General features: G+C 39.6%; 6 protein-coding genes across 6 annotated transcripts; 3 read left to right on the forward strand and 3 right to left on the reverse strand.

Moving 5' to 3' along the window:
• The first annotated feature begins 6,489 nt into the window (after positions 1-6,489).
• Positions 6,490-7,422, forward strand: LOC116522465 (olfactory receptor 5V1-like). The gene has a single exon (XM_032237384.1). It carries the CDS (start codon positions 6,490-6,492, stop codon positions 7,420-7,422), a length of 933 nt encoding a protein of 310 aa, XP_032093275.1.
• Positions 7,423-26,297: 18,875 nt separating this feature from the next.
• On the reverse strand, positions 26,298-27,215 carry LOC116522594 (olfactory receptor 5A2-like). The gene has a single exon (XM_032237574.1). The coding sequence runs from the start codon at positions 27,213-27,215 to the stop codon at positions 26,298-26,300; it is 918 nt and encodes a 305-aa protein (XP_032093465.1).
• Positions 27,216-36,227: 9,012 nt separating this feature from the next.
• LOC116521323 (olfactory receptor 5V1-like) lies at positions 36,228-37,169 on the forward strand. The gene has a single exon (XM_032236005.1). The coding sequence runs from the start codon at positions 36,228-36,230 to the stop codon at positions 37,167-37,169; it is 942 nt and encodes a 313-aa protein (XP_032091896.1).
• A 7,678-nt stretch (positions 37,170-44,847) lies between these two features.
• Positions 44,848-45,792, forward strand: LOC116521324 (olfactory receptor 2F1-like). The gene has a single exon (XM_032236006.1). The coding sequence runs from the start codon at positions 44,848-44,850 to the stop codon at positions 45,790-45,792; it is 945 nt and encodes a 314-aa protein (XP_032091897.1).
• Positions 45,793-54,971: 9,179 nt separating this feature from the next.
• Positions 54,972-55,901, reverse strand: LOC116521325 (olfactory receptor 10A3-like). Its single transcript, XM_032236007.1, has one exon. It carries the CDS (start codon positions 55,899-55,901, stop codon positions 54,972-54,974), a length of 930 nt encoding a protein of 309 aa, XP_032091898.1.
• A 9,980-nt stretch (positions 55,902-65,881) lies between these two features.
• Positions 65,882-66,805, reverse strand: LOC116521326 (olfactory receptor 10A7-like). Its single transcript, XM_032236009.1, has one exon. The coding sequence runs from the start codon at positions 66,803-66,805 to the stop codon at positions 65,882-65,884; it is 924 nt and encodes a 307-aa protein (XP_032091900.1).
• Positions 66,806-72,089: the final 5,284 nt, after the last annotated feature.

Below are 72,089 nucleotides of genomic sequence, written 5' to 3' on the forward strand. Positions count from 1 at the left end.
AGAAATATTCATGGATTTAGGGACTGTGACAGAGATGAAGCAAACATCAAGAATGGATAAATTAGCTAGAAAAATGTACATAGGCTTATGAAGTTGGCAGTCCAATACTACAATTGTGATAAGGAGAAGGTTCTCAATCAAGGCTATCAAATAGATCAGTAGAAGGAACCCAAAAATTAACATCTGCAATTCATCAATATCAGAGAAACTCAATAATAGGAATTCTGTTACTCTGGTTGTGTTGGATGATTCTTTTCTCTGCATAGGAATAATGAAAATAGATGAGAAAGTGTGTTAAAGATAAATGATGTCAAAAGTTCTTTCCAGACTTATTCTCTAGAATTTCTAGTACTCTTGAAGTGGAAATGAATGGTTGCTTACACTATTAATAAAGTAAGCCACACAATTGCTCTTCAAATAGTTTGACAGACTTTGAATTCCTTTTGAGTTTCTTGTCATGCTTCTGAATTTTATCTTACTAGAAGAATCTTTGGTAACCCCATCAAAGCATGATTTTCCATTCTATGTAGTCTAATCTACAACAAGATGAATTTAGATCTCTTCATTTCACTTCTCTTGCATTCATTATTCAATACTGAATGCAGTGTTGAATGTTACAAGGAGACAGAGTGAATCACAATTTGCTTTACCACTTCAATTTTATAAAGCAATTGGTTTCTGATTTTAAAGATTCCACAACTTTTATCCAGTTAATTTCATGATGTATCAGTTTGGTTATGCTGTGCATCCTACAAATATTTTTAGTGGATTTAATCATAAAAAAAACTTTCTATGTTCTTTATTCACATATCTTTAAACTATAAAGAAAAGGTGAAAATAATATTTAAATTGAGAATTAAAATAATTTAGGAAGATATTATAAATTGAAATCTAAGCAGTAAAAACAACATTCAAACCACATACCTTTTCCATTTATGTACTGTACAAACTGCTATCATTTCAGAATAATCAGATGTAGAAAATGATACACAGTATAAAATTTGTTTTCAGCCTAGCTTTAGGGGAAAAAATTGTAAACTTTGTCTACAATGCAAATTTTCCTAATTAAATAGATTGAATATTATGTATTTTATGCTAGAAAAAAATTGCAACATGTATTCTCATTTTATAGCGAGTAACAAATGTTTTGCGGGAATTTATAATGTTGTCCTAAGAGGATAGTGATATTAAAATATTCATATAATTGCTTATCCCTTCAGTATACAGTAAAGTAACTAACCAATTAACTAAAACTCTGAGATAATTATTTTAATATTTTGTCTTTTGGATTTGCTATGCTGGCCCCTGTCCACATATATTTATTGGGGTTTTTTTTCAGTTGGAATAGCTAAGGACATTTCCTGTTCTTAGAAAGAATTGCCTATTGCACTATGATAATGAAAATTTTGGATAATGATTACTATCTATTTATTAGGTCCCGAAAAAACAGCAGGTGCCATCACTAAAAGTCTCAAATTATGATGATATGACACTTCATGTAAGATTTTAAAAAATTGGTGAAATAAATTTGAATTTAGAATATTATATCAATAGCAGTTAGACTTATATACCGCTTCATAGGGCTTTCAGCCCTCTCTAAGCGGTTTACAGAGTCAGCATATCGCCCCCACAATCTGGGTCCTCATTTTACCCACCTCAGAAGGATGGAAGGCTGAGTCAACCCTGAGCCGGTGAGATTTGAACCGCTGAACTGCAGATAGCAGTCAGCTGAAGTGGCCTGCAGTACTGCACTCTACCACTGCGCCACCTCGGCTCTCTATATTCACTTTAGTTGTGTCCAAGCTTTAACTGATTTGGCTCAAAACCTTTGTGAAGGTTTTCCAATTGGCTAAAGTCAACTTTTGTGACAATCCCCAAAATAAATGCACAGACGTGTACTGAATATAGAACAATAAGCTTAATGAATCATGGCCTGAAAATATTCCTGAAAATAATTCACACAAAAATATACAAAAAAAAAATGAGGAGTGTCTAAGTAATACACAATTTGGTTTCAGAAACAATCTTGGTACACAAGATGCCCTATTCAGCATTCAAGTTCTTGCACAGCATTATAGAGATGTCAATCCCAGTGTTTACATGTGCTTCATTGATTTTGAAAAAGCAATTGATAACAGAAGACACAGCAAATGATTACAAATCCTGGAATAAGTAGAACTAGATGACAAAGACATCTGAGTAATAAAGAATCTATATTGGCATCCGGTAGCAAATTTCAGACGAGGCTGAAAATACTCTTGCAGAAATACAAAGAGAGGTCAGATAGGTCTCCACTGTTTTTTAACAAATATTCTGAATCAATTTTCAATGGCACACTAGAAAACTTTGATGCTTGCCTCAAAGTAAATGGTGTTCAACAATTTAAGATATGCTGATGACACAGTTCTGCTTGACAGTAAGCATGAAGATCTTCAGTACCTCATGAACCTAGATAACATATAAGGTCCCATCCAACTCTGTTAATCTAATCTAAAGTTGTCCCATGGCATTCTGTAATGAAATATCTGCATAGAATATGGGCTAGACTATCTAAGTCTAGATTAGAGATGCCACAGAATATCATGGAAAATAAGAAGGCTCAAATAATGTAGAATTTTCAGTCCATATGGACAGGTAGATACTGGCCAATCAACCAGACATCATGATGTTTGATAAGAAGCAGAAGACAGTGATGATGATGTAGTGGTGCCAAATAACAGAAACATCCAGAAAAGTGAAAACGAGAACTTGTTCTCCAGGGCCTGAAGGAGGTACTAGAGATTATATGGAAATTAAAGGCCAAAGTGGTTCTAGTGGCGGTGAGGGCATTTGGAGCTACACCTTCTAAGCTGGTGGAGTGCCTTCACAGATCTCAGGAACAACATCAGAGCACTCTATTCAAAAAAGGGTGGTGCTAAGAATGGCAAAGAGACTACACAGGACCCTCAAAATCTCAGGCCTCATTAGAAGACCCAAAATTGAGGATGACTATTCACAGGGCTGTGACAAGGTATTTTTAAAAATAGCCTAATAAGTAAATAAAATACACTCCTTCCATGTACCGAATTAGTCTCTTGGCTTCTATAACAGGAATCATTTCTGACATATTTTATTTGAAAATGAAAGCTTTTGTGACTCATGGTACAAGGGAAAAAATGTAATCCAAATAATTTTGTAAAAGGAGCATTTTATTTCACAGGTAACTAATTATGATAAAGATAAGGCAGGGCAAGGCAAGCCAAGAGATTAAAAACTGACTGTGGTGTTCTCAATAGTTATCAGTCCACTGAATGTAAAACCCCAAAAGTTTTAGACAGCACTTAGAAAATTTGCACATATACAGAATTTCATGTGTTTGGCTTTGCAATTCTTCTTCCTAGCATATTCCCACAAGTACAGGGTCTGCTTTTCAGATCATTGAACACCGTATTGCATGGTCATCTGTGTCTCCAGGGTGCAGGCCTGTGGCTTGCATATCTTTGTTGATGGTGTCTTGTTATCTCTGATTTGGGTGCACATGAGGTTGCAGGCCATTGACTTCTACTTGGTAAGCAGTCTTGGCAACGGTAGAAGGTGCTGCTGTCAGGACATGTCCATACCAGTGGAGCTGGCCTTCTCTCATCTATAATTGGTGCCACACTAAAATGATGTCGAATAGTGTCATTTGTGATATGCTTAAGAGGAAGATGCCTGATATCCAATGGAGCATTCACATTTCCATGGCATGAAAAAAGCTTTCGGAAGCTTGGCTCTGCACATAACTTCTGCCAATACAGGACAGAGTTCTTCTTGGGAAGAACTTGATGCACACAGTATGCAGGCCAACATCAGGTAAAGAACTGTCAGTTGTGATTTCACATTATTGAGAACAAATAATAAACATCTGGCTGTGCAACCATCCAATAATAAAACCACATTTAACACTGTTAAACAACATCTGTCTATCCTAAATCTTTCTTCCATCCTAGGTGGATCAAAATTTCAAATCCAGTTTCAACATCAGGCTGGCTGTGCAAGAAACTGGAATTAGTTAGTTTATTGATCTTGTATGCCACCCACTCCCGAAGGATTCGGGCGGCTTACAATAAACAAGGGAAGGGGATAAATAAACAAGACAACATTAAAATATGCAACATCCACAGTTACCGTGGGGTTGGATATTTCACAAGCCTCCCAGCCTGCTGGAGCAGCCAGGACTTAGTGGCTTTGCGGAAGGCCAGGAGGGTAGTAAGGGTCCGGATCTCCATGGGGAGGTCGTTCCAAAGGGCTGGAGCTGCAACAGAGAAGGCTCTCCCCCGGGGAGTCACCAGCCGACATTGGCTGGCAGATGGAATCTGGAGGAGACCTAACCTGTGAGATCTAATCGGTCTTTGGGAGGTAATTGGCAGGAGGCGGTCTCTCAGGTACAATTTAACATTGTTCTTTATATGATTATAATAAAGACTAACAATTCTATAAATTAAACTGATTTCTAAAATAGTACGGACAGCAGACTCAGAATGCATATTGATAAGTATGACTAAAACTTTGTTGTATGGTAAAAGAAATAGAATTTAGTAAGACCAATAGACAGGATAGCTAGGAAGCTAGAAACCAGATAAATAGACAGACAGACAATTTGTGTTTTCCAATTCTTTTTCCAATATTTATTGAAAGAAATAGATAGCAAAAATGATCCTGAGTCCATCCTTAAAGCACATTATTTCTAAACTTTTCACTGTCTTTAGCTTATTGAAGTGAAGTTAGTTGCATAATCTTGATTTGGGATGGAATTATTTTAATTTTGCCTCTTGGGTTTAACTCCAGGTTAGTGCTTTTGAATTTCAACAGTAAATAAATTGATTTTTTTCTATAGAATTGATAAATTATATCAGTATACAAACTGGATTTGAAAGGTAAACATGTATCAATTCAGGTGAAATAATCTCATTTTTTTGTCCATATTTCTGCAGAATGATAATCAGATCACTATTTTGATACTACAGTATTACTATTCCTTTACTACCTGGTACACCAGTAGACTATGTGAGCAGGTAATGGCTTGATTGCTTGGCTATCTCCTTCTTTAGTGAATGTATTGGATAAATACATAAAGATAAATGTATTGGATTTAAGACCATGCTTGTAGGAAATAGTAGATTAAAATAAATTCTGTTTCTTCACTTTTTATGGAAAAAGACACAGCACAATGAAATTAGAACACTTCTTATTCTTTTTATAGACTCATCATCTAATTCCCTGCTTAAAAATTTATCATCATACTTATTTTATTTAGCGTGTAAAATATTGCTTAGTGGTAAAAAAGTAAACTGTGCCTACATCATTGTAAAAGGCACTAATTGAGACATCAGTACTAGGAAATCTTTGAGCTGTGAAGAAAGTATGCAATGTTTTAGCTACATACTGCTGAGGTACGTTTTCTTTGTGTCTGCGTATATGTGTTTGCTATTGAATTACTCTGATTTTCCTTTGATATTTTAATTTCATAGCAAATTCATGTTTCTTGTGTAATGTCATTTATATTTTCATTTTGGGTCATCTATTTCAATCAAAAGTCAAAGGATCACAGTTTTATTTTTGATTGATTATTAACACTTGTTACCTCAGATAATATATATTAGATGCATTATTATTTTAATTTTTTTAAATGTATTCAAATAGAATTTAGAAAAATAGAAAGCTATTGATAATGACTTTGCAAGTGGTTACAATATTATTATGAACTATAATAAATGGAATATTTGCATAACTACTTCATGAGTGTCTCAATAGATTTTTCTTAAAGTATCTGGAAATAAACAATAAAATGGTATAATTGTTTTTGATTTAGCAATAACTGGTGAGACATAAAGATTAAGGTGTTAAACTAGGATGGGGGAGACCCAAGTTCTAAACTTCTATTCGGCAGAGAAGCACATTATTCTCTCTCAACTCTAGTTAGCGTCAGATTTTAGGATAAGTTGGCTAGCTAAGGGGAAAAAAAGTTGTATCCTGCATTCATAGGTTTTCTTATATGAAATTGGTGAGCATACAAAAGAAGCAAAACCAGAGGACAAATGCAAAAGGAAAAAAATGTGATGAGTTATTTTTTGATACAGGATAAATTTGGTAAATTCAACACACTGTAATGTGTCAACTAAATGTGTAAAATAGTTTCCTCTCCCTAATGTCTAAACAAGAAAGCAAATATACATGTTCATTTATCATAATTCAGAATAAAGCTAGCATTCTGGCCACAGTAAGTAAATATGAGAGGTTAGATTACACTTTCTACTAATATCCAATAAGCAAGGAACAAGTTATTCTTCAGGTGTGTGATGTGAGCATTTTTCAGATTTATTTTCTAGTTATGTGATGGAAGTTATCTGCCTTTGGCAATGTTTCTGGTCATTCAATGAGCAAGCTTAGAAAGAACAACAAGTACTGGGATCATAACCCTATTGTCTTTCTTATTGCATTATAGACTAGAAATGAGCAAATTGTGAAACAATGACAAATGAAACTGCTCCAAATGAATTCCTCATCTTGGGCTTCTCTGGTCTTCAAGAATTGCAGCGGCTACTCTTCTTTATCATTTTTGCAACATACATTTTTATTCTGTTAGGGAACATCTCCATTCTCACTGTTGTTTGTCTGGACCCACAGCTTCATAGTCCCATGTACTTCTTCCTAGGACATCTCTCCTTTCTGGATATCTGTTATACTACCACGAATGTCCCTCAGATACTTGTGCACCTCATGTCACAGAAGAAGAGTATCACTTATGCTGGATGTGTAACTCAGCTCTATTTTTTTGTCTCTCTTGTGGGAACTGAGTGCATCCTTCTAGCTGCAATGGCCTATGATCGCTTTGCAGCTATCTGTCACCCTTTAAAGTATACTTTAATTATGAAAAAAGCATTTTGTGTGCACTTAGCAGATGCCTGTTGGGTAGGTGGTTTTCTCAATTCAGCTCTACATACTTATTTTACATTCCACCTGCCATTCTGTGGAGCTTATAAGATCAATTATTTCTTTTGTGATATTCCACCGCTCTTAATGCTTTCGTGTGGAGACACAAGTTTAAATGAGATTATCTTGTTTGTTGCTGGGGCCTTTATAGGATGGACTCCATTTGTCTGCATTATCCTATCTTACATTTATATCATCTCCACTATCATGAAGATACAATCCAATGAAGGGAGGATGAAAGCTTTTTCCACCTGCACCTCACACCTTACTATTGTTATTCTATATTATGGAAGTGCTATTTTCACCTATGTCCGGCCAATATCAACTTATTCACTGGAGAAAGACAGACTCATTTCTATCCTTTATAGCATTGTCACTCCCATGCTAAATCCTTTAATCTATACTTTAAGAAACAAGGATATTAAAAATTGCCTGAAAAAAATATTTCTGAAGCTACTACATTTGAGATAAAAGCAGAATTGTAAATTAATATTTTATTTATTTCTGGAAAATTTAGAGGTCACCCTATTTATCACCATAAATTAAAGTGATTAGCAAATGCTCATGTATCTATATTATCTATTCTTTCTATTGTTAATACATGCTGTAGTTTTAAATATGGATTCTAACTAAGAGTCTTGTTTGATGTAAATTTTTGACATTCAAGTGCGCATTCTTAGTTTATCAATAATTATCTTCCTTATATAGTATGGGGCTCCAGATAGTACAAATGGATTTATCCTTTTAAGTAAGAACCGGAACTGTTTGCCATTCAACAATGAATTGAATCCAAGCTTGATCTATTTGGATGATTGTAAGTGTATTAGAAGAATGTTTTATTGCTTCATCTTAGAGAATAACTAACATACACATTTGATTTTACAATTATTCCAATGCTTGTATATAAGATAATACAAAAACACGAGATAAAACAATATTCAGAAACAGTGCAAACCTTTGCCCCAGTACCCACCATTAAATCCAATTAATCTCATATTTCCACATTTCATAGTTCTGGCCTTTACAAAAGACATTGATACATTTATTCAGATATTTGTCTGATTGATTTCATTTTTAAACATTTTTCATGACTATAGTTTTTCACATCATTGTAGAGGACACTGGTCTGGGGAAAGATACTGTGATTGAAATATAAAATTATCATAATGCTTTCAAGGTAAACTTTCTTTTGTGATTTTTATATTTCTTTTGTGAGTTTTACCATATATATCTCTATCTCTATCTCTATCTCTATCTCTATCTCTATCTCTATCTCTATCTCTATCTCTATCTCTATCTCTATCTCTATCTCTATCTCTATCTCTATCTCTATCTCTATCTCTATCTGTCTGTCTGTCTGTCTGTCTGTCTGTCTGTCTGTCTATCCATCTATCTATCTATCTATCTATCTATCTATCTATCTATCTATCTATCTATCTATCTATCTATCTATCTATCTATCTATCTATCTACACACACACACACACACACACACACACACACACACTAATTTGGGTCCTGATTTTCAGAACAGCATATTTTGTTATGGATTCATAACATTGCTTTTATTGTAAGTCAGTACAAACCTAAGTAAAGAAGAAGGAAAACAAACAAGAATAAAGCATTTAGATCAGTGGTTCCCAAACTTTTTCAGTCCACCGCCCCCTTGGTGCTACAAACTGATCCTCAGTGCCTCCCACCCAGTGGTGGAATTATTATTTTTTTACTACTGGTTCTGTGGGCATGGCTTGGTGGGCGTGGCTGGGGGTTCATGTGACTGGGTGGTTTGCACAACAGAAGGAAGATAGTAACAGTAAAATTCAAAACTGTAACAATTAATTGAACATTTATTCAAAATCCAATTTAAAAACATTTTTAGTTAATGTTAATTCAATAAAATTGTTGAACATGATCCAGTGATACCAGGTTTTCAAAGTCTGAGAGTCATTTATCAAGAACCTTAGTAACCAGTAACTTAGTAAACTCGGTAATATTTAGTAACTACACTGTTCAGTAAATTCTGTGTAATACAGTACATGTTTGATCATTCACAAACATACTGCTGCCTTTCCCCCAAAAAAATAACAGGGTGGGGTGGGGGTAGAGAAGGAAGAAGACTTTGTTCTGTGGTATCTGCCATTTCAGAAATGCTTATTACACTGCTCCACATGATCAGTCTTTCCATATTCCTCAATATATTGGTGCCCAGCAGCTGGTCAAAACCCTAGTAGTACTTATGGAACTGTAGATGATACTATGGCAAAATACAAGCCTTGCAGCTCATGTATATTCATACAACATAAGAGTGATGCCATGATCCAGATTTATCTGTCACAAAGATGTCACTGTGCATAAATATCAAGATAGAAAAGGCACTTTATTAAAAAAAAACCTGCAGTGTTTTGACTCCATTTGGTTATAAAACATCTTGTTTGGCATATTGGAATGTTTAGACAGCATTTTCTTCTAAGATGGGACGTTGTTCTATCATAATTTTGTTTTGCTTTGCTTTTTACTGTAAGTGACAATATTCAACTTTAGACAGTAATTAGACCACTTTTTAATTTACTTTTTTAAAAACAGTATATGTTGGAAATGCTTATCCCTTTTCTACAACCTCTCCTATATTTCAGCCTTCAATGAGATTACTTGGCAATTCAAAGTTTGAAAAACCACCCCAGGTGCCCTTCCTCCTACCCCTCACTTTTTAAGGCCACCTCTACAAATGGAGCAAGGAGGCAGAGGGGGGATCGCGCCCCCCCACTGCATGTTTACCTGTTTTGTATTTCTAAGGTGGGAGGGGTAAAGATAGGTGAGAGTGGCACATCCGTGTGGAGTGGGTACAAGAGGGATTGGGGGGTGGCTCCATTGCACAAGCATGCCGCGGCACAATCCTAGCAGAGGTGGCTCACAGTGCAGCCCCAGAAAGGGAGTCAGAACTAAAGCAACTTTAAAAAGCGCGAGAGGCAGGCAGGCAGGCGAGCACTCTTGGGCAGTGACATCGGACTCGCTACATAATGCAGCGCCAATTCCCAATCCCTGAAATGCAGGCCAAGGACAGCCCTGTTCAGTCCCGCATCTCTTCACTGTGCACAGCACACACAGAGTCATATCAGAGGAGAAATACAGGCAAAAGGCTCTTCTCTTCTTCTCTGCCCCTTTTTGTCCCCCCCCCCCCCGGCCTGACATGCTAGTATGCCTCCTGAATGAGCAAGCAAGTGACCAAAAAATCCTTCCAGTCTTTGGGACAATAAACTGAATTTCAGCCCTGCCGGGAGTGCTCAGCTAACTGGCGGCCAACAGAGCCCCAGGCAGGATTATGAGAGGACCACCTCCAGCACTCCTCTGCCACCTCCCTTGCCTCTTAGTGACCCACTGCCATCCCCTTGCCTTTTTTCTTTCCCTCTGCTTGCCCTCGTTGCAGAGTCTCCTCCTGTTTCCCCTGCCTAGCATTTGGTTCTCCACTATCCTGGCCTGTGACCATCTTATCTTGGCCTTTCAACACCCGACCTCCTCCAACCACATTGCCACCCATCACTGTCCCTGGAACACCAACTCGGACAGCACCCACCTAATACAACTTTCTAGGATGCCATGGACTATGCATTCGTGGTGCATTCGTTCTACAGAAGGAGTGATAGAGGATGGCAGAAATACGGGTGGGGACTTGGCATCTCAACAACCAATGCACCCCCCTCTTTCTTGATCTGTTCCAGCCACCCCCAGACTTTGGACCCTCTCAGGCCTATAGGAGAGGGGGAAGACAAGACATTCCCCTGCGTACCACCTACATACCACCTATGGACCGTTGTTGGCTTTTGTTTTGGATTACACCATGAACTGGAGGGGGTGAGACTGCGAAGTTACCATTTGTTAAAATCTGGCACTTATGCCCTTCCCCCCTCCATCTGCAACCACCTCATCCAACACGGACTTTGGAACCTTGGCCTTTGGGTTTCTTTTCGGGACTTAAAGGAAGGGAGAGGGGCGGAGCAGCTCTCCCTCCTCTTTCCGCACCACTGTCTATCTTAAATTGCACAAGCGCAGCACTCCGCAAATTTTATGAATGTGGTGTGGATGGTGTGACTGTTGATGTCTGTACCCACTTTTTAAAATTTTTATTATTGTTGTATTTTTGTATTTTTAACTGACTTATGTGGGGATTGTATGGGTGAGCGGCTGTGTATGTATGAGAGGACTGGGAGTACAGCCTGGTGCCTCCTCCACTGAGTGCTATTGCAGAAGTGGTAGGGGGCCCAGGCCTACCTCCCATCCTGACTGATATAAATCGCCTGCCAGAAAGAGCAGAGGCTACGGGAGGGGAAACGGGGTCTACGGGTGTGGGGGTGGGCCGGAGCATTACGGTCATTACAGGGAAGGGCAGATACGATGGGAACTTCAGAGGGGCAGGTACAATGGGAACTTCAAGGCTAGCTATTACCGGGGAAGGAGGGTTCGCTACATCACAGCAATCCCCCCTTCCAGCCCTGTTAGTTCCACTCCGGGACCAGATGGCGAGACTTGTCAGGGCCCTGGTCTCAGGCTGTTGTTGCTAAATGCCACAATAAAGCTCCCCTCATCCGGGACCTAATAGTAGACGAGGGGGCAGACCTGGCATGTATCACTGAAACCTGGCTGGGCCCGGAGGGAGGAGTCCCCCTCACTGAAATGTGCCCAGAAGGGTTTCAGGTGCTCCATCAGCCGCGACCCCAGAGAAGGGGTGGGGGAGTGGCTGTCATCATCCGAGGGTCATTAGTTCCTCTAGGATCCCTGCTCCGGAGCCTGTCGGGTTTGAGTCCCTGTTGGTGAAGTTGGATCTTGAGGGTCAAGTGGGCTTGTTGTTAACGTACCTACTTCTCAACAGCATTGCAACAGCCCTCCCCTCGCTCCTCGAGTCAGTAGCCAAGCTTGTGGTAGAGTTCCCCAGGCTTATGGTGCTGGGGGATTTCAACCTGCCTTCGCTCGGTGAGCACTCTGATGGGGCGCAGGAGTTATGGCTTCCATGACAGCCATGAACCTGACCCAAGTAATCCGGGGTCTGATTCACTCAGCGTATCACACTCTTGACCTCGTATTTCTCTCGGAGCAGTGGAGACGTGATCTAGATTTGAAGGGCATTGAGATCTTGCCCTTGTCATGGTCTGATCACTCCCTACTGAGGCTTGACTTTCAGAAACCAATCCCCCACTGCAGGGAGGGGGAACTGATTAGGTGGTTCCACCCCAGGCACCTGATGGACCCTATGGGATTTCAGACGGTGCTTGGAGAAATACCTGATGCTCTCGTCCACAGTCCGGTAGAGTCCTTAGTCACTGCTTGGAACACAGCGGCGGCAGGGGCTCTAAACCAGATTGCGCCTTTACGGCCTCTCTGAGGCAGTGGATCCAGGAGGGCTTCTTGGTTCACCGAGGAACTCTGGGAGATGAAGCCCCAAAAGAGATGCCTAGAGGGCCAGTAACTCTGGGTCATACCGAGCACTGACGAGAGCCTATATCAGGACCTATTTCGTAGCAATACAGGCGGTGAAATGTGCGCATTTTGCTGCTCTTATTGCATCCGCTGAATCACGCCCCGCCGGCTTGTTTAGGATAACCCACTCCCTATTGAAAGGGAGGGATATGGACAACCCTTTGCATGGTAGAGCTGAGGAATTTGTTCAGTTTCTAATGGATAAAGTCGCTCGGATTCGGACGGATCTGGACTCCAATTGCACGGTACCAGCCGAGGTGCCGGGGGAAAGTCTTGAGCGGATTTTATGGAGTTTCAACTTGTCGCTCCTGAGGAAGTGGACAAGGCCATGGGAGCGGTGAGTGCCTCCACCTGTATACTGGACCTGTGCCCCTCCTGGCTGGTCTCGACCAGCAGGGAGGTGACACGTGGCTGGCTCCAGATGATAGTTAAAACCTCTCTCCAGGAGGGATCCTTCCAACACCTCCTAAAGGATGTGGTGGTGAGACCCCTCCTGAAGAAACCTTCTCTGTACCCAGCCAGTCTTCAACCTCCCCTTTGTAGGGAAGGTTGTTGAGAAAGTGGTGGCCTCTCAACTCCGGCGGTCCTTGGATGAAACCAATTATCTGGATTCCTTTCAGTCGGGTTTCAGGCCTGGTTACAGCACGGAAACTGCTTTGGTCGCGCTGATCAATGATCTCTGGCGAGCCAGGGATAGGGGTCATTCCTCTATCCTAGTGCTTCTTGACCTCTCAGTGGCCTTCGATACCATTGACCATGGTATCCTTCTGCGATGGTTGTGAGAGGTGGGAGGCACTGTCCTTCGGTGGTTCTCCTCCTACCTCTCAGGCAGGTCGCAGTCGGTGTTGGTTGGAGGGCAGAGATCGACCCCTAGGCCCCTTAATTATTTTGTATTTTGTATTTGTATTTATTAGACATTTATAGGCCGCCCTTTTCCCTGAGGGGACTCAGGGCGGCTTACAATCAAAAAGGAAAGGGAGTGTAGGACAATACAAAAAGAAATGTGCACAAAAGTAAATTAAACAGTAAAACTCAACATTCACTCAGCATTCGGGAGGGGCAAAAATAAACTTATCCCCAGGCCTGACGGGCTAGCCAGTTCTTGAGGGCTGTGCGGAAGGCCTGGACGGTGGTGAGGGTACGAATCTCCACGGGGAGATTGTTCCATAGTGTCGGAGCCGCAACAGAGAAGGCTCTCCTCCGAGTAGTCGCCAGTCGGCACTGACTGGCGGATGGAATACGGAGGAGGCCAACTCTATGCGATCTGATGGGACGCAGGGAGGTAATTGGCAGAAGGTGGTCTCTCAAATAGCCAGATCCACTACCATGGAGCGCTTTATAGGTGGTGAGTAGGACCTTGAAGTGCACCCGGAGATCGACAGGTAGCCAGTGCAGCTCACGGAGGATCGGTGTTATGTGGGCGAACCGTGGTGCGCCCACGATCACTCGCGCGGCCGCATTCTGGACTAGCTGAAGTCTCCGGATGCTCTTCAAGGGCAGCCCCATGTAGAGCACATTACAGTATTCCAGCCTGGAGATCACAAGGGCTCGAGTGACTGTTGTGAGGGCCTCCCGATTCAGGTAGGGCCGCAACTGGCGCACCAGGCGAACCTGGGCAAATGCCCCCCTGGTCACAGCTGAGAGATGGTGGTCAAAAGTTAGCTGTGGGTCCAGGAGGACTCCCAAGTTGCGGGCCCTTTCTGAGGGGTGTAAGTTTTGTCCCCCCAGCCTGAGTGATGGTATGTTGGTCAAATTGTTGGGAGGGAAACACAACAGCCACTCGGTCTTGTCTGGGTTGAGTATCAGCTTGTTTGCTCTCATCCAGTCTTTAACGGCTTCTAGACCCCGGTTCATCACGTCCACCACTTCATTGAGTTGGCACGGGGCGGACAGATACAACTGTGTATCGTCCGCATATTGGTGGTATTTTATCCCGTGCCTTCGGATGATCTCGCCCAGCGGTTTCATGTAAATGTTAAATAGTAGGGGGGATAGGACTGACCCCTGCGGCACCCCATAAGTTAGGGGCCTCAGGGACGATCTCTGCCCCCCCACCAACACCGACTGCGACCTGTCCGAGAGATAGGAGGAGAACCACTGCAAAACAGTGCCGCCCACCCCTATCTCCCGCAGTCGTCGCAGAAGGATACCATGGTCGATGGTATCGAAAGCCGCTGAGAGGTCCAGGAGAACTAGGATGGAAGCATGGCCTCCATCCCTAGCTCTCCAGAGATCATCGGTCAATGCGACCAAAGCGGTTTCTGTGCTGTAACCGGGTCTGAAGCCAGACTGGAAGGGGTCAAGATAGTTAGCTTCCTCCAAGGTACGCTGAAGCTGGAGAGCCACCACCTTCTCAACAACCTTCCCTACAAAGGGGAGGTTGGAGACTGGACGATAGTTATTAAGAACAGCTGGATCCAAAGACGGTTTCTTCAGGAGGGGTCTTACCACCGCTGTCTTGAGCGCGGTGGGAAAGTACCCCTCCCGAAGAGAGGCGGTAACAACCGCCTGGATCCAGCCTCGTGTCACCTCACTGCTGTTGGCAACCAGCCAGGAGGGACACGGGTCCAGTATGCAGGTGGAGGCACTCACAGCTCGCATAGCCTTGTCCACATCCCAAGAGGCAACTTCCTGAAACTCAACCCAGAGATGGTTTGCCAAGTCTTCTCCTTGTGTCTCGGCTGGATCTACTGGGGTGGAGTCCAGGTCCGCTCGAAACCGGGCAACTTTGTCCGCCAAGAACTGGACATACTCCTCAGCCTTACCCTGTAGGGAGTCCCCCGTCTCCCTCCTATTTAGGAGGGAGCGGGTTATCCTAAACAGGGCGGCTGGGCGGGACTCGGCGGACGCTACCAAGGAGGCAATATATGTTCTTTTTGCTGTTCTTAAGGTCCGAATATACTCCTTGGTGCATGCTGTTAAAAGTGCCCATTTCGACTCGGACCTATCGGACCTCCACGAGTGCTCGAGGTGTCTCCTCCGGTGCTTTACCTTCCGGAGCTCCTCAGTGAACCAAGGAGGCCTCCGGGGGCCGCTGACCCGGAGGGGCCGTAGCGGCGCAATCCGGTCTAGAGACTCCGAAGCTGCCAAGTGCCAGGCAGCGACGAGGGTCTCCGCCGAACTGTGGGCGAGGGTATCAGGAATAACCCCAAGCTCCGTCTGGAACCTAACAGGATCCATCAGTCGCTTGGGGCGGAACCAGCTGGTCGGTTCCTCCTCCCTACGGTGGGGGTTTGGCCTCCGGAAGTCTAGCCTCAGTAGGTAGTGGTCTGACCACGACAGGGGTATGATCTCATTACCCCTCAGACCAAGATCGTAACTCCACTGCTCCGAGAGGAATACGAGGTCGAGCGTGCGACCCGCTGAGTGAGTTGGGCCTCGGATTACTTGAGTCAAGCCCATGGCTGTCATGGAAGCCATGAACTCCTGCACTCCATCAGAGTGTTCACCGAGCGAAGGCAAGTTGAAGTCCCCCAGAACTATAAGTCTAGGGAACTCAACTGCTAGCTCGGCTACTGACTCGAGGAGCGAGGGGAGGGCTGCTGCAGCGCAGTTGGGAGGCAGGTACGTAAGCAGCAGACCCACTTGACCCTTGAGGTCCAGCTTCACCAGCAGGGACTCACACCCGACAAGCTCCGGAGCAGGGATCCTACGAGGTACTAAAGACTCCCGGACTACAATAGCCACACCGCCACCCCTTCCCTGGGCTCTCGGCTGGTGTAGCACCTGAAATCCGGCTGGGCACACCTCAATGAGGGGGACTCCTCCCTCCGTGCCCAGCCATGTTTCAGTAATACATGCCAGGTCTGCGCCCTCATCAGTTATCAAGTCCTGGATGAGAGGGGCCTTATGAACGATAGACCTGGCATTTAGCGACAGCAGCCTGAGACCAGGGTCCTGAGTACTCGCGCCATCTGACCTTGGAGTGGGACTCCTAGGGCCGGAAGGAGGGATCTCTATGACACAGCGAGCCCTCCTTCCCCGATGATGGCCTGCCCTAAAGTCGCCGCCATATCTGCCTCTCCCTGTTATGACCGCAATGCTCCGACCCCCTCCCGTGGTTGTAGTCCCCCCAACCACCCCGGTGACCCCCGCATACCCCGGCAGGTCCTCCGAATCAGTCATACCCAAACTCTCACTCAAGCAGTCCTCACAGAATAATTAAAACACAAAATTACAACAATGATAATAATAAAAGTGAGATCATTCATATCATCCCAAGCAATCCCATGCACTCAGCATACCATATTAAAAGTAAAAATTTAAAAAATTTAAAAATTGCGCGGGCTCACAGAAACTGTGCTAAGTTTATGGTAGTCCAAAGGTATCTTCTGCCCTCTCCTGAGGGAGGGCCTACCTTGAGGGGGGGCTCTTCTGAAAAGTTCAGTATAGTCCAAGGAGGGGAGGGGCTGGGAGGTAAAGTGAGTTCGAGAGTCAGCTGCAATAATGAGAACCGGGGAGTTAACCATGGTAGAAAGAAGTCTAGTAGGTACGTTCATTTCAACAGCTTCTCTTGGTGTCATTTCCAGGATCAAAAGAGTCCAAAGAGGGAGGGAGGGAAGCTTATCTCCGATAGAAGGGGAGGGGGGGGACACTCCATTCAATGATCGGGCCCGACGTTCTTAAGGGCCCAGCGCATCAGAAAAACAAGTCCAAGGTGGTCAGTTTCATTAGCCAACAATGTTGGCGTCCATCGAGGCTGGCAGCTCGGAAAATTAAAGTTTACCGATCCGCTGCCAGCTCCGAATCACAGGACACTCCCCCACTCCCTCAACTCTGTCCCAGGGGCCAATTTCCCCCTCACCAGCTCTCCCTTAGTTTTCTTTTAATCTCCGCGGTCTCCACCAGTTTCTTCTGTTCAAGCCGCGATGTTAGGCGGCGTCAGAGGGCAGCCACGGCCGGCAATGTTGGTGGCTAGCAACAAGCAGCGTCCCTCGGCGTCTATAACGCTTCCCAAACTCCCCTCTCACCAGCTCTCTTGTTGTTTAGTTCAATCTCTCGGTTCAAAGTTCAAAGTTCAAAGACTCCCGGACTACAATAGCCACACCGCCACCCCTTCCCTGGGCTCTCGGCTGGTGTAGCACCTGAAATCCGGCTGGGCACATCTCAACGAGGGGGACTCCTCCCTCCGTGCCCAGCCATGTTTCAGTAATACATGCCAGGTCTGTGCCCTCATCAGTTATCAAGTCCCCAATTATGGGGTGCCGCAGGGTTCAGTCCTGTCCCCCCTCCTATTTAACATCTACATGAAGCCACTGGGTGAGATCATACGCCAGCACGGGATCAAATACCACCAATATGCAGACAATACCCAACTGTATCTGTCCGCCCCATGCCAACTCAGCGAAGCGGTTGAAGTGATGTGCCAGTGCTTGGAGGCTGTCAGGGTCTGGATGGGAACGAACAAGCTTGCATTCAATCCTGACAAGTGGCTATTGATGCTCGCTCCCAAAGATGGTCCAGCTATTCCATCTCTCAGCCTGGGCGGTGAAATTATATGCCCCTCAAAGATAGTTTGCAATTTGGGGGTCCTCCTGGATCCATAGCTGATGCTAGAACATCATTTGTCACCTGGTGCACCAATTGCAACCCTATCTGGACCAGGAGGCCCTTCGGATGTCACTCACGCCCTCGTCACCTCAAGACTGGATTACTGTAATGTGCTCTACATGGGGCTGCCCCTGAAGAGTGTTTGAAGACTCCATTTAGTCCAGAATGCAGCTGTGCGAGCTATTGTGCACCCACGTTACACCCATTCTCTGCGAGCTGCACTGGCTTCCCATTGGTCTCCGGACATGCTTCAAGGTGCTAGTTGTTACTTTTAAAGCCCTACATGGTATCGGACCCGGCTACCTGAGAGACCACCTCCTGCCAGTTACCTCCCAGAGACCTATTATATCCCACAGATTAGGCCTACTCTGGATTCCATCTGCTGGTCAAAGTCGGCTGGCGACTCCCTGGGGGAAGGCCTTCTCTGTGGCTGCTCCAGCCCTATGGAATGATCTCCCCATTGAGATCCGGACCCTTACTACCCTTCCGGCCTTCCGCAAAGCGATCAAGACCTGGCTGTTCCGGTAGGCCTGGGGCTGTTGATTTATCCAGCCCCATCTTAAGTTATGAATGTTGTCGAATTTTAATTCTGTCTGTGTTCTTTGTATGTCTTTCCCTTCCTTTTTTACTTGTAAGCTGCCCTGAGTCTTCCGAGATTGGGCGGCATACAAACCAAATAAATACAAAATAATAATAAATTTTAGTACCCCCTAAGTCATTCCCCCAGGGGGCAGTACCACCCACTTTGGGAACCACTGATTTAGATTGTCAAGAATGCAAATGCTTTGTTGCTGGTTGACATCCTAACCAAAGCAGATACAACTATATTTAAATAGGATTAGTGATGTTTCCATATATTTGAGTTATAAATTTATAACAGAATAATTCATATGTATATTCAACTGTATACTGTATAAAACCTATAAGGAATCTGCTGGGACTTGGTATTGCGCAATAGTGATCAAGACTTTAGAAAGCATGGCTTATCAATAAATACATTTTTAAAAATTCTGAAACAGTGTCAGCAGATAGAGAATTCTGCTCTTTAAGCTTCCCCTTGACCAATTATTAGTTCTTGAATCTGCATCCATGATAAATTATTTTAATTTGGATATTTGAATCATATTTGGGTGAGGATAAATAAATGTAATATTCAGAATTATAACCAAGAATTTTATCCTAAAAACAACTAGGTATCATGAGGGCATTTTTCCCTTCTTATATTTTGTCCTGATAATCAAGTGGCATATATAGTTAAGATTATCTTGAGTCCTAATGAAGGATCTAGGAACTGTTAAGGTAATATCAGAGGATATAAGCTGTTCCAAGTAAGGTTTTGTTTTTTTGTAGAATTACAATGTTCAAGTCCGATAAATTTAGAATTTCCAAATAACGAGGTAGCCTTTTAGATATTGCTTTAGGTATTGCTCCAAGGGCCCCAATTAAAATCGGGACAAGAAAGACACAATTTCTTTTTCCACAATAGCTCAACTTCAAGTTACAAGTCCCAGTACTTTGTGATTTTTTTTTGTGCTGCTTATTTTAATTCACACATCACCAGGAATTTTTGTGGTTGTGGTTGTTGTTGTTATTGTTATTGTTATTATGTGGTTAATCTTTGGTGAGATGCACAGTGGGGCTGGTTGGTAGCTCAACAGCTCAAGTCCTAACTAAGGACCTACGAACTGTTAAGGTAACATCGGAGGATATAAGCTGTTCCAAGTAGGGCAGTTTTGTGTAGACTCAGAATGTTCAAATCTGATAAATTTAAAATTTCCAAATAGCAAGGTAGTCCTTTGGGTATTGCTCCAAGGGCTCCAGTTACAATCAGGACAAACACGATTTCTTTTTCCACAGTTGCTCAACTTCAATTTGTAAGTCCCAGTACTTTGTGATTTTTTTCTTGCTGTTTATCTTCAGTTCGTGCATCTCCATTATTGTAATGTCAACGAACCATCCTTTTTTCTTTTCAACTACTGTTATGTGTTGTGGGCCAAGTGCCTGTCAGTCTGGATTCTGAAGTCCCATAAGATCTTGACTTTCTCATTCTCTAAAACCTTCTCAACCTGATGTTCCCAGTGGTTTTTGTTGTACACAAATCCAAACTTTTGGCACAATTTCCAGTGAATGATCTTAGCAATGTGGTCATGGTGTTGTAGGTAGTCAGTTTGTGAAATTTTGCTGCACCACTGATCAAGTGGTCGACTGTCTCATCTTTCTCATTACAGAGGTGACATTTGCTGTTGGTGGTAACATGTTGAATTTTTGCCTTCATGTAGTTTGTGGCTAAGGCTTGTTCTTCAGCTGCCAAAATAAAGCCTTCTGTTTCTTTTTTCAGTGCTCCTGATCTTAACCAGTTCCAAGTTAGCTTTCGGTCAGCTTTGCCTTCAATACTTTTCAAGTATTAGCTATGCATAGCTTTGTTTTTCCAATTTTCAGCTCGCTTCTCAATTACTTCTTTCTTATATTCAGCTTTTGACTTAGTTGTCTTTAAAAGGCCTTCTTTATTTACTTCCTGGTTCTTCACTTTTCTGGATGTAATCATTCAAGCTGTGTTTTTCTTCTTCCACAGTCTGTTTTACTTGTAGAAGTCCTAGACCACCCTCTGCTCTTGGTAGATATAATTGGTCAACATCACTTTTAGGGTGCAAAGCATGATTCATTGACATAAGCTTCCTTGTTTTTCTGTCCAAATTGTCCAACTCCATCTGGGTCCAGTCAATTATTCCTACAGAGTATTGAATCACAGGTATAGCCCAGGTATTTATGGCTTTGATGATGTTTCCTCCATTCAATTTGGACTTTAATATCTTGTGAATTTGTCAAATGTACTTGGCTGAAGTTAATTCCTTGACTTTATTGTTCATTAAGTCAGAGGCCTCTAAAATCCTCAATTATGTGTAGCTTTCTTCTGATTTTACTGCCTTTATCATTTCTTCATTCTCAAGTTCTATTCCATCATCTTCTATGACCTTGCCTGCTTTGGTTGCTATTGTTGCACATTGTCAATTCCAAAGTGCATACCAATGTCTTGGCTAAATTCTTTTGTGCTTTCAATTAATAAATTCAGTTCAGCTTTTGTTTTACCAAACAGCTTCAAATCATCCATATACACCAAGTGCGAAATTTTCAGTTCTTTCTTTGCACGTTTTTATCCATAGTTCATCTTCTTCAAAATGATTGTCAGTGGTAGCATTGAGAGTATAAAACTTAGGGGTGAAAGGGAATCACCCTGGAAAATGCCTCGTTTAATTTCAACTTCACCCAGTTCTTTTTCATTAGCTATAAACTTCATTTTCCAGAGGTTCAAGTTTCCATGAATTTTTGTATGTTGCTGCTGATACCAAAGATTTTCAGGCATTTCTTGATCCAGCTATGGGGAACTGAATCAAACACTTTCTTATAGTTTATCCAAGTATGAACAGGTTGGTTCATCTTTTCTTTGAATTCTTTGGGATTAACTTGTCAATCAGCAGTTGGTCCTTTGTTCCTTTTGAATTTTTGCAGCATCCTTTCTGTTCTACAGGAAGCAAGTTATTTCTTTCCAAGTATCCATAAATTTGGTTTGCAATGATACCAGTACGGAGCTTGTATGTTGTTGGCAAACAAGTGATTGCCCTATAGTTTCCAGGGTCCTTTCCTTTTTCTTTATCTTTTTGGATCAAAAATGTCCTTCCAGTTGTTATCCATTTATCATTTTCACCTGTTTTTAAGATCTGGTTCATTTGGGCTGCCAATCTTTTGTACACACTTGTAAGTGCCTTTAACCAGAAGCCATGTAACTCATCTGGTCCAGGTGCACTCCAGTTCTTCACTTTTCTTGACTGTCTTTTCACCATTTCTTTTGTTATTTTCACATCTTCCATTTTATTCACTTTCATAATTTGTTTGATCCATTTTGCATTTCTGTTGTGGTTCTTGTTGTTTTCCCACAAATTCTTCCAGAATTTCTGAGCTCTCTCTTTATCAGGCTTTTCATTTGGTGTTACTCCATCTCCACTTTCTAAGCTCTTATAAAACTGGTGCTAATTTGCTCTGAACTGTGAGTTTTCCTTGAACTGAGTTACTCGGTTTTCATAGCTTTTAATCTTTTCAGCAACACAACAACCCTCTGCTTCAGCTCTTCAATTACTACCGCAATCTCCTTATTCTCCAAATTGTATCTTACTTCCAGGCTGCTTTTGCCCTGCTTGTTCTTTAGGTGACCTTGCCTTAGGTTCTTCAAGTTGTTCAGGTTTCCACAATTTTTTTTTTTAATCTTCAATTCCAAATGAATTTTCCACTTAGGCTTCCCCTTCTTGCCTCTTTGGTTGTTTTGTATTTTCAAATCCAATTCTTTGGTGTTTATGAAGGCTGCTGCATACATCAGCTGGTTTGTTTCAGCTAATGTAGTGGTTTGAATGGTTTGCACAGCCTCATTGACCATTTTTAGTACCTTTCTCAATTCTTTCTGGTTCACTTGGTTTCAGCTTTGGCAAAAGTGTTCTTTCAGCCATCTTCTATTTGATGCTTTATTTTCTCAGCTAATTGAGCAATATCTGTTAGTGTTTCCTTGTTCTTTATCTTCATCCATTTCAGTATCCTCTTCCTCCCTTTCTTCCTCAGTTTGCTTTTGAGTTTGCAGATCATTCTTGATGTTACTCTTCTTTGTTGAAGAGTATTAGTTGCTTTCTCTTTGATTCCTATTATTTCTGCTGTAGTGAAAAAAATGTGGCTTAGAATTACACATTGTTGGTCCATTAGCCTTTGTTCACTGATATCACAATCCGTGTGGTTCATCTTCCAAATCTGATACATTCATTTTTGAAATCCACATTTTGCTGGCTCAGACTGATAGTAAGCTTTGATAATAAAGATGTTTTCTTCCCTAGTCCAGATTTTTTGCTTTTTTCTTCCAGTAGCTTGTCAGCTCCATGCCCTGATTGCCTAGCAGAGGGAGCCTAGCCCTGCTCATTTTGCGCAGAATGCCCAGGAGCCATAGCATCCAACAGAACCCTTGTTAATCCAGGCAACAGTTCAGATGGCATAAATTTCATTTTTTTTGTATTCACCATATTTGAATGTGTTATGAGGCAAATTTTGTCTCACCCTTCACCTGAGACCTGTCTGATATGGTTGCACCTGTTCAGCATAGCCCTTAGGATCATTAGAACACTAAAAGCCCCTCCACCATGACAAGGTAAAGCTCCTCAGAGGGGTTGTTGTTGCTGCTGTTGTTGTTATTAGTATTATTATTAAGGAAAGGGAATCACTATGGATTGGTAAGAGATATAAAATCATAGGAAGGCCTACATAGCCAACTGCACATTAGATTTAGTATTTACCTTGGAGACATGTTTTGAGTAAAGAGACATTCCCATCAGTCTTTTGCTATGTCTAGTTATTTTTCTCATGACTATGGAGTAAATTGTTGCCAGCCTCCATTGGAAGGATGGGTCACTTTAAATGGCCTGCCCCAGGATTTTGGTAGATCTGGAATATTTTTTAAATATTTGGGAATTTCCCAGCACTCTTGTGGATAGGGCTGTTGAATACTTTGTTAAGCACTGTGTGGGTTGGTGGGGAAAGAGGTGGCATATAGAATGCTTCTTGAATTGTGGGTTGGTTCTTGAATTTCCTGGAAACTCCAAGAGATGAAGTAGGTGAAGAAAAACTTGCAATGAATTTGGTAGAATATGAGTAATATGACCAGTCTCAGGCATAAATACTATCTAATATCTGAATGTGTTCTCTGGTAATAAAGATAGTAAAATAGAATAATTCTTTGTCATTATTTCATATGCAAAATGTCACCCAACCTATGTTTTTAGAATGCCTCAGTCCTTTTGTGAACTACTTATGTCCTCATCTCAGCAGGCATGACATACTTTAGAGTTCAAAATTAGCTTTTGAATTGCAGTAACATGATAAATTACCATTGTTTAACAATCATTTGAAGTTATGATAGACTGTAATATAAAATGTTGAATTTCCACTATGTGGTCACATAACTATTTTTCAGGTGCTTGGAAATCAATTCAACTTTAAATATAGTTGCAACATCCCATAGTCATGTAAACATAAGTTGTGATATTTTGCTAGATTTTTTTTTACCTGTTATGACCACAGTATTCACTTAGTGGTCATAGGTTCACTTAATGATCATAAGGATTTAGTTTATGACCATCACACAAAGTGTTGAAAAATCACATTCAGTCACATTCATGCCTTGACTTGTTACCATAAAAGTTGTTCATGTCATAAAAGTCAAGGACTACTTGTTTTCCATAATTCTATAAGGCAAAAAGCTAAGAGAAAAGAGTCTATGACAATTTGTCACAGCCAACTCACTATTGCCAACTCTCTGCAGAATAATTCCCCACAATCAATTCACCATAGGACAAGTCACTGCAGGACAAGAGTTACACTAATATTAAAGAAATAGTGTAATAGAATAATTTAAAAATGGACGCAAAAGAAGGGACAGAATAATTTATATATGTGTGTTTGTGTGTGTGTGTGTGTATTAATTAAAAGAAATTTTAAGAGTAAAAACTTTATTAAATAGAAGACATTATGGCTCTTAGTGTGCCATATTCAGCAGATCACAATTAAGCCAGAGTCAATTGTTTTTAATTCATAAGCAGCTGCACAAAATAGGCAATCTATTCCATTGATTAATTGTTCTCACTGTCAGGAAATTTCTCCTTAGTTCCAGGTTTAATTTATATTTAATGAACTTTCACCCATTGCTTCTTGTCCTGCTTTCAGGTGCCATAGAGAGTAGCACCTAAACTCACCCCCCTTCTTTTCTGTGATAGTCCTTCAAGTACTGGAGGACAGTTATCACATCTCCCCTAACTCTTCTCTTTGATTTGCTAAATATAACACAACAACAGATTTGAAAGGGACCTTGAAGCTCTTTAATCCAACCCCCTGCTCAAGCAGTAGACCTAGGAAGCTCCATTCAAGCAGGAGACACTTCATCAAGATAATCTCAAAATTTAGTAAAATCAGGGGGCTCTTTGAACTCACTTTCCAAAACAATCTTTAGATTGTTTTTCAAACCTTTGTTTTTCAAACTTTATATAATGAGGTCCAGCATAGGGACTTCATAGGGTTGACTGGATTGGATTGACACTAGCTTGTTTGAATAGCCAGAGGCAGGTTTCATGTATCTAATGAAAGCATTCCCACAAAACAAAATTACTGTGAAATGGGAAGCAGAAAATGCCTTCTGCCTCCCTTCAGCAGAATGGAACCAACAATGTCAACATTGGAAGTTATAATTACAAAAAGGGCAGCAAACCTTAATGGCATGCTAAAGATGAAAACTACCATTTCATTGGAAAAAAATAAAATAAATAAGCAGAGGCAAAACTAAACTAAACAAAAATATTAAAAATGTATTAATTACAAAAATGATAGAAACACATATTATTCCCCCTATTTGAATAGTGTCAAAACTATTGCAGCAATAATAGCTTCCACAAGCAAATATATATGCTTGTATACCCAAATAACCTGTTAGATATATATGTGAAAAAATAGATAACAGTTTCAATAACAGCAAAATAAAAATTGAAAACACTTTGTTGACAGTCTGACATTGTAATTTACCCATAGAAAGTCATACAGATACTTTTTTTTACCACAAATCACCCAGATTATTATCTTTCAGTCCAGAGTCAAATAGCCTAATTTTGATATTAATAATGAAACCTTTCCTTAGATTTTTAATTGACAACTTTCCCAACAATTGTAATTTACTTTAAGTAGCAATAAAGAGATATATCTTCAAAGTGGTTCAACATTTTTAGATAAAGGAGAACTGGGGATTGGAATGGGTATAGTGAACTTTGAGTTTTGCTTGCAGTTTCCTAATTTAATAGCCTTAACATGCTTTAATATATAAGTTCAGTAGCACCAAAGAGCCTTGTATTAGATTAGAATGCCCTTCTCTGACTCAGTACATTCAGCTCCATAAAAAATGAAATTGGAGTCACAATTATCTTAAACTATCAGCCTTGAAGTCTTAATGCATTGGTCTTAATGAATATGACATTCTATATTATGGGATCTTCTTGAATATCTCTATTGTTTGGTTGAAGTAATAAACTGTAAGTGAAGAGATGAAAGCCCTAGAAGTGCAAGCCCTTCCAGAGTTAACCCCATCCCATAATTTAAAGGGAGTGGATAAAATTGTAGGAGAAAGTGACAATTGCAGCTAGTAATTTAAGGATGCCTGCCATATCATAGTTGCCAGTCTTGCTATTTCTTCCTTAATGCATTATCTTTCTTCATTAAGGAAATGTCAAAATTTAGTAAGTTCAAAGGTCTTTTTGAAATCACTTTCTAAAAAGCTTCTTTAGAGCATTTTTTACATCTTTGTTTTTCAGACTGTATATAATGGGGTTTAACATGGGGGTTAGGATACTGTACTGGATTGACACAAGCTTGTCCATGGTGTCTGAATAGCCAGAGGCAGGTTTCATGTATCTAATGAAAGCAGTCCCACAAAACAAGAAAACTACTGTGAGGTGGGAAGCACAAGTAGAGAATACCTTCTGCCTTCCTTTTGCAGAATTTATCTTGACAATAGAGCCAACAATACGTACATAGGAAGCTATAATTAGGAGAAGGGCAGAAAATCCCAATGGCATGCTAAAGATAAGAATGACCATTTCATTGGCAAAAGTACTAGTGCAAGACAGCTGCAATAGCAGAGGTAACTCACAGCTGAAATGGGTAATGTTACTGGGACCACAGAAATATAAGTTAGTTAAAAAAAGTGTATTGACACAGGAATCCAGGAAACCTGACAGCCATGCAACCAGTACCATTTGGATGCATAAACGGTGATTGATAATGGTGCTGTATCTCAGTGGGTAGCATATAGCAGCATAACGATCATACGCCATTGCCGAAAGTAAGAAGATCTCTGTTCCAATCATGAAAATAAAGAAAAAGACTTGAGCTATGCAGCCACAGAGAGAAATTGTCTTTTTAGTAGCCAGGAGATTCTGTAGCATTTTGGGAACTGTTACAGAAGAATAGCAGATGTCAAGAAATGATAAGTTAATAAGAAAGAAATACATTGGAGTGTGTAATTGAGGATCAGCCCTTATTACCAATATGATGATCATATTTCCTACTAAGGTTATTAAGTAGATTGATGAAAAAACCAGGAACAAGAAAACCTGGGTTGTTGGGTCATCAGAAAGTCCTAAAAGAAGAAATTCAGTCACAGTAGTTTTGTTTTCCATGATACATTTCTAAATGACATTATTTGATTATGTGGCATCAAATTGGTACCATATCATATAAGTCACATAGACAGATTTTGTCCATGAATCTTTGCTTCCAACTTGTTTTTTCAATCTTTTAACTGTGCCCCCATAACTATTGTAGATCCATCCATCTTGCCTCAATGGGGTGGTAATCTGGAAAAAATATCAATTATTAATTGATTTTTTAAAACAAATATGAACTACCTCTTCTACCTAGAGATATATAGATGATAGATAGATGGATGGATAGATAGATAGATGATGGATGAATAGGTGAGAGAGAGAGAGAGAGAGAGAGAGAGAGAGAGAGAGAGAGAGAGAGAGAGAGAGACCAAGAGAGAGAGACCAAGAGAGAGAGAGAGCAGTGTGTGAGAGAGCAGAGAAACAGAGAAAGACAGAGAAGTACCTTCATGGGGAAAACATCAGAACAACTATTAGTTAACAGATATGGTAAAACAGAATTAATAATTTTTTTGAATTGGGAATTCATTTCCCATTGGATCAATTATCTAAACATATGACTAGTTGAATTCTTTTGTGCTAAGGCTGCACAACATAATTCAACTAATAACTAATACCATTTCCTTTTATGGGGGGGTTGTCTTCAAAGCATTAGTGTGGATCTTGTAAAACAATCATCATGGATGAATAGTGAAAAAGAGCAAAACAGAATGACTGCAGGAAGAGAAAGCCTGTATGAAAAAATAGTATGCCCAAATATATTGATCTGCCAACAAAATGCAAAGAAATTAGATAAAAAGAAAGATTATATAGAATCTGCTTGAAACTAAGTGAAAATAAATGTTACAGTGTTACACAAATGCATGGAGTTACGAAAAACAATGCTGGATAAAATGGCAGTAAAAATGTAAATAAAAAGAAGATCTTTAAGAATGTGTAGCAGCAAAAATTAAGAAAGATGTGGCATAATGTACTTAAAGAAGATAAAACAACAGCAGAATATAATCCGGGATTAATGAAGAAAGAGAAAATGCAAAAGTATTGTTCAGAGTTTTTTTAAAAGTGAAGAGAACTAAAAAAGCTCCCAAATAAATTTAAAAAGTAAGCATTATTCAGTTACTTGGGATGAAACTGAAATGAAGGAATTCTCAAAAAAATATTTTATTCAAAATATTAAAATCCAAAAGAAAATAAATGAAGAGACAAAACAAAACTAAACAAAAATATTGAAAAAAATGTGTTTTTCAATGAAAATAAAGTTTAGAAACACATATTATCACCCCGAGTTGAACTCTGACAAAACTATTGCAAAAATAATAGCTTCCCGTCTTGTGAGGAAGGTCCAAAATTTATAACCTTGTACCTCTATTTGTAACCCAGTTGATTTGTCAGAGATTACCTTTATAAAAAGGTTAACAGGTTAAAGTACAGCAAAATAAACATTCAAAACACTTTTTAACAGTCTGTTATTCTAATTGACTCATAGAAAGAATACAGAGTTTCTTTTTTAAACCACAAATCACCCTGATTATTATCTTTGAATCTTGGATCAAATAACCACATTTTGCTATTAATAATGAAACTTTCCCCAGGTTTTTATTTGGAACGTTTCCCAACAATTGCACCTCATTTTCAAAAGTTCAGAAGTCTCTGTTGTAAATATCTCTGCAACATTCATTTTTGAATAACACTCCTTAACAACTCAATAGTCCTCTTATCAAGAAAGTCCATCCTTCATCATGTCCATTATTTTAGAATTGCTTACATTTCCATTCTTTCCTATGTTTTTTTGTAATCTCTACCACTTCGTACATGCATCTAGCAACTATTTGGTCAGAATTATGAAATGAGTATAGTGACATTGCAATACAATGCATATTCCAAACATTACATTCTAATGTCCATGATTATGATACACGCCAATCCAATTGCTAGTCATAAATGTAGAATGTGGAAAGAGGAAAAAACTTAATCTTGAATAAATGATTGCTATTTAACTTTTTTTCCAAAATGCATAGGAATTCCCTCTGATATAAAGTAATCTTGATTTAAGTGAGAATAACCATGCAATGTTATATATGTTTATTAATTATTTCAGTTTGTTTTGCTTAAGATTGATTCCTGTAGATGTTTTATAATTTCACTATAAATGTATTAAAAAAGTAAGTAAAAGATGTCTTTCCAGATACATAACTTGGTAAAGAAGGATATGCATGTCACCAGTATGCTGATTTCAAAAATAAGATGAATTTCTGTACTGTGTTTAAGCACAATTTTATGTCTTTTACTTTGGTATTAAAGAGACTGAGGAGGCGATGGCCAAAGCAGAACTATTTATTAAATGAAATACAACCAATAACAGAATGAATGTGAACTCCCATCTGACAGCTATTTACACAGTAGCTGTCAGATGGGAAACCAATAGGAGGACTGTGTTTCTCCCGCCAACCAGCAGACGCGTCACAGCCAATCAGATCTTTTTCTGCATTTCTTAAGAGGCACCGGTTGTATCTCTAAGGACACAACACTCCTTCCCGCTGGACTGCAGACGCATAATCTTGCAGATAGGCGGGCCTATGCCACATGTGCTGGGAGCGTTTTAGTATGGGTGTGTCCACCAATGGAGGAGGAGTGCTGTCTCTATCAGGAGTTTAGTTTAGTTTAGTTTAGTTTAGTTTAGTTTAGTTTCACTTTATTTGTATGCCGCCCTTTTCCCTGGGAGGACTCAGGGCGGCTCACAGTTAAAAAAGAGGGGGCAGGACAAACAATTTACAACATAAAGGCACTACATCATTTAAGAACTCAACAATCATACAATTCGAGTAGGGGTTAGAGTCTTTAACCCCAGGCCAGCCGGGACAGCCAGATTTTAAGGGCAGCGCGGAAGGTCTGGAGGGTGGTGAGGGTCCGGATCTCCACGGGGAGTTCGTTCCAGAGGGTCGGAGCAGCCACCGAGAAGGGTAGTTGCCAGTCTACACTGGCTGGATGATGGAATTCGGAGGAGGCCTAATCTATGCGATCTTATCGGTCTAGTGGAGGTAATTGGCAGTAGGCGGTCTCTCAAGTACCCAGATCCAATACCATGAAGGGCTTTGTAGGTGACAAGTAGCACCTTGAAGCGCACCCGGAGATCAACAGGCAGCCAGTGCAGCTCGCGGAGGATAGGTGTTACGTGGGTGAATCGAGGTGCACCCACGATTGCTCGCGCGGCTGCATTCTGGACCAGCTGAAGTCGCCGAATACTCTTCAAGGGCAGCCCCATGTAGAGCACATTGCAGTACTCCAGCCTAGAGGTCACAAGGGCATGAGTGACTGTTGTGAGGGCCTCCCGGTTCAGGTAGGGGCGCAACTGGTGCACCAGGCGAACCTGGGCAAATGCCCCCCTAGTTACAGCTGACAAATGGTGTTCAAAAGTCAGCTGAGGGTCCAGGAGGACTTGCAAGTTGCGAACCCTATCTGAGGGGCGTACAATTTGACCCCCCAGCCTGAGAAATGGAACACTTGGCCAATTCGTGGGAGGGAAGCACAACAGCCACTCGGTCTTTTCTGGATTGAGCACAAGCTTGTTAGCCCCCATCCAGTCTCTAACAGCCTCAAGACCCTGGCTTATCACGTCCATCGTTTCATTGAGTTGGCACGGGGTGGACAGATACAACTGTGTATCGTCCGCATAATGATGGTATTTTATCCCGTGCCGTCGAACAGATCTCACCCAGCGGTTTCATGTAGATATTGAAAAGAAGGGGGGACAGGACCGAACCCTGCGGCACCCCATACGTTAGGGGCCTAGGGGTCGATCTCTGCCCTCCGACTAACACCGACTGCTACCTGTCCGAGAGGTAAGAGGAGAACCACCGTAAAACAGTGCCTCCCACCCCCACCTCCCTCAGTCGTCGCAGAAGGATACCATGGTCGATGGTATCGAAAGCCACCGAGAGGTCAAGGAGCACCAGGATGGAGGCATGGCCTCCATCCCTGGTTCTCCAGAGATCATCAGTCAACGCGACCAAAGCGGTTTCTGTGCTGTAGCCAGGTCTGAAGCCGGACTGGAATGGATCAAGATAACTGGCTTCCTCCAAGGATCGCTGGAGCTGAAAGGCCACCACCTTCTCAACAACCTTCCCCACAAAGGGGAGGTTGGAGACTGGATGATAGTTGTTTAAAACGGCTGGATCCAAGGATGGTTTCTTCAGGAGGGGTCTCACCACCGCCGCCTTTAAAGTGGGGGGAAAGACCCCCTCCAGTAGGGAGGCGGTAACAACCGCCTGGATCCAGCCCCGTGTCACCTCTCTGCTGTTTACAAGAAGCCAGGAGGGGCACAGGTCCAGCACACATGTGGAGGCGCCAACAGCTCTCATCGCCTTGTCCATGTCCTCAGGGGTAACAGCTTGAAAATCAATCCAGCGGTGGCTTACCAGATTATCCCTTAGTGCCTCGGCTGGTTCTGCAGAATTGGAGTCCAGGTCCGCCCGGAGCCGAGCAACCTTGTCCGCAAGGAATTGGATGTAATCCTCAGCCCTGCCCTGCAGCGGATCGCCCGTGTCCCTCCTATTTAGGAGGGAATGGGTTATCCTAAACAGGGCGGCTGGGCGTGACGCGGTGGACACAATCAGAGAGGCAATATGTGATCTCTTAGACGTCCTGATTGCTCGAATGTACTCTCTGATGCAGGTTGTTAAAAGTGCTCGGCTCTATTGGGATTTATTGGACCTCCAATTGTGCTCTAGACATCTCTTCCGGCGCTTCATCTCCCGGAGTTCCTCAGTGAACCAAGGAGCCCTCCGGGATCCACTGCCTCGGAGCGGCCGTAGAGGCGCAATCCGGTTAAGAGACTCCGTCGCTGCCGAGTTCCAGGCAGCAACCAGAGTCTCCACTGGACTGCGGGCGAGAGTATCAGGATAAACCCCAAGCTCTGTCTGGAATCCCAAAGGGTCCATAAGTCACCTGGGGCGGAACCACCTGGTCGGTTCCTCCTCCCTACAGTTGGGGTTTGGTCTCCGAAAGTCGAGCCTCAATAGGTAGTGGTCCGACCATGACAGGGGCAAGATCTCGCTACCCCTCAGACCAAGATCACAATTCCACTGCTCCGAGAGAAATACGAGGTCAAGCGTGTGACCCGCTGAGTGGGTTGGTCCCCGGATTACTTGGGTCAAGCTCATGGTTGTCATGGAAGCCATGAACTCCTGCGCTCCATCTGAGTGTTCACTGAGCGAAGGCAAGTTGAAATCCCCCAGAACCATAAGTCTGGGGAACTCAACTGCCAGCTCGGCTATTGACTCGAGGAGCGAGGGGAGGGCTGCTGCAACGCAGTTGGGAGGCAGGTACGTTAGCAGCACACCCACTTGACCCTTGAGGTCCAACTTCACCAGCAGGGACTCACACCCGACAAGCTCCGGAGCAGGGATCCTATGAGGTGCTAGAGACTCTCGGATAACAATGGCCACATCCCCACCCCTTCTCTGGGCTCGTGGCTGCTGAAGCACCTGAAAGCCCTCTGGGCACATCTCTACATGGGGGACTCCTCCCTCCAGGCCCAGCCAGGTTTCAGTAATACATGCCAGGTCTGAGAGTGGATAGGTGCATTAACATCAACAGGGAACTCTTATCCCAATGCCAGGCCATCTTCAACAGGTGAGTCGTCTGCCGAGATTGCAATGGGAACTGCTCTCTAAGCTTCAATAAGTAGAGGCAAGTCTTGTCAGCAGGTGGTGTCAGGATGGTTGATGGAGGCTAGTCTGGTCTGCAGGCTTGGGGCCTCCTCCATGTTGCAGTGGCATAGCAGGTTCACATGACACCACCATTGTCATCCATCACAGAGCTGTATCCTGTAGGAACAGGGCCCAGTTATCTGGGTAATCCAACCTGGCAACCACTTTGGTTTTCCCGCAAAATTCTGAGTGAATACCCCCTCCCCCATAGTAAATACTCTGGGCCAACCTAATTCAAGGGGGCTGTTGGTAGAATAAGAAGGATGTAGCCTGTAGAGTGTGGTATGAAGATGGCGGCCTATGAAAATTTCAAAATGCTTTTGGCGGAGGTAGGGCAAGGCATTGGGTGTTGGGTTAGGAGATATGTGGCAATCCCGGCTGGCCAGAGTGCAGACCCCATTCGGCTTAAAGCTTCCTTAGCCAATCAAATGGTGTATTTGGCTAATCCGTTCCCTGCCTGATGATAAAGTACCAGAGCATACCGGATATCTAACTCGGGTAGGTATGTTTGGAAAATAAATGAAATGAATTGGGGTCCACTGTCAGACACTAAAGTGTCTGGCAGACCATAGCAAGTACTGCTATGGTTGCTTCGGATATGCTCCTGTGCATGGGAAATAGTTCTACCCATTTTGACAGGCACCCACTATGACAAGAAAGGGTCAGAATTGGACAGAAATTGTACCCATGAAGTCCACATGGATTCAACTCCAAGGTGCAGTGAGCATGTCCCATTCCCTAACAGGAGCAGCGGCTTGCTGGCACGGTTGGCAATGCTGTACCCAGTTTGTGATATCTCTGTCCATTGAGGGCCACCAGACATAGCTGCGGTCAAGTGACTTCATCCACACTATGCCTGGAGGGCCCTCATGGAGGCGGACCAATAGGGACTGTTGCAGCACTGACGGAACCACCACACAAAACCCACACAACAAACACCCTTGCAGCACCGACAATTCTTCCCTACACCAGTAATGCGGAAGGACCTCAGGTCCCACAGACCCTTGTGGCCATCCTCAGCATACTCAGTCCAGCACTCGGAAAGGGTGGGGTCCTTCAACAAGTACTGAGCAATGTTGGTGGCTGACAGGGGCAAGTTTAGGTTGTCAATTAAGAAAACAGTATTCAAGGTGGCTGGGTCTGCCATTAGAATGGGCAGCGGGCAACGGCTAAGAGTATCTGCATGCTCCATGTGTTTTCCTGGCCTATGGCATAGAGTGTAGGAATATGTGGCCAAAAATTCTGCCCAGTGCAACATGTGTGGTGATAAAATTGGTGGTGTAGGGTGATCCCCTGCTATGATTCCCAAAAGAGGTTTATGGTATGTCACCAGATGGAACAAATGGCCATAGATATAATGATGAAAACATTTTACTCCTGCAACGGCTGCTAGAGCCTCTTTATCAAGCTGACTATAATTCTGTTCATCCTTTGATGAAGTGCAGGAATAAAATGTTATAGGAGCCTCCATGCCATTGGAGAAGGCGTGGCTTAAAATGGCCCCAATGCAAAAAGCAAGAATCAAAAGAAGCTGCTTGTTATACTGAAACAGCATGGAGGCTGATGTCAACAACTTTTTGACAGCTGTGAATGCATGCGCTTTGCAGCTAGTCCAGACCCAAGCAGCCGAGCTGTCCAGAAAACGATGGAGGGGTTCTGCCACCAAAGCCTTATGTGGAATGAAGCTTGAGTAAAAATTAAGGAGACCTAGGAAAGCCTGTAATTCAGCCCTATTGGATGGCATGGGGGATGAGTTAATTGCCTCCAGGGGTAGGGTGAATGCTGTGCCAATCAATCAAGTACCAAGGAACTCAACTGAGGATACCCCTAACTTGCATTTTGAGCATTTCAGCCCGAGCCCCTCCTCACAGAAATGGCTTAAAACCCTGGGAGGCACGTCACAGCTAACCAGATCTTTTCCTGCATTTCTTGACAGGCACCGGTTGTATCTCCAAGGACACAACACACAATAGATTTGAGATTATTTTAGTTAAGCTATTTCATGGACAGAAATGTAATTGCAGCATCACATAATTAGAACAGATTTATCTTATTTTCAGTGAATGCAATTAAATTTCCCTGTTCATTTGTAATCACCCTGGTTTGCTTCTAACCCAGAGAAGACAGATAGAATAGTACCTGCCTGGTCACTGTAGTGGAAACTATATTGTTGCTGAAGTTATATATATGAAGGGGAACTTATTCAGTATTCAGGTGTATATTACTGCTATTATTGTTTGAGTTTGTTGTTTGAGGTGCTCTAGATTTTCTTTGAAAAGGAATTGCACAGTAAATTAGGCTTTGCTTATTAGATTTATTTTGTAATTGTTTTCTATCCTACTTTTCAACAAACTACAGAAATCAAAGAATCACAAATTCAGTATGGATTTTGCTTTACTGTATCATCAACTGATTAGTAGTATTGTATGTTGAAAAATATTATTGTGAGCTCTTTTGCTCCTTCTTTGAAAATACAATTTGATTTGTCTGTGTGTATTCATGCCAGATAAGAATTTGGATACTTTTTAAACATGTATATTGACTAGGACTTTTAATACACTTACTTTTTTACATCTGTAGCATAGAAACGGAATTTAAATAAAATTGCAATGAATTTGTATATTTAATCAATGGATAAATTACTCATGTTCAGCGTTGAAGCAGAAAACTATTAAGAATGAACCTGCAAGCAGTTACAGCAGCTTAAAATGTTGAACAATGTTTCTTAGAAAACTGTAGAAAAATTTGGGGCTGCTGTTTTGTATATAGATTGCATTTTTTTTCTTAATTCAAGTGAAGGTTTGCAGAAACATGCTTAATTATTTGAATGTCTTTGCACAGTTTGAAAATTCCTTTCAAGATTTTCCAGTTATATACATCTGTACCAGACTGTGGTCATAATATCTGGAATATTTGAAAGAACTGAACAAAGCAATGAGACCTGCAGCCACTTCACTAAAAGATAAAGCAATGCTACTACTTTTAACTTAGAGTGCTGTGTGCTGCTTGTGAAATGTAGCTTATTGAACAGTCCATAATTTTTTAAAAAGCAGAAGGAATTATTGTGGTATATGAATTAAGTGATGTCAAATGGCTTTTCCTATTTGTTGCATAAATAAGCATATGAACATGAACAACCTTATTCTGATAGCATTGTAAGATGACATTTTTGATAGAGCAAGTAAAAATGATTACACTATGTGGCTGGAGAGATGTTAGATTCTATGTACTGAATTGTGAAAGTTTGGTAGATTTTCTGAACATCAGGTGAGCATTCTTATTCTGATAAAAAAAACGCCCAAGGCTAAGTTCTGACCCAATGATGAATGAATCTGTTCCAAGTGAATTCCTCATCTTGGGCTTCTCTGGTCTCCAGGAACTGCAGCTGTTACTTTTCTTTATCTTTCTTGCCACATATATATGTACTCTGGTGGGGAACATCTCCATTCTCACTGTTGCTTGCCTGGACTCTCAGCTTCATATTCCCATGTATTTCTTCCTAGGAAATCTCTCTTTTCTGGATATCTGTTATACCACCACCAATGTTCCTCAGATACTAGTACACCTCATGGCACAAAAGAAGAGTATCACCTATGCTGGATGTGTAACTCAACTCTATTTTTTTCTTTCTTTTGTGGGCACTGAATGCATCCTACTAGCTGCAATGGCTTATGATCGCTTTGCAGCTATTTGCCATCCTTTGAACTACACTTCAATTATGAGAAGAGCCTTTTGTCTCCAATTGTGTAGTGCCTGCTGGGCAAGTGGCTTTCTCAATTCAGCTCTTCACACTTATTTTACATTCCGTCTGCCATTCTGTGGAGCCAATCACATCAATTATTTCTTCTGTGATATTCCTCCCCTTCTAATGCTTTCATGTGGAGACAAAACCTTAAATGAGATCATCTTATTTGTAGTTGGGATCTTCATAGGATGGATTCCATTTGTCTGCATTCTTCTATCCTACATTTATATCATCTCCACTATCATGAAGATACAATCCAATGAAGGGAGGATGAAAGCTTTCTCTACCTGTACCTCACACCTAACTATAGTCATCTTGTATTATGGAAGCTCCATTTTCACCTATGTCCGGCCAATATCAACATACTCAATGGAGAAAGACCGACTTATTTCTATCCTTTATAGCATTATCACTCCCATGTTAAACCCTTTGATTTATACCTTAAGAAACAAGGAGATTAAGAATGGCCTGAAAAAGATTTTTCTCGGGAAACTTTATTCAAAATGTATAAAATAACACTTTGTTTTACAACAAAATTGGGAACACTCACATATTTTTTAAAATTTATGTTTATCTCTAATAATATGAATCATGTCTTCTCCTATATTTCCATGAGTTCTATATTACTATGTATTGTGTTTTATTCTGTGTATTTCCTATCTATAGTATTGGCAAGTGTCTATATTTTTCCCTTTTCTATCTGTTCTCTAATAGATTAGCTATGTAGTATGTATCTTAAAACAAATATTAATTGTACTCTTTTTACAGCTTAATAAAATTATAAATGGCAATTTTTCAGTTAATTACAAATTTTAAGGGTTTTAACAACAGCAACAATAACATAAAGCTTCTTCCTCCAATTAAAATGTTAATCAACAAATGGAAGGAGTTTGAATCTGTCTCTTTCATTCCCTTTCTTTTAGGAAAACTACATTTGAGTCCACTCCCACTTGCTACATTTCTTGCATTTGTGTTATAAATTATAGGTCTAGTGGGAAAGCAAATTATTTTCCTCAGTCTGTGAAAAATGTTATTGATAGAGACATTGGGATTTTTGTCAATATAAAAATTGATGGACAGATGATTCTGCATATATATGCTAATAAATAGTAGTCACTCTCAATAAGAAAAAAAGGGGGAAAGGCAGGGCTGGAAAGATTTTTTTCCTTCTTCTAGCCTGCTTCCTTAGTAAAAAAATTTAGACAGATGTAGATATAGCTTGTTAGCCTTATTGCAGTAGCACATTACTGAATGCATTCTATAGGTATAGGTATAGGTGCTTTATTTGTATGCCACCCTTTTCCCTGGGGGGACTCAGGGCGGCTCACAGTTCAGAGGGAAGAGAGGACAAACCAGATTAAACACATAAGACAATACATCGTTAAAAGCACAACATTCATACAATTCGGGTAGGGTTGAGGTCTTTAGCCCCAGGCCTGTCGAGACAGCCAGGTTTTAAGGGCTATGCGGAAGGTCTGGAGGGTGGTGACGGTACGAATCTCCATGGGGAGTTCGTTCCATAGGGTCGGAGCTGCCACTGAGAAGGCTCTCCTCCGCGTGGTTGCCAGTCGACACTGACCGGCTGATGGAACTCGGAGGAGGCCTAATCTATGGGATCTAATTGGTCGAGTGGAGGTGATTGGCAGTAGGTGGTCTCTCAAGTACCCAGATCCAATACCATGAAGGGCTTTGTAGGTGACAAGTAGCACCTTGAAGCGCACCCGGAGATCGACAGGTAGCCAGTGCAGCTCGTGGAGGATAGGTGTTGTGTGGGTGAAATGAGGTGCACCCACGATCACTCGCGTGGCCGCATTCTGGACTAGCTGAAGTCATCGAATACTCTTCAAGGGCAGCCCCATGTAGAGCACATTGCAGTACTCCAGCTTAGAGGTCACAAGGGCACGAGTAACTGTTGTGAGAGCCTCCCGGTTCAGGTAGGGGCGCAACTGGTGCACCAGGCGAACTGGGCAAATGCCCCCCTGGTCACAGCTGACAAATGGTGTTCAAAAGTCAGCTGTGGGTCCAGGAGGACTCCCAAGTTGTGGACCCTGTCTGAGGGGCGTAGTATTTGACCCCCCAGCCTGAGAGATGGAACACTTGGCAAATTAGTGGGAGGGAAGCACAGCAGCCACTTGGTCTTATCTGGATTGAGCACAAGCTTGTTAACCCTCATCCAGTCTCTAACAGCCTCAAGGCCCTGGCTCATCACGTCCACCGCTTCATTGAATTGGCACGGGGCGGACAGATAAAACTGTGTATCGTCCGCATATTGGTGGTATTTTATCCCGTGCCGCCGAATGATCTCGCCCAGCGGTTTCATGTAGATATTAAAAAGTAGGGGGGGGGCAGGACCGAACCCTGCGGCACCCCATATGTTAGGGGCCTAGGGGTCGATCTCTGCCCTCCGACTAACACAGACTGCGACCTGTCCGAGAGGTAAGAGGAGAACCACCGTAAAACAGTGCCTCCCACCCCCACCTCCCGCAGTCGTCGCAGAAGGATACCATGGTCGATGGTATTGAAAGCCGCTGAGAGGTCAAGGAGTACCAGGATGGAGGCGTGGCCTCCATCCCTGCCTCTCCAGAGATCATCAGTCAATGCGACCAAAGCGGTTTCCGTGCTGTAGCCAGGCCTGAAGCCAGACTGGAATGGATCAAGATAACTAGCTTCCTCCAAGGACCGCTGGAGCTGAAAGGCCACCACCTTCTCAACAACCTTCCCCACAAAGGGGAGGTTGGAGACTGGATGATAGTTGTTTAGAACGGCTGGATCCAAAGATGGTTTCTTCAGGAGGGGTCTCACCACCGCCGCCTTAAGAGCGGGGGGAAAGACCCCCTCCCGAAGGGAGGCGGTAACGACCGCTTGGATCCAGCCCCGTGTCACCTCCCTACTGTTAACAACCAGCCAGGAGGGGCACGGGTCCAGTACACATGTGGAGGCACTTACAGCTCTCATGGCCTTGTCCACGTCCTCAGGGGCAACAGCCTGAAACTCAATCCAGCGATGGTCTACCAGATTATCCCTTAGTGTCTCGGCTGGTTCTGCAGAATTGGAGTCCAAGTCCGTCCGAAACCGAGCAACTTTATCCGCGAGAAACTGGACGTAATCCTCAGCCCTGCCCTGCAAAGGATCACCTGTATCCCTCCTATTTAGGAGGGAATGGGTTATCCTGAACAGGGCGGCTGGGCGCGACTCAGCAGAAGCAATCAGAGTGGCAATGTAAGTTCTTTTTGACGTCCTGATTGCCCGGATGTATTCTCTGATGCAAGATGTTAAAAGTGCTCGGTTCGATTCGGATTTATTGTATCTCCATTGGTGCTCTAGGCGTCTCTTCCGGCGCTTCCTCTCCCGGAGTTCCTCAGTAAACCAAGGAGCCCTCCTGGATCCACTGCCTCAGAGCGGCCGTAGAGGCACAATCCGGTTAAGAGACTCCATCGCTGCCGAGTTCCAAGCAGCAACCAGAGTCTCTGCCGGACTGCGGGCGAGGGTATCAGGAATAACCCCAAGCTCCGTCTGGAACCTCAGAGGGTCCATAAGTCGCCTGGGGCGGAACCACCTGGTCGGTTCCTCCTCCCTACAGTGGGGGTGTGGTCTCCGAAAGTCAAGCCTCAGTAGGTAGTGGTCTGACCACGACAGGGGTATGATCTCACTACCCCTCAGACCAAGATCACACGTCCACTGCTCCGAGAGAAATATGAGGTCGAGCATGTGACCCGCTGAGTGGGTTGGGCCCGGAATTACTTGGGTCAAGCCCATGGCTTTCATGGAAGCCATGAACTCCTGCGCTCCATCAGAGTGTTCCCCGAGCGAAGGCAAATTGAAATCCCCAGAACCATAAGCCTGGGGAACTCAATTGCCAGCTCGGCTACCGACTTGAGGAGCGAGAGGAGGGCTGCTGCAACGCTGTTGGGAGGCAGGTACGTTAACAGCAGACCCACTTGACCCTTGAGGTCCAACTTCACCAGCAGGGACTCACACCCGACAAGCTCTGGAGCAGGGATCCTACGAGGTACTAGAGACTCTCGGATAACAATAGCCACACCCCCACCCCTTCTCTGAGCTCTTGGCTGATGGAGCACCTGAAAACCCTCTGGGCACATCTCTACGAGGAGGACTCCTCCCTCCCCGCCCAGCCAGGTTTCAGTAATACATGCCAGGTCTGCCCTCTCATCTAAAATTAAGTCCCAGACAAGAGGAGCCTTATGAACTACAGGCCTGGCGTTTAGCGACAATAGCGACAATAGCCTGAGACCAGGGTCCTGATTACTTGCGCCATCTGGCCTTGGAGTGGGACTCATAGGGCCAGAAGGAGGGATCTCTGTAACATAGCAAGCCCTCCTTCCCCGGTAATGGCCAGCCCTAAAGTCCCCACCATATCTGCCCCTCCCTGTTATGACCGTAATGCTCTGGCCCACTCCCATGTCCGTAATTCCCCCAACCACCCCAATGACCCCCGCGTTCCTCGACAGGTCCTCCGAATCAGACACACTCATTCGTTCACCCCAAGCAGTCCCCACGTAGTAATTAAAAACACAAAAAAATACAATAGTAATAGGCAATAAAAAAGTGGGATCATTCACTCAATCACATACAAATCCCATACACTCACCATACCAGTTAAAAAATTATGCAACCGTGCGAAGTTCGTAGGCGGATGTACAAAAAAAGTGGATGTACAATAAAGTCCAATCCGGTGGACGGTGGAATAGATGACGATTGTAAGAGTAGGGAGCAGATGGAATAATGTCCCTGATGTCCCTGGAATGCCAGGGACAGTTGGTAGTCCAAGGGACATAGTGGGAAGTAATAAAGATGGCAATATTGGCAGTCCACAGTCCGTAGGAAATAGTAGTGATGGCAACAATCAGGGCTAAGAAAACAGGTTCAAAGGCCATAAATATATAGGTGAGGGAAGTCAGATGGTCAAAGCCCAGAGTGGCAAGAAACCAATGTTGATGGAAAAGGCAGCGTTGGAGAAGAAGGCAGCATTGGTAAAAGAAACAGTGCTGGTGGAGGGGGCTATATTGCGGAAAAGAGCAGCGGTGGTAACAGAGGCACGTTGGTAAAGGAGACAGCGTTGGTGAAAGAAGCAGTGCTGTTGGGGACGGTAGCATCGATGGAGGAGCTGAGCCAAATATGGAGGGGGGGCATCCGGAAAAGGCTCCGGCCACGGCACACACAGTCAACCGCCCGATTCGCCTAGTCCGAGGAGAAGCCCCGTTCGAATTCCCCAGTTCCAAGAGATGGCAATAGCCAGTCAACACAGTTACTGTAAGCTCACCAAGCTGCTCACCAAGCTGTAACAATTGCAAGAAAAGGGTTGGAAAACCCACAGCTGCTGGAGCCACCGCAAAATGCCCTCAATCGCCTCTGCCTCCGCCGCCACCATAGAGCCGCATCGGCCCCCCTCAACTTCTGGCCCGCACACGTCCCCTGAATCTCCGTCATCCCGGGGGACCCCGGCCAGAGCGGTAAGAAGCCGGTTCCAAGGGCTCCCAGTGCTTTTTCGCCAGATCGTCCTAAGACGGAAGAGCCCTGGCCGCCATTCCGATTCTTCGCACATGCGCAGAATATATATAGATAAGCCACCATTCATTCATTTGGTTTTTATCCCACCTTTACTACCTTAGTTGTTCTTATGTCTGGATTCATTTATCTAGTTATTCATTTATCAGTTATCTGAGAATAACTGTCAACTTCAAAAACAGATATCAAGAAAACTAGTTAACCAGGCAGTTGCAAAGAAACAGGTGTACATGAAGACATGTATGCCTGCACACACACACACAGCAGAGGTGGGTTGCTCCCAGTTTGGTCTGGTTCTGGAGAACTGGTAGTGACGGTGGCAGGAGCGTCACATGCAGAGGTGGGTTCCTACCAGTTCGCACCTATTCGGTAGAACCGGTTCATCAAATATACTGAACCGGTTAGAAGAGGTTCCACCAGTGGACCCGGAAAGCAGGCCACACCTACAGAAGAGGTTCCAAAAATTTTTGAAACCCACCACTGACACACACACACACAGACAGACAGACAGACAGACAGACAGACTGACTGACACAGAGAGAGAGAAAGAAAAAGAAAGAGAAAGAAAGGAAGAAATAAATAAAGAAAAAATTAAAAAGAAAGAAAGAGAGAGATGAAAGAAAAAAGAAAAAGGGACAGACAAAAGGAAGAGAGAGAGAGAGAGAAAGAGAGAGAGAGAGAGAGAGAGAGAACACATGGCCGGCAAGCCACTCCCACAAAGAAGGCCACACCCACAGAGTAGGTTCCAAAAATTTTTGAAACCCACCACTGGTCACATGTGCACGTGCACAAGAGCAAACTGGTAGTAAAAAAAATGGAAACCTACCACTGACACAGAGAGAAAGAGAGAGAGAAGACAAATATTAAGAAGTTGCATTTTCCAATTTAAAACCCAAGTGGTTAGATACTGTTTTAAAACTTTAATTAAGTTATTTGTAGTAACATAATTGCCCAAAGGGGGACATTCAGTTGTCCAATATACTTTGTAGTTAAATTTAATGAATGTCTATATCCATTATATGAACTGAAAAGGTCATAAGGTTCTTTGGTTAGAACATTTCATTTTCTTTTTTCTACCCATCTGTGCAGGTAAGTTAGGATGCAGAGGGGTCCACTTTGAGGAAACCTCCTTTTGGGGAGTTATTAGGAAATGCTGTGATTTCCTTTCTTGTCCTAATTTCATATTCATATCAGTTCTCAAAATTTATTGCAAGAGTAGATTTAGTGATAATCTTACGGAGGCATGATTTTGTGGTTTCCTTGTTTCTGAATTAGTTGTTTCTGTGGCAGTACTTTTTATAAAGCACATTTGTTTTCGCATAATTTTATACTCATAAATGTGCACTCAGATATAAATTGAGAAAATTAATATCAGGTATTCAAGACTACCCAAATTTATTTTATCTCTGATTTTTATTGCCTGATATAATGGATACAACTTATCTGAATCCTGCAAAAAGCTATCGTATTGATGATATATATTGATAGGGAATAATTGCTTGATTATTTGAAAAAGCATGATATCATAGTATTTAATGTGTATCAATTGCTTTTCATTCAGTTGCTCACCATTGTAACAACATATTCCTATTTGATTGTTAATATTTTGTTGCATCTTAACATAGCCATTAGTTTTGGCATCTTAGGATAACAGATTCCTTTTAGGTTTAATTATTTAGTCTTACTAATTTATAGATTAAATGGTTATAATTCTGTATGTTTTATAATTATAATTATGTTTTATTACTGTACATAATTGTATGGATGTCCTTAGATATCCTCCTATATTTTATTTTGCTATTTGTTATGGAAAATGTTATCAAATACTACATGTATTTCATCTTAACGTATTTATCTACAATATATGGGCTTTTGTAGTTGGGAAGAATAGTTGGTCTTACTGTGTCTTCCATAAATAGCTATAGCTGCATTTTAAATTAAAAGATGACATCTTAATTTTCATTAGTATACATTGGAAATTGCACAAATCTAGAAATGATTATGACTTGCATACTAATATATAACAGCTGGATATTTACAAATCTGAGAAACAATTGTTTCTTTAACCCAGTTGAATCTTCTTAACCCCCCCCCCCCCAAAAAAAAAAAATAAGGATACCTATTACACATTTCCATTTAATTTAGGTCCATCTTATATTCATTATTTCATTATTACTTCTGTATTTTTGGTATCCATAGTCACATACCATCATGCTTTTCTCTATGTATTATTCTTTTCATATTCATTCATGCTTATTCATAAAATGGAAAAGATATGATATTTTAATATATTACTTATTTTTATCATCCAAGTTTAAAAGATAGCAATTCTATCATTTATCTTTTTATTTCATTTATAAAAAAGGAAATTCATCATCAAATATTTTATATTTATTAAGATAGTTTTCATGGGCAATATTAGGCAAAGCAAAAAAATATTTTGCTCAAATGGAAATTCTAGCAGAAAGTTTTTATAGGCTTTCCACAGCCAGAAAAGATGAATGTCTCTTAAATATTAAGACTATTTTACCCTGTTACTGTTGCTTCCTAAAGGCAATACCTTTATTAATCAATAATTTATGTATAAAAGGGATAATTACACCTCAAGTCATAAAATATAAATAACATATAATATTTTTTATCACATTTCAGTCCTGATAATGTTTGAATGATGGGACAAACCAATCAGTCAATTGTTAAAGAGTTTGTATTTGTGGGATTCTCCAGAGAACACGGGACTAATCAATACTTATTTGTTATTGTCCTCTCCATGTACCTCATTACTCTTGTTGGAAATTCACTTATCATCATAGCTGTCTATATTGATGCACGACTCAGCACACCAATGTACTTCTTCTTAGGCAATCTGTCTTTTTTGGATATCTGTTTTGCAACCAGTGTGGTGCCTCAGCTGCTGGTCCACTTCCTAACCAGTCACAAAACTATCTCTTTCAGCAGATGTATGACTCAGCTTTGCATCTCTTTAACCTTTGGTAGCACTGAGTTTATTCTTTTGGCAGCCATGGCTTATGATAGATATGTAGCTATCTGCTCTCCCTTGAACTATGAGCTCATCATGAGAAAGAAAGTGTGCATCCAGCTGGTACTGGCTTCCTGGACTGGTGGATTTCTTAATGCTATGATACAGACTGGGTTCACCATGCATCTTGAATTCTGTTCATTCAACACTATTAATCATTTTGCTTGTGAAGTCCTTGCTGTTATAAAATTGGCTTGTTCAGACCTATTTGTTAATGAAATCTCTTTAATGGTGGCAGGATTCATTATCCTTCTAATTCCATGCATTGTGGTAATGCTTTCCTACATTTACATAATCCGTGCAATTTTGTCAATCCATTCTTCTCAAGGTCGCTATAAGGCTTTCTCTACATGTACCTCCCACCTGATGGTGGTTACCCTCTGCTATGGCACAGCAGCCTTTGCTTATATGAACCCCCAAACTAGCAAATTTTCGAATCAGGATAAGATCCTTGCTTTCTTCTATGCAGTGGTTACTCCAATGTTTAACCCCCTCATATATAGCCTAAGAAACAAAGAAGTAAAGGGAGCCCTGAGTAAAATAGCAGGGAAACATATTTTTGTGGAAAATTAATAGATAATTTGTGTACTATGAATTTATATACATTATGTATATTGTTTACCTAATTCAAGTATTTCTCTGGTCATGCAAGAAAGTGGAAAGAAAGAAAGCATTGACATATGAATGTCTATGAAGTTTCTAATTCATCCAAGTCATGGTTGTCCCAAAGGTGCTTTTTCAAGAGACAACTGGACTTTCTGGTTTTTCTTTGAAGACATTTTGCTTCTCATTTGAAGACATTTTGCTTCTCATCCAAGAAACTTCTTCAACTCTGACTGGATAGTGGGAATGGAAGGATTGATACTCCTTGCACACAGCTGGTCATTTGCACCAGCTGTCTGCAAAGAGTATAAATCCTTCCCTTCTCCACTATCCAGTCAGAGCTGAAGATGCTTCTTGGATGAGAAGCAAAATGTCTTCAAAGAGACCCAGCTAAGCAAAGACTGTTGTGCCATAGTAGAGGCTTACTACCATCAAGTGAAAGATAACTAGAACTAGTGTAGCTCTAGTTATCTTTCACTTGATCGTAGTAAGCCTCTACTATGGCACAACAGTCTTTGCTTATATGAATCTCAAAGACAAGACATCTTTTATACATAATATGATCCTTGCATTCTTCTATAGAGTTATTACTCCTATGATAAGTCCTATGTATGTAACATAAGTGTTAGCTATCCCCCCCCCCCCCGCTGACAGACTGAAAGAGATTTCCACCAAGGTCCTCTGTTCTGGTGGGAACAGAGGTTGAATCTCATTGGTTAAAAGGTCTGACAGATCCCTTTAAACGGGGATGCTGCCCGACCATTCCCCAGCTGGATGTTTACTTGACTTGCAATAAAGAGCTGTTGTTTACTGAAGCCTTTTGTGCCTCCTTTACCTGATCTAACATTGGCGACGAGGATGGGATTGGAAGACAACTAGGCAAATAAAGAGAGCAAAGCCTTGCAAGTACATCAAGCCTGGAGCATCCCATGAGGCATCGAGCTAGCCATCGCTGAACAACCAGAGAGAACCAGAATGGCTATGCACTCCCCACCTGTACAATCCAGCTACAGAACACTGGGAATCATACATGCTACAATTCGAGTGTTTCCTGGAAGCAAACGATCTCACAGAAAATGATCTCACAATCTCCAGAAAAAGAACTTGTTCCTAGGGTACTGTGGCTGGGAAGTATTTGAGATGACAAAAACCTCTTAGAACCGACCTCTCTACAAGCAGTATCCTGGTCTGCACTACAACAAATGCTGAAGACCCACTATGCGGCGAAGCCATCCAAATATGTTCACCGGTACCAGTTCAATATATGGAACCAGAAGGAGGGCGAATCAATCAACGGATACGTGGTGGCTCTCTGGAAATCTGCAGCCTACTGTGAGTTCTGTGAACTGGACGACCTGATTCTGGATCACATAATATGGGGTGCAAGATCTCAACCTGCAGAGAAGGCTTCTGGCTAGATCCAACCTCTCTCTGCAGATCGCACTAGATGAAGCTTAAGCAGCTGAATCGGCAGCCCAATCAATGGAGACCCTCCAGCACCACAGTGAACCTCTGGACACATGGAAAAGTATCTGCATCCACCGTGAGACCACAGAGCCCGAGAGCTCTGAGAGTGGAGAGGAAGACAGCTACAGATGCGCAGTAGCTGAACAAAGCGGCGTGGAAATTCAACTCACAAATTCTACCCTGTGCCAGCTGTGGAGGAGACCATATCCAATATCCTGCCATTTCCACAAAGTCATTTGCCAGTGGTGTGAGCAGAAAGAGCACATCACCAAGGTGTGCCACAGCAATTTTCCTGCGACCGCAGGACAACCCAAGGAGGGCCAAAACTGCAAACAGCGACCCAAATCAGGGGCTTGGCAGAAGTACCCACAAGGTTCATTGGGAGATGATAGAATCGCCAACCTCACTGCCCTGGGCATACAAAAAATGCTGAATGTCACTGTTCTGGTTAGACATATCCGTACCATTCACCCCAAAAAGCTGAAAGTCACTGTCTTCATTGAGGACTCTCCATGCGAAATGGAGATCAACACTGGGCTATCACTGACCATAATTCCATGGTAAGTCCTGAAGCAAACGATGCCAAAGCTACAAAAGAGACACCTCAGAAGCCCCGACATCCGCCTACGCAACTACCAGGGGAACCAGGTCCCCATCGTGGACCAAGGCACCTTCCAGGTAAGCCACAAGCAATTCTGCAAAAAACTCCCTGTGACAGTGGTCAGGGATGACCTTCAGAGCCTGCTGGGGCTTGATTGGTTCCCACTTCCACTGGGAATAGAAGTGACTGGAGTCAACTCTGTGGAGAAGGATGCTGCTGATGCCGCTGAAGCCATTTTTAAGGAGTTCAAGGGCATCTTCAGCACCGTTCTGGGAGAGTACAAAGGAACCCCCATTTCCTTTAGCTTAGACCCCACAATAGCCCCAATTAGGCTAAAGCCCAGGAGAGTACCTTTCACTCTCCATCCAAAAACTGACAAAGAAATTGATAAGCTCGTGAACCAGTGCATTTTAGAGCCAATCGATCATGCACGCTGGGAAATGCCAATTGTGACACCTGTCAAACCTGACAGGTCTGTACGCATCTGCGCAGACTATCAATGTACAATTAATAAAGCACTACAACAAAGCACTTACCCTGTACTTGTTGTACAACACCTATTGCATTCGCTTGGCCCAGGAAAAATATTTGCAAAATGAGATATGGTATAGGCATACCAACAATTGACAGTAGATGGCGCTATTGCAGAGGCCAAAACCATTGTGATGCCCAGGGGTGTGTTCAAATGCAACCACCTGCAATTCGGCATTAGTATCGCCACTGGACTGTTCCAAAGCATCATGGAATGACTTTTACAGGGTATTCCAGGAATCGTCCCTTATTTTGACAACATCTTGGTATCGGCCGCAAATGAAGTGCAACTTTTAAAACGTGTATGAACAGTTTTGGTTAGAATCAGAGAAGGGCCCCAGCCTAAAAAAAGCAAAATGTAAAATCAATGTACCAAAAGTTGAATTCCTAGGGTACATGATCGATGCGTCTGGGATCCACCCGACCTCACAAAAAATTAAAGCCATTAATGAAGTCCCCACACCTCACAATCAGACTGGACTACAGGTGTTCCTTGGTCTCCTTAACTTCTTCAGCGTCTTTCTCAAACAGAAAGCAACAGTTGCTGAACCACTACATCAGCTCCTAGCCAAGAGTGTGAAATGGTCCTGGGGCAAAACCAAGGCCACCGCATTCACCGCCATAAAACGATTCTTATCAGCAGACTCATTCCTAGTACAATACAGCCAGACCCTGCCTTTGGTGTTGACCTGTGACGCTTCCCCCTTCAGTATCGGCGTGGTCCTTAGTCATCGCATGCCAAATGGTACTGAAGCCCCCATTGCATTTTGCTCCAGGACATTATCTGCCAAAGAGCGGAACTACATCCAACTGGACCATGAGGCTTTGGCTGCAGTAGCCAGAGTAAAGAGATTCCATGAGTATCTCTATGGCCAGGATTTCGAACTGGTTACAGATCACAAGCCTTTATTAGGGTTGTTGGCTGGGGATCGCCCCATCCAGGTATCACTATCTCCCCAGATGACCAGATGGACAATTTTTCTAGCAGCCTACTTCTACCACCTCGTCCACTGACCAGGCACCACGTTAGGGCACATAGATGTTTTGAGCCATTGCTTGAAGTTCTCACTGACCCCATCTCTGAGACATTGGTCCTCCTCATTGACTGCCAGGACACCGGACCCATCTCATCCAGTGACGTGGCACGCCACTCTAAAAAGGACCCCATAATAAAGCAAATTTTGAACTGGGTGTTGAGGGGTTGGCCCAGGGGGCCTGTTGGGGATGAATTCAAAATGTATTTTTCCAAGTGAGATGAATTGTCAGTTATTAACAGTTCTTTGTTGTGGGGGGACAGAGTAGTCATTCCCAAACAATTGCACACAGCAGTCCTTGAAGCACTGCACATAGGACATTCTGGGATTGTTAGAATGAAGTTTCTAGCAAGGAGTTATGTTTGGTGGCCTGACATGGACAGGGACATACAAGAATCATTGGCTACATGCATGCCCTGTCAGGAGTCCAGACTGGCTCTCCTGGAAGTGGCCACCAAAGAATGGGAGCGCCCGCAAGCACCATGATCCAGAATACACATCCCTGGACCAGTCCATGGCCAAACCTTCTTCATAGTTGTGGACGCATATTCAAAATGGTTAGAAGTATACCTGATGAATTCCACTGCAGCGGAATCAGTCATCAAGATACTATGGAGACTATTCTCCATGCACGGAGATGTACTAGCCTCTGACAATGGGCCCCAATTCATGGCCAAGTCATTCAAAACATTCTTAGCAGCTCAGGGAGTCAGGCATGCCCTGGTTGCGCCATTCAATCTGGCCTCCAATAGCCAGGCAGAATGGATGGTAAGATCCGCAAAGGAAGCCCTCAATAGGGTGGTCCCAGGCAATTGGCAAACACAAATTGATCACTACTTACTCATACAACACATCACACCCAGTGCTACCACTGGAAGAAGCCCCACTGAACTCCTCATGGGCCGCCGCCTAAGGTCTCACTTAGATTGGCTACACCCAAATTATTCCACCTCAACACCCCCTGATTCCATGAGCAAAGTCAGGTCTTTCACCATAGGAGACTCAGTATATGCACACAACTACACCAGGGGAATGTTATGGATTCTCGCAACTATAATTGGAATTACTGGTCCTCAGTTGTAGACAGTAAAACTCGAGGACGGTAGAAATTGGAGAAGGCATATAGACCAACTCCATAGCCGCTTGCCTAACTCAGCACTTAGACAACCAAATATAACTCCTGCACAAACCAAAAGAAGCAACATGAAAAATAACAGTCCCTCCAAACCCAAGGAAAGCCCAAGAATATCAGAAGACTTATCTGACTTTGATGCAGGCCCACAGCAAGCTCCGAGCGAGTCAAAAGTTCCAGGAGGTTTCATCAGGTGGGTCTGCAGGAGCAACAGGTCTGTCTGACTTGTCTGAAGGAAACACCAAGACTGATTTGCGCAGGTCAGGCAGTTATGCAAAAGCCCGCCTCCCTGCATGACTACATCACTAGTTAGATCGTTCCATCCTAGAGGAGAGGGATGTTAGATATCCCCCCCCGCTGACAGACTGAAAGAGGTTTCCACCAAGGTCCTCTGTTTCAGTGGGAGCAGAGGTTGAATCTCATTGGTTAAAAGGTCTGACAGATCCCTTTAAAAGGGGATGCTGCCCGACCATTCCCCTGTCAGATGTTTACTTGACTTGCAATAAAGAGCTGTTGTTTACTGAAGCCTTTTGTGTCTCCTTTACCCGATCTAACATTAAGTAATAAAGAAGTAAAGAAATTATGGGGTATTAGATTCACTTCTCATGTCTCTATCACTATCTCCCTCTACATTAACACAAATTCCATTGGTTTAATGTGCCTAGATAATCTAATGCAGGCTTCTAAATATAGTAATATGAACACATTAAAATTAATTCACATGAATGCTTAATGAGAGGTACTATAGAAAGTCTTTCATGAACTTTTATTTGAAAATGTTTTAGTATTTAAAACAAGGAAGTTGAAAGCAGTGAAGACAAAAAATACAGTACTTATGTGTAGTGCCTTTCACTTCTGTATCAGCTTGTAATGTTTAGGCAAATGTTCAAACAAGGCCACATTGTTTTGATGTGGTACAAATCATTAAACCTCATGTTAACATTTATTGTGTGGTTTTGATTATGGAATGCTAAGAATATATTTAATGAATGTGTACATTTTTAAAGACTCTTTACAATGAGGGCATTTAGATTGATGTACCTGTCAATATAGGAAAGCATAATGTGTTAAAGTCACTGTAATATTACTTGAAAGCAATTGTATTATTTAGCTAAGTCACAAGTATAGAATCTGTCATTCAGCAATGCTGCTAAATTTTTAATAATATGTTATCTTGTCACAAATGGTGGTAATGGAAATCAGAGGAACAAAATATTTAATAAGTCTTCTGAAATTTCAAAACTGTCCTTTTCTGTTGCAATTTTTTTTTCCAATTATACTCAGGTTCTATTTTAATTTAATCTAATTCTAAATTTAAAAGATGAGTCATAGCTATTGACATGAAATTTATTGTGTCTGTTGACCTGTGGTAATGAACAGTAGGTATAAAAATTAGAGGACCAGATTTAACATGTTTCCAAATTGTATTTTATTAACAAATTATAAATTTGAAAATATTTTCCCCACTGATTTTTGTTGCTAGCAGTTTTTAAGAAGTTTTGTGTTTTATAACAGAAATAATTGTGAATCTTAGTAGAGTGACTGTATAAATGTTATTTAACACAATCAATCTATTCAATACATAAGCATTTATTTTCAGCTGATTTTCTGAACATATATATATGTGACGAGCCGAAGGACAGAGAATGGAAGTATAATCTTCCTCCCATATTTGGGCATACCAGGGGTTGTGACTTTAAAAGTGTGTGTGTGTGTGTGTGTGTGTGTGTGTGTGTGTGTGTGCTGATAAATAAATAAAGGGAGACTAGTATAGATCTATTTCAAGCTATTTAGCTCTCATCAGCTAGCCATACCCTTACTGGGATTCGAACCTGTGCTGTATTGCATCTTAGGCAAACGTCTAAGCCATTAAGCTATAGGTCTCCTCCTTATTGGCTGAAGCCAGGGAAGAAGGTATATATTTAGAGTCACAACCCCTGGTAAGCCCCAATTATGGGAGGAAGATATATATATATATATATATATATATATATATATATATATATATATATATATATATATATATATATATATATATATATATATATATATATATATATATATATATATAAACAGAATATATATATATATATATATATATATATATATATATATATATATATATATATATATATATATATATATATATATATATATATATAACAGAATGTCTGAAATACTATATCAATGAAGAAATGGATTTTTTCTTTTTAATTTTATCTTATCTTTAAAATACATTGCATTTCTATCTTTAAACTCTGCTGTGTTTTTCAGCAGCTATTTAATTGTTACTGTTCCTTGACTTCCTTTTCCTTATTTTGCTTAATACTATTTCTGTTATCAGATTTTTTTAATAATATCATTCTAGTTGTGAATTAAACCAATTTCATTGTATTTATTTTGTACAATGACAATAAAGACTATACTATACTATAGATTAACACCTCCCATAATTTTGGATTTGATTTAAAATGTAGCAAGACTTGGGGAGTGGCAATGGGAAAATATATCTTTAACATTAAAATATATATTATTTTCCCAGAAAATCAATTGCATACAGGATGTATTGAAACATCCTGATGTTGCATTTCCACCTAATGATTTTTAAAACTATCAGGAGACCATTATGATGATATACCACTGATGCTCTAAAAGTCTTATATAAAGATTTTCATGGTGTGTAATGCAAGTTGTTATGCAGAAATCATGATAACAATATATTCCTAATATAGATAGGGCTTATTTTCTCACAGCTAAGTCTGCATGGAATCTCTTTGTGATTGGTTGTGAAATATAGATATCACTATGGAAGTTCTCAAGTTTTTTATTTTATTTTTATTGATGTAATTTAGTATGCAAGCTAATTAAAATATACAATTTAATCTAATCTAGTCTAAGAACCGCAGTGGTTCAGTGGTTAGAATGCAGTACTGCAGGATACTTTTGCTGCTTCCGGGCTACCTGCAATTTGGCAGATCAAATCTCACCAGGCTCAAGGTTGACTCAGACTTCCATCCTTTGAGGTCTGTAAAATGAGGAGCCAGATTGTTAAGGACAATATACTGACTCTGTAAACCACTTAGAGAGGGCTGTAAAGCACTGTGAAGTGGTATATAAATCTAAGTGCTATTATTAATATAATTAAAAAAATCAGTACAATTTAAAATGTATACAAAAAGAAGATGTGGGGCACCAGGAAATATTCTTTTTAAAAATATCCCCAAAACTTTGACCATATTGTTTGAAGTTGTCATTTTTGTCCCTTTGTTAAAAAGAAAAAAAAAATCACCCTAAATCAGTGTTGGCAAAGAGCACATATCTACAATTTATTGTTATAGAGGAAATGTGGATTTTTCCATCTACATATTTCTCCTCCAATCTCTCTCTTTGTGTAGATGTGTACCCAGTTGTACCCAGTTAAGACTATTGATGACTGCTTGCAAGTCCCTGCAAATTTCTTGGCAACATTTTCAAAGAAGGCTTGTCATTGCTCTCTTCCAAGGTCTGAAAGAAAATGAGTGTTTGTGTCTGATGTAGATTAGAACTTGTAGTTGCCCAGTTTCTAAGCCTATTTTTTAACTAAAATACTAAACTGGTCCCCTCCTTTATTATTATATAGTAATACATCTTTTAGCCATTCTTCATAGGTGAAAAATTTACAATATTTGGTATCTCAATAGATTTCACATATGGGGAACAGATCCAGGAACAACTTACACTGCATTCATAGTTGCTATCAGTTCAAAATGGAACACTAAAAATAAGCAATATGAATTAATCATATTATTTGTATATTAAACAATAAATATTATTGCAGTGCCTAGTATACACAATACATTGTTTCTATGTATTAGTTTCACTATAGCATTCATCTCTACCACATGCATTATTTTATTAGAACAGATAATGGAATTTTAGCTTTAGCAAATGATGCTGCATTAAAGATCTGATTAAAACATTTATAGAAATATTTAAACTTCACAGATGTAAAAAAATATGAAAGTATAATTTAATTTCTGTATATTATTAAGATAGATAATATTTTTATAATCCTCAAGAATGAAACAAGATAGTTCTATAACTTTTGTTGGATTCCTAATACATTGATTTTGTCTTATATCTATAATAAAGTACATTCCTATGCTCTTAGTGTGATACTTTTGTATTAAAGCAGGTTAGGAAATGAACAAAAGAACAACATTTTAGACATTTTTAAACACATCATGGATTTCCAAGTTGTTATGCTTAATCCACATGGTCACAGAACTTCAACATTCAGCTTCTGTGCCACTTATAGGAAAATACAATGTAAACATTCCTTGGATGGGTGAAGAAAGCTTCTATTCTTAAATTAATGTCTCCATTTAAAAAAAGCATGTGTAACTCAGCTGACTTTCCCCATTGCTTTGGCCAAAGCCTCTTTAACATCCTTGTTTCTCAGGCTATAGATGATGGGATTCAGCATGGGAGAGACCAAAGCATAGAAGACTGAGGCCCTTTTCTCCTGGTCTGCTACATGATGAGATCTTGGTTTTAAGTAAGTGAAGCCAATGGTACTGTAAAATAATGTAACAACAGTCAGGTGGGTAGCACAAGTGGAGAAGGCTCTTTGATGACCTTTGGTTGAGTGCATGCTGAGCACTACTCTGACAATGTGAACATAAGAAATCACTATGAAAGTAAAAGGTAGCATGAGTACAATCACACTCAGGGCAAAGATAAGGGCCTCTGCCATATATGTATCCATGCATGCCAGTTGAAGCATTGCAGGTAACTCACAATAGAAATGATTAATCTGATTGGGTCCACAGAAAGGAAAACTCGTAGTGATGGCTGTCAGTACAGAAGCATTTAAAAATGCTGTGACCCAGCAGATCCCTGCCATCTTTATGCATAAACACATTCCCATGATGGTAGGGTATCTTAGAGGCTGACTTATTGCCACATAGCGGTCATAGGCCATGAAAGCCAGAATGAAGCACTCAGTCATTCCACAGGATAGGCTCAGATTAAGTTGAGCCATGCATCTATTGAATGAAATTATATTAACCCCAGAAGCTAGGTGTACAAGCATCTGAGGAACAGTGATTATTGTGAAAAGTATGTCCAGCAACGAGAGATTACTAATGAAAAAATACATAGCTGTGTGGAGGTGGGAGTTAGTCCAAACCAGGAAAATAATGAGACTATTTCCAATTACTGTGGCCACAGCCATTACAAGGCACAGCCCAATGAAAAGATGCTGTAATGTAGGATGATTGGTAAAGCCAAGAAGAATAAACTCATTCACCATAGTTCTATTTGAGCCCCACATCTTCTTTACTTGGCATCTGAAAAAATAAAAATAAATAAATCATCAGGAAACTCTTCTTTCAGTCAGCTCCCTATTCATGATGAAGTTTATGCTATATCCTATAATTTAAGAAGAAGGTATTGAGTCCAATTTCCTACTCAAACTTAATTGTTCTCTATCACTTTTTATTTCAACCAGAAAAACATATTGAACTAGTTTTTTAGAATAAAAAGTATCTTAAAAGAATGTTTTGCAAAGCATGTAATCATGGTTAAAGTTTTTTCCTTTGAAATATTATTGTAAACATTTTTTAAAAAGCTTGTGTGATTACAGGAGCTCTTCCAAGTTATCTTCATATGCTTGTCACATGAAGGAGAAGTCAAGTGTATATGCTTTACATTTGTAAACTTCTGGGAAAATGTTTTTTAAAATATATCATCCTTTAACATTTTGAGAAGAAACATTTTACTTATATATGCTTTACAAAGCATCTTTTACAAAAACTTTGTACAATTCTATCAAAAAGAGCACTAAATATAGTCAATACATTTTGTTGGAAGAAGTTTACCTGATCCATAAATCAAGCTTATTTGGTAAATATGCATGATTCATTTTATAAAGGATTATTTTGGTACAGAAATAAATATTTATTCAAAATATTTAATTTTAAATAAATAGGAAGAGGAGGAGGAAGAAAGTTAAAATAAATGTATTTTGGTAACTTTGTCCTCATTATTTTGTAAGCATTCTCTTTGTTGGAGAAAATGCCTGTGTGCTATGCTCTTGTTTTGAGCAGTGAGGTTATAAGACTTCAATCTTATTTTCAGAATAAATAGGGAGAACCTATAAGATATTGTTAGGGCATATGTATCTATGAAGTCAAACATGTTCTCCTGTTCATATTAAATGTTTGGCTTGTGATGCCCGATTTTATTAGGGCATTGGTCGGAACCCTAACATAGTTTATATACAATTTATAAGAGTATGTGGCTAGCTTTGTTTAGCATTCTTAATATTTCCTATCCCATAAAGATGACATTACATATAATGCATAGAAATAATTTAACTCTTCCCATTTATATTCCATTTATATAGCCAATAAGCGAACATTGAATATCTATAAAGTATAAATATTTATTTATATAACAATCAGACACAAAAGCACATCCCTGACTTCTGGAATTATGATGTCAAGATATTACCTCCTCAACTTCACACTGTAGTTACAAAGAAAAAATATTTTTTTTGAAAAGGAGCTCAAATACTTATATGGAATTTAATAGTATACATTACAACAAAAAGAAAGCATCTTATCAATGCCTCCATCATTATTCATCTCCTAATCATGTAAAAAGCTTCCAGATGCTTTTGGTCTTTAAAAATTACAAATACATCAGCAACTGTGTTGGTTCATTTGGAAATTTATGTATTCACATAATATACATACAAGCACATAGGAAAATAACAATAGAAATATAAAAGTAAAAAAATGTACAATACCTTTAACAGGTATTACTAAAAGTCCCAAAGAAGTGGTTAACAAGTAAAATGAGAAATGGATAACTGAATTACCGTATGTACATATTATATGTAGTTGAAATAGGACAGTAGGCATATTATCTTCCATAGTTCATTTAAGAAATTAAATCCTTTGAGGAGTCCAATCTCATTATTTTTCTATTGCCCTGAGGGATTTAACTTGAAAATCATTAACTTTTAAAGGAAAGAAAACTTTCTCAAACAACGAAAGTCATTTTCAGAAAAATTCAGGCCATAATGTTGAAAATAGAAGAAATACTTGGAATGTGAAAAGTTGTTTAATTTAATCTTTGGTCAAAGTTATCCTTTAAATATAAAACAGAAAGACAAATTGCTTCCCCACTAAAAGTGACTTGGAGCAGCCATACTACTGATATACTGGTGGCTGATATACTGGTGGAATATTGGGTCCAAAATGATTTCAAATGTCTTCAAAATATTTTTCTATTAAAGCAAATGAATTGATGGTTAGGGGAGTTCAGCTGTTGGAAAAGACCACGTGGCATACACTCCCTTCTCTCTGACAGCCACCTTGTTTCAAATTGGGGGGGGGGGTGCAGAGGAAGGAAAAACATGGATTTCCCCCCCCTCATTGGAAACTAGGTAACTGTCAAAGACAAGGTAGCACACACCACATGGGCTTCTCCCAATCCTCCTTCTGGTCAATAAAGTGGGTGGGCAGGGCAAGTGGGTGGGGTGAGCGAGTGGGAGACTGGTGACTGGGTGGGCAGGGGGAGCGAGCAAGGGGGCAGGCTAGGGAAGGGAGGGTTCCAGTATGGGGCCTCTGGAAGAACGTGTATGGGAAGACACACTAAATTTCCGTAATGGGTTTGGACATACTGGTGCATATAAGCTGAAACTGTTCCAAACCTACATTGTTTTTTAACAAGATCAGGTAAGCTATCAGAGTATATTTACCCTGCATCCAAACATTTAGGCAAATCTCCAATGAAACAAATCCCATGGACAGAAGACCACTGCATATTTTACCATTCATAAAAGTTTCTCATTGCATTAATACAAGAGTATTTAAAACATTTTTGTCTAAAACGTTTTCATCCTTAGGCATGGTAAACTACCGTTACACCTGTCTAAGAAGATAGCTTATTGAAATGGGTGCCAGTTGTGATGCTGCTTCATAGAATCATGTACATTTTCATGTTTGTTTTATCATAATAAATTTTTCAAATAAATAAAATAAATAAATATTAAAAAATAAAAATAAATAAAAAATAAGATCAATGACAAATTATTGATGGTGGGTGAAGTAATTATTTTCTTGCAGATATGTTTCCTATTGGCAATAATTAGATTGCTATTTTTTCTTTTGTCATTATTTAAAATTAAAAATAAAAGTTATGTTATTAACTGTAGCTCTATCAGCAACAGCAGCATCACCTCACCTCTCTCTCTCTTTCTCTCTCTCTCTCTCACACACACCTATCATTGTCTTTTGTAACCAACACTCTTTTATTGCTTTATTCTACTATTATTTTGCTTTACTGTATTTTATGTTATACTAAATTGTTATGATCAATGGTAAAACATTTTAATAAGTACATTATTGTTTGTTTCTTTGTTTACATTTATATGCCCCTATTTTCTCTATAAGGCAATTTTTATAGTTTAATGCATCAAATTTTGCTGCGGAAAATATTTATAACTAGATTTTTTTTTCATAAAAACATTCTAAAGTCACCTGGAGAAAGCATGAAAAACTGATGTTCATTGATTTATTAAATAAAATTAAGGGTATGTTTTAGAGCAGTGCAGAAGAGAAGTACTAGAAAGTCTTGGAACTGTTTCAAGCTTTCTTGGCTCAGTGGAATATTTTATCAAACTTTTTTTCTTTCAAAACCAACATAGTATCTATAAAATTGCAGCACAGGAAGAGAAACAAAAATACAAATACTTACATCCCATAAGTATTAAACCAATTAAGCAAAAACAGGAAAAAAAACTATTTTTTTTGTTTTCATATATTGCTTTCAGTGTAAATAAAAAATATTTGCTAAATTGTCCATAATTGCCCTAAATATTTTGTATAAAGTGTCCAAAATCAATATGAATTTAACTCAAGAATGAGTATTTTAAGAATCTATTTTTAAATTTTAAATTTAATATTTAAATTTAATATAATAAATTTAATATTTAAATTTATTTTATTTATATATAATATTAAATAAAATAAACATGTAAATATTTAAATAAAATAAAATAATTTAAGAATATAATTTAAGAATAAATAATAATTTATTTATTATTTCACATAATTTTTCTTTAACAATTTTAAGGATGAAGTTCTATAGTAATACTATCTTATAGTATTATCGTATAATACTATAAGGTTATCTTATATTAAGATATAATATTATTATAGCTTTATTTTAAGATATAGTATTATTGTAGTATTATTTCTAAATACTATAGCATTGTAGTATTTAGAAATATTATATAGATTATAGTATTTCTAAAAATACTAATATTAATGCTGGGCTGCAAAAAAAATGAGACTATAGCAATATATTACAAACATGAGAACTTTAAATGATACATTGAGTAAATAAAATAATTAAGCATAGTGAGAATGTTACATAACAAAAAATGGGAGATAGGAAATTTAAAGATTTGAAGATTGAAATATTCTTACAAAAATAGGTTTGTTGGCAAGACTGAAAAAATATTATAATGTTATATAAATATATGTGTGTGTGTGTGTGTGTGTGTGTGTGTGTTTATTTGTGCTGATAAATAAATAAAGGGAGACTAGTATAGATCTCTTTATTTATTTATCAGCACAAATAAAAAAACACAAATATAACAAAGGCAACAGTAAAAATATTGGGTTTCTGTCGTGATGGACTCTTGTGACGAGCCGAAGGACAGATGATGAAAGCAGTTAGCTTCCTCCCATAATTGGGGCTTACCAGGGGTTGTAAAAAAATCTAATATATATACATATATATATACATATATATATACATATATACATATATATATACATATATATATATATATATATATATATATATATATATATATATATATATATATATATATACATATATATATACATATATATATACATATATATATATATATATATATATATATATATATATATATATATAATGTTTTTTTATTTTTTATTTGTGCTGATATATATATATATATATATATATATATATATATATATATATATATATATATATATATATATATATCTAGTTGTTCGGGTTTTCTCCCGCGTAGAATTGGAGATGTCTTGGCGACGTTTCGACGAAGTCACATTCGTCATCTTCAGGCTGCTGCTGACTACTTCAGGTTTGGTGTTTCCAGGAGTAGTGTGGGATCTTGGCTGTTTGTTCCTTATAACTGCTGGTAGGGGATTAAATTTTAACTGCCAGTAGGGGATTAAGTTTTAACTGCCAGTAGGGGATTAAAACTGATTGAATGGGGGCTTGGGTGTGTCTTGATTAGGTGGAAGTGTGTCATTATTTGGTGGAGGGGTGTTCTGTTCTGATTGTTTGGGAGGTTGTGTTTCCTGTGAGGGTAGGAGGGGTTTTTGAAGAGGCTGATTGTGCTTTAGCAGTCTGGCTTCTGGTTCTGGGTCGTGCCTCCTCATCAGTTTGTGTTTTTGGTTGTTTTCTTTGTGGATGTTTTTTGGTAGTATTCTGTGTGGCTATTGTGAGTGTGGGCCTGGTCTCATTCTTCATGTTTGGGATTCGTTTGTTAATGAGGGCGGGTTTCCAAAGGGCTGGCAGGCGGGAGGTGTCGTCTCGCCTGTTCATGCTATGTGGGTGTTTTTCTATTTCGATTGCTTCCCTGATTATACGGTTGTTGAAGTGTTCGGCCTTGGCGATGGTTCTTGTCTTATTGAAGTCAATTTTATGTCCTGTGGCTTTGAGGTGTTGGACCAGGGAAGAAGTTGGTTCTTCTTTTTTGATTGCATTTTTGTGTTCTTCAATGCGTGCACTTATTCTTCTGTTGTTCTGTCCGATGTATGTGGCGGGGCAAGTAGTGCATGGGATTTCATATACTCCTTGATTTTCTAATTCAATTTTGTCTTTGGGGTTTCTTAGGATGGTGGATATTTTCCGGTCTGTGCAGAATGCTGTCTTGATGTTGTGTTTGCGGAGGATTTTGCTGATTTTGTCTGTGGTGCCTTTTATGTATGGGAGGAGGGCTTTTCCATTTTCTTGTTCTCTGTCCTGGACTTTAGTGGGGGTTTCTTTTTGGATTAGGTTGGTGATCTTATTTCTTTGGAATCCATTGGATGTCAGTACGTTGGTGAGAGTGTGTAGTTCGGTTTTTAGGTGTTGTTCATCAGCTAGGCGTTTTGTTCTGGAGATGAGTGTCTTGGCTACGGAATTGATCTGGGCTGGGTGGTGGTGTGAGAGTGCGTGCAGATAGCGGTTAGTGTGTGTTTTCTTCTGGTAGATGGTGTGTCCTAGGGAGCCGTTAGATTTCCTGTAGACTAAGACGTCCAGGAAGGGGAGTTGGTTGTTTACTTCTGTTTCCATGGTGAACTGTATTTTGGGGTGTAGGCTGTTGAGGTGTGTAAGGAAGATGTCCAGTTGTTCTTTCCCATGTGGCCAGATTATGAAAGTGTCATAATACTAACACCCGCGAAAACCTCAGAAATATATATATATATATATATATATATATATATATATATATATATATATATATATATATATATATATATATATATATATATATATATATATATATATATATATATATAATATAATATATATATTTTGAATGTTTATTTCTTTTTTCTTAGTATCTAATCCTATAAAGTCATCTGGAAGAAATGAAGTGGAAAAATGAACCATTTCAAATAGAATTCATGCTTTTTGGATTTTCCAGCATGCCAAATATTGAATTGCTTCTATTTTCAATAGTCCTGCTAATGTACTTTGTTACAATGATTGAAAACATCCTCATCATATTTAAAGCTATAAAAGATCCAGCCCTTCAGTACTTCTTCCTAAGAAACTTGTCCTCCATTGAGGTATGCTTCACTTTAGATAAAATCCCCAAAATGCTAGTTAATCTATCTCTTACACAGTTTGTGCAATTCAAATGTTTTGCTTCTTCTTCTTTGGATGTGCTGAGTGTTTCCTCTTACCTGCCATGTCTTATAATCATTATGTTGCCATCTGCAAGACACTATACTATGCCAAAATTTTCAGCAGGAGCTTCTGTCTGATGTTGGTTGGTGGTGTTTAGCTGATTGGTGTTCCTGTCTCATTTTTGCAGGCAGCCTGGATCTTCAACCTTCCATTCTGTGGCATGAAAAAGATTATTCACTTCTGTGATGTTCTATCTTCCTCACAGATCTAATAATAACTGTAAATTTAATCATCACATGTATCTCACCCCACCACCATCATCTTCATCATTGTCGTTGTTAGGAATATAATCTAACGTTTGTGATTGTAATGAGTTCCACAGGATGGCAAAATGAAGTTCCAAACCCCTTATGGAAAACAAACCACATATCCTTTCAAAGTTGAAGTGACAAAGCAATGGAGCAGCATTTCTGTTCTCGTCTTCATACCTTCTGTTTTTCATTTAATATGAAATGTAGATACTGACCATCTCACTATCCAGAGTTTTGACTCAGTCCCAATACCATCCCTCAAAAACAGAATTCTGAAATTCTCTAATATTTCAGAAAAAAAGAATAGTTAATATATAGTTATGAATAAATCATTTCCTGAGCAAGAATCAGTGTAATGTGTGATTTTTTTTGTTTTCTGAACCAATTGCAGAATGTGATGTTTATGATAATGTATATTTACATATCAAATCCTATGATGTAATCTAAATCTGTTTTGAAACCAAAATTATAATTAGATTTGAATTACATGAGATTCTAAAGGAATTTACCATTCTGTTTAGCTGAGACATCACAGAAATTTGGAAGAAGTGAAAACTGGTTTCTAAACAAAAAGGAATGATTGGGTCAATTATAAAAATGCTTTATAACCTCTGTTGGAACCTGCATCTGTGTACTAGGATGATCTTTAGATAGACTGAATTTAATATTTTTGGCAGCTGACATTAGTTACCACAATCTGGCAGCAAATCAATCTTTGCATGTCAAAAACTGCAAGAGGGGCATGTGCAGTATCCTGAAATATATCTTGCTTCAATAAGTGCAACGATGCCATACAAATGAACAAAATTGTCCTTTGTCATCTTGGAGACGTTCTCCCAACCCTTTCTTTATGCACCCATGTAGCAAGTATGAACCTTTTAATAAAATAATAAGGTACCCTGTCTAGATTTTAATGGATGGATCATTATGGATCTGGAATTAATTTGCATAATGATTCATTTTCATTATTATAATACTTATTTTAAAAGAATCAAGGTTGGTGACAACTCAAAATATGGATATAGATTAACACAGTTTAATCACAGCACAATAGATAAATTTTAAAAATCATTTTAATTATGAATTCTATTGTGAATTGAAATATTAATTGCTTTTGATCATTGTAAAATGATTATAAATTATCCCAATAGTGAATAAAATATAGAAAAAAGAAATATTAAAAAGAAAAATTGAAGGTACTCAGAGTACAATATGCTGATGTTAAACCACTTCTGAAGGCAACTAATCAGGTGAATAAATGAAGATGCTGAAGGTGAGATATTGATCCTTTTTCACCCCTCCCTTTCCATTTAATTCACACATGAATGAAAGAAAACAACATGTCTGGGTGTAAGTAATTCTTCCTAATTTCAGAGTGCAACCAATATTGTTCCAGAAAAATCCCATGAATTGAATCTATTGGAGAAATATACCATTTTTCCTTATTCCAGTAGATGATTGTATTAAATTTCCGCAAGTTTGGGATTTCTTACAAGAAATTTAATATATTCAAATAATCCTTGAATTTGCACAATATGTACAAATTGTTAAGAACTTTTATTAGTAATTCTATAGATAATTCCCATATCTAAAAAATACCTCTATATTATTTCTTTTGGAACAATATTCTTATAGCTATTTTACGCATCATCTTCTAATTTCTTCATAGATTTCCTTTTTTCTTAAGGTGTAGATAAAGGGATTCAGCATGACTGTGACAGTGGTATATGTCAAAGCTTTGACTTGCAGAGAAATCAAGTTATCACTCTCATAATATGAAGTCATAACCATGTATGAGAAGAGCAGGTAAAGAAGACTTTTTGATGGCCTTCATCTGATATCATTTTAAAGATGCTTGAAATAATGAAAAGAATTATATGATACAAGGAAAAAAAGGAATAAAATGATCCCCAAATAGGGCACCAGGACCATTTGAGGTAGTGCCAATCCATCTAGTACCAAGATGGTAAAGACCCAGATGCAAAAGCCCCCAAACCCATTGAATTTTCCCAAGATTCAGTTGAACCCAGTGGTGAAATTCAATTTTTTTTAATACCACTTCTGTGGGTGTGGGTTGGTGGGGTGGCAGGGAGAGGATACTGCAAAATCCCCATTCACTCCCCATTTCTGGTGGAAGAATACCGCAAAATGGTGGTATGTGCTGGTTCTCTGAACTACCCAAAATTTCTACTACTGGTTCTCCAGAACCTACTGAATTTCACCCCTGGTTGAACTTCAATAGAATAGGTTACAATAGGATAAGATAGGATATATTTGACAGTTGTGATTGGACATACAATGAATTTATCCCCCCTGCACAATTGTACATACAAACAACAAGGTATTATTATATTATAACATGTCATAATGATATCATATACCATTACATCATATTTATATTATATCATTACATTATTTTATTATTTATCATTTTATCATTTTTCCACATCTAGTTCTCCACAGCCTCCAGGCACTGCAGGAGCAGATTAACAGTATCACTTAATTTGTCACAGCCAGAGATTTATAAGCATTCTAATGATACTTCACCGTAGGGCAATAAATGATATCATGTAGATGTTAAACAGGAGTGAAAAGAGTGCCAATTCCTCTGACATCTCACATAATGGTATCCACAGATGGGAATCTTTCCACTTCCCATCAATATTAACTGGTATCAAAGACAATATTAGACAAACAGCAGATGTCAATAACCATGTAGCCACCTTAACATCTCAGCAGTTCCTTGGAGTCTACAGGCCTCATGGCCTACCAGGTTTTGGGAGACAAAATTATTAAGATTCTAAGGTGAAAAATCAAGTAATAGTTTTCTTTATTTTGATTCTAATGAAATACTACTGATAAAGCTATAATATATGATTATTCTTAATGTGTCCATGAAGGAAAAATTCAAATAGCAATACTAGTTGAAAATATGGAGCTATCCCCCTGCACATTGAAAATGTATATTGAACAATATTTCTAAAAGCTTTTGTACGGGAAAGCCCCATTAACTACAAACTGTACATTATTGCATCTCTTTCAAAAACATGGTAAAAACTTATTTTTTTCAAAATCTACCAATTAGCTTCTTCAGGGCTTCTTTGACAGCCTTGTTCCTCAAGGTGTATATTAGGGGGTTGAGTAGTGAGGGAAGCACTGTGTATAACAGAGAAAAGAATTTGGTATATTTTTTCATTTGTTCAGTTTCAGGCATCAGGTATACAATTGTTATTGCCCCATAGAAAAAAGATACAACGATCAAATGAGAGGAACAGGTAGAAAAGGCCTTTTGTCTCCCAATTCTAGATGGTATTCTCAAAATGGTCCTTAGAATAAATATGTAAGACATAAAAGTCAAAATAAAAGGAGGAAATGTAAATGTATAAGCCAGGATTGCAATAGCATATTTTGCAAGTGTGGTATCACTGCAAGATAGCTTTATTAATGGCAAGGATTCACAAAAGAAATGATCAATTTCATTGGGGCCACAGAACCAAAGCTGTAACATTAAGACCAAATATATAGATGTAAATACCGTGCCATTGATCCAAGACACAATAGCTAGCTGGATGCAGCGTGCAATTCTCATTTCAGTAACATAATGTAGTGGCTTACATATCGCTAAGAATCTATCATAAGACATCACAGAGAGGAGGTAGCATTCTGTGCTACCCAGGGAAGCAAAGAAATAAAACTGTGTAATACATCCTTTGAAGGAGATGGATTTTTCCCTTGTTAAAAAACCTCCCAACATATTAGGCAAGATTGTAGAGCTGTACATCATTTCCAAACAGGACAAATTTCCTAAGAAGAAATACATAGGTGTATGCAAGTGCTGATCAACCAGAATTAGAAGAAGAGTAAGGAAATTCGCCATCATGGTAAATATGTAAAGTATTAAAAACAACATGAACAATAACATCTGCATACCATGAAGCTCCCCAAATCCCAGAAGGATGAAATGAGTGATGACTGTCTGGTTACCCTGCATTGCATTTCACATTACACGTATACTGGTCCAGAAAGTCAATTTATACATTCGGGGTAGAAAACTTTTGTAGCATTTGAAATTCAGAAGTATCCATTATAGTTGCTCTCTGCAGTCAGTCAACAAGCTCAATTCATGCTATCTCCAAAAATGCTCTGTTGAGCACTGTAGATGAAAAAAAAGTCCAATTTAACTAATTGCACAAATTAAGTGTTATATTACTAAAATATTCTTGAACATATAAAAATTGTAGATTAGAACGAAGAGGAATCCAGTTACTCTTGGGATCTGTGCAAATTGCTTAACAAACTGCTACTGATTCAATAAGGTTTCTAAATATTTGGCTTGGTTTTCTTTTATAGATTAAAATATGATGATTTAAGATGTAATACCTTTAAAGCGGAGGGACGGAATACTTCAAACAGTTGCATAAAATCTTTGACAGAAAATAAGTGATTTGTCTGAACCAGTTTCAGAAATCCCATATTCAATTATCACTTTTTCCCCCCTGAATGATACCTTTTTTTGGTTAAAAAGCTCATTCTTCTACATCAAGCATGACAGCTTGAGAAATCAAAGCTGAATACATCATCTTGATCTTGATAACTGCTTCAATAATTTTTCTTCCACAATGGTAGTTCTCCCACTGTTTAGGTCAATGGGATTGTTGCTGGACTAATATGCATAGGACATGCGTGTGCGCGCACGCACGCACACACACACACACACACACACACACAACATCACATATGTGCACACATAGAGATATTTCTGGGAACTGATGGAGTCACTCTTCCAGTTTAGGAGTCACAGCAGCTCTGAGTATCCTTATCAATTGATTGGACCATTTCGATCTAACTTTTTACATTCTCTTTAGTTCCTTCTTCAATCTTTAGTAATTCTCCAGCTTCTCACACTTCTTTCTGATGTTGCTGCCACTTGGTAAAGTTACATCTGTCAGCATCACTGACTTCTAGCTTGTCAACTATTGCAATATCTGGTTGATTAGCCATAATCTGTCTGACTGTCCAGATCTGGAAGCCCACGGGGTTTTAACCCTGATATTCTCCATGATCTTCTGTGGAACCTTCCACCTGGATTTGGGAGAGCCTGGTCAATTCACTTCAATGTCATTCAATTTATGCATTCCTTCCTGGATCTAAGATCCTGCCATATATATTTGCCTATCTGCATACTTTGCACCTTGTTTCCTGTGTAGTGTGGTAGATTGCTACTTATGTGAATCTATTCTTGTGGTGGTATGAACAATGTCTATCAATTCATATCAGTTATATTAGTCCCTTTATCAAATAGAAATATATTTTACATGTACATACTATATATGCTATTTCATTCACTAACTTAATTGAACTATGAATTAATTTTTAACAGGTATCTATAGAGAGTCTGTTTAGAATCTATCCATGTTTTTCAAGCTAATATGATACATTTATTAAATATCTATTTGAATACCAGCTAAGGCTCAATCTTTCTAATATTAATTGCTCCTACATCAAAGAAGGTACAGATGGTCCTGTTAGTGAGCTTTCAAAAAATATACATCCATGTATATAATTGAAGAAAATTATAGATAGCATCATTTTATTTATGATTGAAATCCAGATACATTTAAGCAATTAATATTATTATAGTAGATATACAATTTTATTATCACCATTATTGCATTTTTATATTACCTTGATGCTTAAATTTTATATTCAAATAGGCTCATACAAAATTATTAATTTATGTCTTTAAACAAAGTGGTTTACTTCCTATGTGGGATTGTATGATTTTTAAACCTTCCTTTAAAAATATGAACAAAATATCCATGAGACTAAATGAATTTAACTTACATAAATTTCAGCTATCCATTTCTAAGGGTTTACTTAATTTTTCTACTGAAATCATTAAAATTTCCAGTTTCCTGGTATTCTACCACAGATAAATGGGCTACATTTTAGCTGACATTTTAGATAAAAGTTCAGATTCCAACAATGAAAGTATTACAGTAGGATCCGCTGATATTCCTCTAATCTCTGGTTATATTAATATATAAAAGTTCACTTACCGGCAAAGGAAAGCAGCCATGGAAAAATGCAAAAATGGGGAAGGGAAAGAATTAGCTTTGTTCCATGGTATTCCATTGAAATACAGCAGGAAAATTGGGTTAGGAATTAAAGCTTTTTTCTCTTGTGATTGGAAGTATCAGTTAACATGGCCTCTGTATCTCAGGTGGGCAGTCTGGTCTCAAGGGCATTTTTCTGATTACTTCATACTTACTGGATCAGATCTATGTTGGAGAATTTTTTTTAATTAAACATGATGACTTAATCCATTAAACTGGATTTCTTTAACTATTTATGTTAGATATAAAGACTGAAGCACAGGCTTCACCAAGATCCACTGTTCCAGTGGTAAAATACTTCAAGCCTATTGGTTGAGCTGTTGACAGATCCCTGTATAAGGGCAAGCTGTCAGATGGGTCATTGCTGGATCTGTACTTAGTTGCTGAATAAAGAGCTGTTGCTACTGAAGCCTGACTCCTGTCTTTTCCATTCACCCGATCTAACAATTTAAGTGATAAAAATGCAAAGTAATAAATTATAACCAGGCATGCATACGTAGTCATCACATTATTTTCTTCTGAGGTAAATAATGTTAGCTAAAGCAGGGGACTCCAAACCCTGGTCCTCAGACTGCTACCAATCCATGGCCTATTGGAAACTGTGTTGCACAAAGCTCTATTTGCATATGCAAGGGATTCGATACATTGTGGAAAACCTCTGTCACCAATATTGCCCGTCCACAGAGCCAGAAAAGTTGGCAACCACTAAGATAAAGCAGGGTTGATTTTCTTTTGGAATAGTTCTGACATAACTGTCTCTTGCTTCCACAAAATATGATTTTATGTACAGGTCAGACTATATTTGCATTACTGTGATCAGAAGTCAATAAAAGCAAAGTTTATAAGAAACTAGAAAGAATATAGAGAAAAGCACCAAAATTGGAAAGAGGTGTGGAGATTTATTCTTACCCACAATAGCCCACATAATAGTATATCAAATAGCAAATATATGTCTTATAAATTTTGTGCAATTTTTCCTATCCTATTTTCATTTTTTTTAGAAATGTTCTGTATCAATACATTTATTTACCTACACATGGTTGAACATGACATTGAAAGTCTTTTAGTCTAATTCTCTGCCTAATGTAGGAACCTTCATAAAAATTCTAAACCAAATGGCTGTCCATTTTATTTGTTTGTTTACTTATTTGATTTGAGACATTCATTAATCCAACTCTTATTATAAAGTTTCCATGCAATACATATTTTCTTACCCTCTAGTGTATGAGTCATCAAACTATGGCTCGCCAAAGTCATTATTCGAGTCCACACAGGACCACTAGGCTGCCCCATACATATCACCCCACCCACCTTCAGCTAAGCACTGAATTTACCTTCATGAGCCCCATGGGCTGCAACTGAAAGGTAAGGCCAATTTTGGCTTGCAGAGACATTCTGGAGGTGGGGGTGGTAAAAAAAATGGAGCACACAGATGAGCCATTTTCACCCATTTTTTGCCTGCAGAGATATTCTGGAAATGAGGGAGGTGAAAAATGAGATACACAGATGCCCCAGAAAGCCAAAAAATAGCCATTTTCATTGGCCATTTTCAATCATGTTTGCATCCCCCATTTTGGCCCCTTTTTTTTCCTGAAGAGATGTTCTGGAGGCAGGGGAAGTGAAAAATAGGGCATGCGGATGCCCTGGGAAGCCAAAAATTGGCCTGTTTTTCATCTCCTCCACTCCAAAAGATAGATAAAGAGAGAGATATGGACAGAAAGAGAGAGAGAGACAGACAAAGAGAGAGAGACTTGTCTATTGTAAGCTCCTTGGCGCTGAGAAGAATTGCTGCAAAACTGAGTTTCTTGAAATGAACCACTAGACTCCTAAATACCTGAAAAAATGATCTAGTAAAAAGAAAAGTCAACCAAAAGAGCAACATACAAACAAAAGCAAATAAAGTACTCGCGAGCAAAACAAAGTTTAAACTCCAATATAATAGTTTCTCATAGTTTATGATGGAGTTTTTACAATATATGATAATATCTTCTTTTTAACTTTGAAAAAAAATACCTTGTGTGCATTTTTTCTCATCCATATTTTTTACTTAATCATTTCCTCAGTTATTTTTATACATCCTAATAAGATAAAACCACACATTTCTGTGGCAGTATTTCAGTATTTTCTTTCTTTGTGTCTATTTTCTATGCATTGAGAAGGGAAATAAATCTATTTTGTTTACATAGTACAAGATATTCTGAACAATATTCTGAGGCATCACAATTCAAAAGGAACATTTTTATTTATTCTGCCTTTCTAATAATGCAGCTTTTGAATGAATCTTTTACAATTGCAAATCATGGTCTTGAAAATATGTATCTTTGTTATTTAATCTGATACATCTGCATTTTAATGTTCTTTCTGGATTTTTCATAGGGCTTTCCTCGCACTTTGTCAAAATATTTTCCTCAAACCATTTTATGAGGAGGAAAATATTGAAACAAATTGTGTGTCCTACAGCAATACTGGTCAGGCTGGCTGCTCTCAAACAATTTAATGTGAGAAGATTCAGGCAAAAGATTGGATGTTTCTAAGTGATTCGTCCATGTCTCACACAGCATCCTTTACCAGCAAGAAAACCAGTAACTTATTGTTCTTATTTGGAATATGTAATGATACGGTATTGAAATATCATACCTCAGTTTTAATTACTTATTATTTTATTCATATCTTAATGGCTGCTCATTAGGATCTAGGCCCAAGGAGCTGGGATACGGTATCTCTATGTTTCTGAAAAGTTAATTGTATAATTATTGTTTAGTTTTTTGATGCATTTTAAAATAAAAAGTTTACAAATTCCATTTTCACATTCCAATGAACAGTAAACATATTCTGATATACTTTCATCCATATTGATAGGAAATACTAACAATTTTGTACACATATGAGTTATTGATCCATATATTTATTTTTGCAAGACAGAAGAATAAGCATTTTAGTTCTAAAATTGTACAACCATTTGCTTTCCCAAATATCAATTTTTATATAATAGGAATATAGGAAACAAACCAAAACTGATACAATTGAATGTTTTTAAAACTTGCATGAAGATATGTGATAACTTCTTTCCCAAAGAGAATAATATGAAACGTTGTTAAATGAAGTATTTATTTCATACATTGGATACATTTAAATACTGTATCATATTAATCTTATGAT

This window comes from Thamnophis elegans, chromosome Z, assembly GCF_009769535.1.
Source record: "Thamnophis elegans isolate rThaEle1 chromosome Z, rThaEle1.pri, whole genome shotgun sequence".
NCBI lineage: Eukaryota > Metazoa > Chordata > Lepidosauria > Squamata > Colubridae > Thamnophis > Thamnophis elegans.

Excerpts from the sequence above, each read along its gene's own strand:
- LOC116521326 (XM_032236009.1), bottom strand. The coding sequence starts at position 66,805 with ATGCAGGGTAACCAGACAGTCATCACTCATTTCATCCTTCTGGGATTT.
- LOC116522465 (XM_032237384.1), top strand. The coding sequence starts at position 6,490 with ATGACAAATGAAACTGCTCCAAATGAATTCCTCATCTTGGGCTTCTCT.
- LOC116521323 (XM_032236005.1), top strand. The coding sequence starts at position 36,228 with ATGATGAATGAATCTGTTCCAAGTGAATTCCTCATCTTGGGCTTCTCT.
- LOC116522594 (XM_032237574.1), bottom strand. The coding sequence starts at position 27,215 with ATGGAAAACAAAACTACTGTGACTGAATTTCTTCTTTTAGGACTTTCT.
- LOC116521324 (XM_032236006.1), top strand. The coding sequence starts at position 44,848 with ATGATGGGACAAACCAATCAGTCAATTGTTAAAGAGTTTGTATTTGTG.
- LOC116521325 (XM_032236007.1), bottom strand. The coding sequence starts at position 55,901 with ATGTGGGGCTCAAATAGAACTATGGTGAATGAGTTTATTCTTCTTGGC.